At 38.5% G+C, this 72,089-nt stretch overlaps 1 long non-coding RNA gene across 1 annotated transcript; it reads right to left on the bottom strand.

Moving 5' to 3' along the window:
• Positions 1–32,923: 32,923 nt before the first annotated feature.
• Positions 32,924–59,972, bottom strand: LOC112658547 (uncharacterized). The gene is made up of 4 exons (XR_003135776.3): positions 59,745–59,972; positions 56,553–56,643; positions 55,419–55,693; positions 32,924–33,297 (listed from the first exon to the last, which is right to left on the bottom strand). It is a non-coding gene; the product is annotated as an uncharacterized LOC112658547 (long non-coding RNA).
• Between the last annotated feature and the right edge of the window lie 12,117 nt (positions 59,973–72,089).

Below are 72,089 nucleotides of genomic sequence, written 5' to 3'. Positions count from 1 at the left end.
CGTCAACTGACATTAAAAATACTCGACAGGTATACTTTTGTAGGAGCAAAATTTAATATATTTAACAAGTCATATAATTTTATTTGTTAAAGAGTCAAAGTATAACAAGACCTTTGAATCGTCTGATTTGGAATTTTAGGAATGTACTTTCCATTTCAGTGATAACCAGAATACATTATTTAAAGCTAGAAACACGATATGAGTTTTCCTTTAAGCAGTGATAAGATGCTTGCTCTCTATATAAAACAATCCATCTCTATTGATTTTTTTGCCTTAATATTCTCCAAATCCAATTTCCAAACCCACTAAAGCACAACTTTCATATTATAAGGTATGCAGAACTTCACTAGGTCTAAGGTATTTTTTTCTCCTTCTATTTCAACACACACACACACACACACACACACGTACACGCACACACGCACGACATAGACACAGATTACCATTCTTATCATTTATCGTCCCCAGAATTTTCAATATATAAAAACTCCACTGACCGCCACCCTAAGTGATTTAAGCACCTTTATTAGAAATCGTGAGTATTTAAGAAAATTATCGTAGCAATCCATAAGGGAAACAAAGCCGTCAGTGGATAGACATCATTCCAGCATGGCACCACGGAAAAAGAAGATGGGTTAGCTTGTTTTGTCTTGAGAAGTTAAAAGGGTAAGTTAATTTATGCTGACAAAGAAAAATCAATAGTACATTGTGCACAAAAGAAGAATCAATCATCATTTCTATAGCCTCTATATTCATTATGACGTGAATTTATTGAGGAAAACGTTGCATTCAAATATGAATTGAGTTTGCCTCAAAAGTCACTAAGCTCATCAAAGGCATAATCAAGGCCCCCGCTCTCAGAATCTTCCATTGACCCCAACATTATCATAGCAACCTGCACACAATGAAGAGTGTGTAAGAATATCCGGCTGGCTTCAACAGCGTTTTGAGAATCATAAATCTTATTCTTCACATGCCACAGTAATAGACATTTCCTTCTGGTGTACCAGTCGCACATTAATTTTAATTTTACCAAGGGTTCTCTCAAAATCGCTGAAGCATACCAGGCCCTTAAACTTATGTTAGCTCCTTGCAAAGAAATGGGGGCAGGGTTGGGGTGGGGTAAGGGACGTCTGTGCCCACTCTCCCTTTCTGTTTTGTTTCTGTTTTTGTTTTGCAGCCATCCTTTCCCTGAAATCATCTCCGGCCTCTGTGGTAGCACTTACTAGTCAGCAGCGTTTCGCTTTCTTAAATGTGGATTTTTAAGGATTTTCCTTCATAATCCAACTGACATGTTAATAAGTAAATAAATGGAAGTGGCATAGTGTGAGGATACAACTCCTGAAGGGATCAAAGTCTTTCAAAGATTAAATACACTCAGAATAAAGCGTGTTGAAGAAAAAGGATGTATACTGTACATGCTTTTTATATCTTTTGTGTAACGTTTATTTCCTGGGTCATACAGGAAAGTGGAGCCATCAGAGAGTCCAGGGAAGGTCCACCGTCTCTTGGCTTCAACTGAAGGCGTAGTTCCTTGGTCCCAGAAAGTTCTCCTTTGGCTTTATGGAGGTGATATCCATTTGAACATTGACTGGGTGCATAGGAAGCTTCTATGGGCTTTGCCTTCCTTAGTAGAACTGTGGTAACAAACCGGGCTAACCGGCCACCCCCCCGCAGTGACAATGTCTTTTGGAGGCCGTCTTCCAGGTTAAGGTGACTTAGGACTTCTCTGCCAACTCACCGTCACCTCGAAGGGCCTTCTGGCTCCTGACACCAAGGGCTCACGTCTACACCAGCCTGCTTACCCCAAGATAACCTGAGGGACTGTCACCTTTGGAGAACTGTGGCTGTGTTGCCACGTGAGAAACCGTCTTCACCGCAGGATGAGACTCCTCACCCAAAGTGGTTTCCTAAGAAAGGCCAAGTGGCTTCCAAGGGATTGTAGAGGGAGGCCTCAGGTAAAGGGAGGACGGGCTGAGTTCCTGGGTGGGCGTACCTGCGCACCCACACGCAGCCACCCACCGCTACAGAACAGAGAAAATGCTTTTAATTAAAAGGGAGGACTAGGAAGCGGGAATCCCAACATAGGTGATGAGGACCACATGAACCCCACGTAGGAATGAAGAGCCAGGCTGGACCCAGGCATCCCCTCAGCTGGAATGCTGGACATCGGCCCGCAGGAAGAGCCGGGGACCCCACACAGGTGACCAGCTAACAATTGCAGTCTGCATTCTGGTGCCCAGAAGATAATAAGAATTCTTCTCTGCATGTGCCTCTTCCTATGTGACTCCTACCGCAAGGACAAGCTTGCCATTCTGGGACGGGAAGTCCTGTCCAACTCTACCCACACTGTGCTGGGCCTCCTATGGCCCCCTGGCCCCCCTGCTCGTTGGGGTTCCAGTGTCCCTTCTGGCCCAGTGTCCTAAGAGCTCTTGCTCCAAGCCCTTTCCCAACGTAGCTTAGAACTTGGATTCCTAGGGGCGCCTGGGCGGCTCGCTGATTGAGCGTCTGCCTTGGCTCAGGGTGTGATTCCGGGGTTTTGCAATCAAGCCCCCATCGGGCTCCCCACAGGGAGCCTGCTTCTCCCTCTGCCTGTGTCTCTGCCTCTCTCTGTATCTCTCATGAATAAATAAAATCTTAAAAGAAAAAAAACAACAAAACTTGGAATCCTTCCATCACCCCAGATCATTTGTGATAGCTTTCCCAGTGAAATGAGAGAAGAATCTTTGAAATCAAGGAAGTGACTTGCTAAACATACTACTTAAGGAACATTATTTCACATTATCGGGGGTCAGTAATCATCATAAAAGAGGATTGTTATAAGAATTAATGTAATACTATATGTAAACCACTCACCTTACTGAAATTATTCAATATTTGGTAGTTCTTATAATTAATCTTACTGTATACGGCCAAGTTAATTAATATATCCAAGAGCTATGACTGTATCAAAATCTCCTCAGGGAGAGTTCTACAGTTTTTCATTTCAGAAGCCTTCAGAGGTTATTTTGAAGGGCAGCAAGGGTTAGAAACTTCTGTTTTTAGATACGACGCTATACTTGTTTACCTGTGACTTGACTGAGCTGAAAAATTAAACACAGAACAGTACGTAGTTTTGCAGATGTGACACTTCTGAGGTCAAAATATTCTACGGATGTTAATGTAGTCTATTTTGTGGATAAATAAGAGGATGTTACTGTTTTTCCTTATGAAGTGTGTTTTTTTTTAATTAAGTCTCTATAATTCTAGGTTGTCCTATTGACTATTTTTTTTTTTTTTTGCCAGAATTCAGACTTGACTTGTTTTCCCCTATTGTATCAGCTGTTGTGAATTCCTAGAAGTGGTCGGGAGCTAAATCATGACTCTTGAATGTATTGCTTGGCTCTTTCATTCAGCGAGTAAATGGACAAATTTGATAAGCACACACCATTTATTTCTTCCTCAAAATTGCTAATGATCATGTTTTGATCAGAATAGGGAGTAGAGCACATAGAAGGAGACCCGGTATCTTCTTACTTCCCCCAACACCCCACAGGCCGGAACACACCCAAAACATTCTTTTTCAGAATTTAAATATAATTCATTTGCAGAAGCGAATGGAAAAGTCCAAATACACGTTTGCTCAATTATGGTCGTAAACTCTTGAAAAGGTTGGCAAAGGTTGTTATTCTGCAAGCGGCGTTAATCAGACGTTGATAGTCCAGAGAACTATATCCTGGCTCAAAAACATTTAAAAATGCAAGTGATAATATATTCTGGTATGAGCAATTCAAATTAGGAGACTAGAACATGTTCCTTGCTCTTCGGGGTCACTGGGAATGCTACTACCGGGAAGGGAAACAGACAGAAAAAACTTAAATTCATGGAATTTGAGACTTGTAAATCACCTTGGGCTAGAGACCAATTGCATCATTTTGCAGATGAGAGGACTGAAGCGGTGACTTACTACAGACTGCATATCTAAATAGTGGCAGAGATAATACTAGAATCCAGTCTTTTGACTCTTAGTCAATATTTTTTTCACTCTACTAGGTGATCAAACAAATCTTAATGGCTCTATGACACTAAGCAAATCAGTGATAAATTTAACTCTATAACCAAGTATTCATTTGCTAACATTTGACAGTGTCCTAAAGTATACCTATGTTCACTTGTAATCCAACTTTATTTAAATTCCTATCTGAGACACACCCAAGATCACAGTAGAAAATCCCGTATGTTATTACATTTTCAAATTGTGCCACAAGAAGCTATGATGAGGATAAGAATAATCCTTTTAGGCCTTCACACGAATAAAATGTAAATACCTGCCTTCCTGACTTGCTCTATAAGCAGATGCAATTTAGAGAGTGTTTTTTGAAAAGCCTCTTTTCCCGAAGATTAACAAATACCTCGGCGTGAGAACACATGTACGGTATAGCGTTGAAGTATAAATCAATTATTTTCGACCTAACAGTAGCCAGAAGCTGTACTGCTAATTAACAAGCTGAACTCCAGAATCCCTTTGCTATTGCTCATTAAAGAGTTCATCACAAATGTTACAAAATCTCAGGATAAGCAAACTCTAGAGCATTGCTATTTAGAGAAGGAGGAAGATGTCCATCTGGTTGGGGTTATTAGAAATTCAAGAATGGAAGAAACGAAGAAAATGTTCCTGGGGAGGCGCATTGTCACATGCACTCACAGAAGGGCTGCACTGACATTTAGCAGAGGGAGATCTCGGTGCCATAAAATAAACCAGGGCCCTGGGCTCGTGGTCACTTGGGCACGGCAGCTGACCCCCCCCCCCCACGTAACCCGGTGCTCTCCCTGGGCCGCAGCTTCATGGCTCAGCCCAGGCGAGGGTTTTACCCACAGGCAGGGCCACCTGAAGTCCACGGCCTTCTCCTGGCGTCTCGAGCACGTTCCCAGGATGTTCAACCTCGGCTATGAGCCTCCAGCATGGCAGAGGGGAGCGTGCAGCCGTTTTGCTCTAAACAGAGAGCTGCATGGACGGCAAGCAAATAAGCCAAATAAACTCACAATCCGTAAAGGTTAAGGCATTAGACTTGCCTCGGTATTAGCCCGAGGGTCTCCATGGGGTTGAGTCTGTTCGTAGCCGAGAGGAAGGTTAGAGCTCCTCTCCCAGCCGAGCAGGTGGGCACAGGTGCGGGCAGGTCTTCCGAGGAAAGAGCTCGCGTCGACACTTGATGCAGGTGGAGGGCCTGCCTGACACAGGGGAGCGCACGCCCCAGGTGGGCCTGGAGAGGAGAGGGCCCCACAGGGCCACAGGGCGGTGGGCAGGGAGGGCCCAGGGCTGGGGGACGGCTCACTGGCCTGTTCCCGCTGTGCAGGTGCCCTTCCTCGGAGCTTCGCTCACGGCTCTAACTCACCAGCGACCAAAGCCAGGCCTCTCTCTGCTACTCTTTCACTCACACTTGTTTCTTTTGACCCACCTGCATCGCTCACCATTCCTCCCACTGACCTGAATTCCACCCCTCATTCAAGGTTTCCCTTCTCCCAAAACTTGCTCTCAACACTCTTGCCCGTACTGCTCTCCCCACTCAAGCCGTAAGACCTAATCCCAATACATCACCCACTGGGCACTTGCATTGTTATCGATATATTTAAGGAGGGGGGTCGTTCCTTTTCAAACAGGCATACACCCCGGGACATCAGAAGCCGTGTTCCACAGTGTCTTCTTCACTCCAGAGTGGTTATATTTTACAAGGGAAGAAAACCTCCCTTATTGTATGAATTCAGTAAACTTCGTGAGTTGACCTAGGAACCACTTTTGCAATGGTTCCTTTTCACCTCTGTTGGAACCATTCTTTCAGATAAACCTATCCTCAGCTCCAAATAATCCCATGTAAAGGAATTTAGGGAACACTTAGGAGTAGTATGTATTTCCTCAATACATGAAAACAGGCTTAAAAACCTAAAAATCACATACTGTCTTATTTTAGAAGTTGAAATTAAACAGCAAGCTAAGCTTTCATTATTTATTCCAGCTCTACTTTGCAAATTTAGAGTTAGCATTCTGACCAGGAATTCTAAAAAATGCATTCCTATTAATTCCTTGAGCAAAGCAATTCCAGATTATTCCAAGACACATGGTAAGTGTGCCCTTGACTCATATAGAAAAACCTCTGGGACATATCGATATGTCCTAGCTTTTCATTCAAATGGAAAATGAACACTATGGAGATATCATAATAATTTTAAAATATCCAGCTAAGTGCAGGAACTTTAATTATGACTTTTGGCAACATTTATTGTCTCCCTATCTATTTTCCACCAGAACAAAAAAAATATTTTTCTCTGTCTAGCATATTAATGACATCCCAATTTTGTTATTTTAAGCCATATGCAATGCTGAGCGAGCTACCCGTTGTCACCCTCATTTAAATATTGTTTTAGCCACTTCAAATACACATGTCACTCAACAAAAACAAAAATTATCAAAATTAAGTACTGCAGTGGCTTGCACAGTGCTGCTGTGGTGAGGCGCGTTTGCTGCAATTATCCACACAAAGCAGCAGGGAGGATTATGGATTGGTTAAGTGCATTCCCACGTCTACTCGGCAATCTAATACTACATCTTACCATTGAGCAAAGGAAGTTTTTAATACATTACCTACATTCAATCTAAAGTGCCTCACAGAGAAACTGTATAAAACTTCGCAATTACCCTAAACACGGATGCAGCACTATTAGATGTTGAGTATATTTAAATGTGAATCTGTTATGTCTGTCTTAATCAGGGATTGTTACAATAAACATGTCTAAATCACTACAGTTTAGAGAGATATAATTGATCCTAATTTTTGTAATGCCATGAACACTATCTAATAGAAAGTGAGCAAATCCTATCCTTTATCTGGAAGGCCTCCAATGTTCTGTAAATATTATGGAAAATGTTAAATGGCTCTTCATTAAAAGGAGGGTCTCTATGCTTCTCATTTGTCCTTTCGCAGAAAAAGAGTAAGTTTGAAACTTTCCTAAATGATATTTTAGGCAGAATGATCATTTTAATTTCCTCCAAAATTGAAGACGCTGTTTCCAACAATCCTGTAGGTTAAAAAACAGCAACAACAACAAAACAAACAAACAAAAAGTCAACGTCTACCCTCAATATCTCTGCTCCTCTGCACTCATTCACTCCATGCCCTGCTCCAACCTGGCTGCCCTATTATTACCACCAGATTTTTCTCAAGGAACCAACTCCATAAGCTCCATATTGACACGCGGTGGGCTCTCTCTTATGTTGAGACTAGAAAATTCAGCGATACTCAACGCAGTTAACAACTCTCTTTTTGTTAAAAGCCTCCTCTTTTGGAATGTTCCTGGGTTTTTTTATTATCCACTAGCCAATTCCTTTTAGTGTCCCATGCTGAACATTCTTCCTCTACCACACTTTTACATCTATGTGTTCCTCAGAATTCAATTTCTGGCTTTGCTCTCCTATCCTCCACCTGTCACTATAATAAAATTTCCATGACTCTATCTTAGTTACTATTATGTACCCCATCCTTACAATAATATCTACTCCATAAAAGATGCCCAGTAGATATGTGACATGATTAGATTAATCCATCCACATGGGTTTAAAAATCATTATTCTAATGGCCTCCTAATATGCATTTCAAGGTCTCATTTCTCTATGAGCTGCAAGTTTGCAAATGCCTATTTTGACTTGACCTATCCCTTAAGTGTCATGGACTTTTAAACTTAACAAATATAAAACATGAATTATCCCCAATCTTCTCCTTTTTGAGAAATGATCATCTATCCTGTTGCTAGGTCTAGAAATTATGTATCATCTTAGGAATCTTTCATTAGATCAGTCACATGTCTAATATATTACAAGATCCGATCAATTAGACCTATAAAATATAATATGCATTTATCTACTGGCTGCCATTGTTATTCTTATTACCCTAACCCTGACTATCAGCATCTTTCATATAGACCATTGCATAGTCTTCTAACCTGTCAATGCAAAGAACAGGTGAGAAGGAGCCAATTTAAGCTGATAGGACTGAAAGTCTAAAAGCGATTCTGGGATGAAACACAATTCCTAAAAGCAAAAAATAGAAACTCAACTTTGATTACTAACCCTAATCCCCCTACTTCCTGGACCCAAATCATTGCCATTGGGTTGTCATCTGCAACACAGGAACCTACAGGATGGTAGATTACTATCAGTAGACCACTGAGGAAAAAGTAAAAAGAATTTAAAGCAACAACTTATACCCATGCAGGGTAGCATTTATCTGTCAGGTAATTGCATATACACAAAGATGTAAAGAATATATCACTCACAGGCCCCTTTTGAGAAAAATATTCAAAAAATGCTACTTCTTGGACAATAATCATTCAGAATGGAATTCTCAAAATAGGGGGAAAAATAGAAGGAAAAGAAATACTAGTGATCAATAAACATGGATGAGATAAATAAATATGGACATGATTCACAATCTGTGTATGATTAAAAAATACTAAATAAAGATTCTGAAAATAGGGAAGATAAATTACAGGAAAAATCTAATAATAATCTAGAACAAAGACTATAAAGTATTTCAGCAAAATCTATTGAAAAAGGCAAGCAGAACAAGGAGAAGTGAATGCATTCTGGGAATTGATAGAAAGAAGTAGTTAAAAAAGAGATCTATTGGTAGGGGAAAAGGGCATTATTTAATATACTGGGAAATTGTGTGTTTCATTATGAGCCCTAAGAAAAAGAATATAATCAGAAATAAGATGCAAAAGTACAATAAAACTTACAAAATGACAAGAGGGATGAAAAAAATTAATAATAATTTGATCAATCCACCAAAAGTTGGTTAAAGGAAAAATAAATGAGAAGAAAATAAATAATAAATGTCTTTAAAATTATTGGAAAAGAAAAAAAAAATAAAATAAAATAAAATTATTGGAAAAGAAACAATTTTATTAACTACATAAAATATGAACAAAAATTTCTGATTAAAAGCCAAGTACATTCATATTAGCATAAAAAACATATCATAGCTCTGTGCTATTTATAAGTAACATACTTTAAACAAAGTAAGAAAAGGGCATTACAAAAAGTGGCTGAAGGAATAAAAATTTAATCAAACAAAAAAGGACCAACAACACTAATAATAGAAAAGGAGGATGTAAAATGTAGAGTTTTGCAGGATCCAGAATAAAGAGGGAAATTATATTCATAATACATATATCTATACACACACATAGAGGCATGAAGTATGATAGAGCACAAACAGTTCTATAAAATATAAGTAGTTCAGGGTCACTGGTGGCATGTGGGGTGATCAAAAGTCATGACATAAATGTTGACGACAAATGTATATACCTCTTTTAACCTTCCTTAGGTTGATAGGATTCAGCCCTATAAATTACTACGTAGGAGATCAGAGCCCTACTAGCAAAAATATTAGCTTATGTTTTAAATGGCCACATATTGTCAGAGGTGAAAACCTAACAAAAAGACCATTCTGAGATTCTTTACTATGTCGCAGTGTAGCTTTCTTAAGATTATAGGCTCAAACCCTGTTCTTTTTTGACATAGCACGTTAACGTGAGATAAAATATTAACTAATTTACACTCTAATGTACCTCTGGGGTGGAAGAAACTTAGTATATTTCAAATAGCTAAAAAATTGCTAAATATAGAATACTGGAGATTATCATAATGCAAAGATTTCCAGGAATGTTAGCTCAGTCATGTTAAACATATTGTAGATTTTATATCTCTTGTTTAAGTACCACTTAATGTCCATATTGACAAGTTATGATAGAAATGGTTGTAGAAATTTGAGAAATGAAGATGCTTGAATTTTAAAACATAGATTGCATAGATATATTAATAAACTTCCTGTTTTTAAGGAAAACTGGTAATATTTTGAAGAATTAAAGAGAGCTAAGAATAGTAACATTAAAAGGGATTCTCATTCTTATTAAGTCACCAAGATTTATAATTTTTCTAACCATAGTTTAAGCCAAAAATTCATAAACAGATGCGAGGAAGATTTACTTTCCTCTGTAGGCATTGATCTCCAAATCAAAATGTGTTGTTATATGACATGCTTACTTTCCTCAATACCACCTGTTTCTTAGAGAATAGACTTTTAAATTCCAATTACAATTAATTTGGCCTACATCTATTAATTCAAGCTAAAACGTATTAGTTTTTCTATTGTTAAGTATCGGAACTTTTCCCGCCCTGGCATCTCTGTTGGTGTTGTTTCCTTCAAGATCTTGTAGTTGCATGCTATGGCTTTTTCCATTAACTTTAAAAACAAAAACAAAACAAAAAACTTTAATAAAGAGCATACCGCAAAACAGTGTGGGTACATATATAAATAAATCAAGAGACATTTTTTCTCCTCTTCTTTTTCATCATTGACTCCCTCTGATACATATCATGGGAGAATTCTTTCTCCACATAAAAATAAAATGAAATAGTGAAAAAAATTTACAAGCTAATTGTTATAAAATGATGACATGTAGATTCTGAGAGGAAAAAACTTTTCTTAGAGTTACTAAGGTCTTTTCAAATATGTCTGTATTGTTACAAATCATAAATGATAAGTATAGAGCATATGAAAATTTAAAAAGACAGAAATAAAATTGTTAATTAATCCAACTACACAGAGATAACCACTATGAATATTTTGTCATATATAACTAATTGTTTATTCACTTGTGAAAATAGAAGAAGAAGGGAAATAATGGAGAAGAAGAAACTCAAACTTTTTTAAATATAGTATATTATGAGCTACTCATAACAAACATGTTGATTGCGCAACATCAGACCTTAAGACCAATTTCATAACATGTTTAACAATCTTTTACTACATTGTTTTTTTTTAAATCTTATTGTAAATAATGCTGTAGTGAATATATAAGCCATTAGAAATATTTCAATTATTTCATCAGTATATAAGTTAGAAGTAAAATTGCTGGTCAGTTTTTTGAAAGATTGATTAGTTTTCATTCTTCATAGCCTAATTTCTATATTTTCAATACTCTTTACCAATGTCTGTGTGTTAAAAATCTTTGCAATTTGACAGATGAAAAGTGTCTCATAATACTGAACTAAGCCTTAAATTTGTCACAAATATCTCTTTTTTTAAGATTTTTATTTATTTATTTAAGAGAGACAAAGAGAGAGAGCAAGCAAGAGTGGAAGGAGAGGTAGAGGGAGAGGGAGAAGCCGACTTCCTGCGGAGCAGGGAGCCTGACACGGGGCTCATCCGATCCCAGGACCTTGAGATCGTGACCTAAACCAAAGGTAGATACTTAATCGACTGAGCCACTTAGGCACCCCTTGTCACAAATACCTTAAGAGAGGAAGTAAATCATCTTCCACTCACTAAAAAGGAGAATGCTAATAAAAGGCACTCTAAACAGAAAAAAAGTAAAACTCTATACACAGAAGACTTGATCCTATATATAAACTTTCCAAAATCCACAAAAAAATACTCTAGGTAATAATCAAATTCAGCAATGTTGCAGGGTAAAAGGTAAACACAAAAGCATCAGTTGTGTTTCTCTACACCAGCAATGAACAATCCACAAAAGAACTTTTTTTTAGAATCCCATTTACAGTGACATCCAGAAGAATACAATACCCAGGGATAAATTTAACCAAGGAAGTGAAAGTCTTCTACACTTAAAACTATAAACCATTTCTGGAAGGAAGTAAAGAATGCTTAAGTAAGTGGAAAAGACACCCCACTTGCATGGACTAGAAGATGTAATAGTGTTAAAATAACAAACATTCTACAGATTCAATACAATCCTTATCAAAACTCCAACAACTGTTTTATAGAAATGGAAACACTGATCCTCAAATTGTATCCAAACAATCTTTAAAAAGAAGAAAAAAATATTGGATTTTTCTGTCAGCTCAGGCTGTCATAGCAAAATGCCATAGACTTAGTGGCTTAAACAAGAGAAGTCTATTTTCTTGTAATTCTGGAGACTAGGGTCTGACAACAGGGTGCCAATATGGTCGGGTTCGGGGGAGAGTTCTCGTCCTGGCTTGAAGACGGCTTTCTTTTCTCTGTGTCCTCACGTGGCATACAGATAGAGGAACAAGGAAAGGGAAAGAGAGGGAGGGGAGGAAGAGACGAGAGACAGAAAGAGTAAGCTTTCTGGTGTCTGTTTTCACAAAGGTACTAATCCCATCATGAGCTCCCCATCCTCATGACCTCATCTAAACCTGCTATCTCTCAAAGGCTCCAACTCCAAAAGCCATCACATTGGAGGTTAGAAATTCAAGGTACAAACTTTGGAAGGACATGATTTGGTCTACAGCATCAGAGAATACACACTTTTCAATTTCAAAACTTACTATGAAGCTACAGTAATCAAAACGATGTGGTGCCAGCATAAAGAGAGACACATAGACCAACGGAATAGAACTGAATTCAGAAATAAGCCCATACATCTGCAGCAGTTGATTTTTTGATAATAGAGCCAAGATTGTTCAATGGAGAAAGGACAACCTTTTCAACAAATAGAGGGGCACAAGATGAAAAAAGAGTGAAGTTGGGCTCATATCATGTGCAAAAAGTTAACTTAAAATGGATAAATGACTTAAATACAAGAGATAAAAACATAAAACTCGGAAAAAACATGAGAGCACATCTTCTGGATCTTTGGTTGGCCAGTAAATTCTTAGGAATGACACCAAAAATATGAGTAACAAAATCATAAATAGGTACATTGGACTTACCAAAATGAAAAACTTTTTTTCATCAAAGGACATTATCAAAAAGGTGAAAGACAACCCACAAAATGAGCAGATATTTGCACGTCATACATTTGATAAGTGTCTAGTATTCAGAATACATAAAGAACGACTTCAACGCAACAATAAAAGCACAAATAATTGAAAAATGGATATAGAACTTGAATGGATATTTCTCCAGAGAAAATATACAAATGGCCCATAAGCACATTAAAAGATGCTTAACATCATTATTTGTCAGGAAAATACAAATCAGAACCACAATGAGATACCATTTTATGCCCACTGCGATAACTATAATAAACTTCTTTTTAAAACAGCAAATAATAGTGTTGGTGAGGAAATGGAGAAATTGGAGCCTTCAAAATTGCCAAGTGGGAATCTAAAATGGTCTGTCCACTTTGGAAAACAGTTTGAGGGTTCCTCAAATACTTAAAAATAGAATTACCATATAATCCATTAATTATATTGCTAGATATTGTTGATGTAAATAAAGAGGAAAATTGAGGCAAGCTCAAAGAAACGAATTTATTCAGAATAGCAGAGAGATTGCGATTCAGGATATACAAACTGTAGCAAGCCATAGGCAAGTCCACCGAGGATGGGGTAGGTTGTATTTATGGGCAGAAAATGTAAAGAAAGCGGAGTCAGTTAGAATCAAAAATGAATGAAGGCCAGCCGTGAAAACTGCCCACGCAGACAAAATCAGTCCAGTTGCACAAAAAAGCTCAATTCAGCTCATTTTGTGAGACCAACAGCCTGGGTCACCTCCTGTTTACATCTCTGGCAAAACTTCCCAAGGTTGATATGAGACAACCTTGGATCAACCCCCCCCATCCAAGAGAATTCCAATACTACCCCGTATTCTCTAAATCGGGCATTTACAGGAAATCAGTCTCTTGGCCTTAAGTTTTATATTCCTGAGGATACATAAATGAGATCTTCCATTTTATATCCTCCGGTCCTATTTTATATTAAAATTCTTTCACATTTCCCCCTCCTGATCAAGATCTTTCACAGAAAGCATCACTGATCAATTAGGTCATTCACGTGCTGCTTGTTAATTTTTTGCATGAGTCCCATGGAACCAAGAAGGACCATCCTCAGGCATCTTCTCCTGCCTGAGGAGGAGGGAAACAATTTCATTTGACCTCATTTGACCAGAGAATTGAAAAATGAAGCATCTCCGTATGTCCCGCTAAGGTGGATGATTCCGTTTACGTACATTTGGGTAGAAGGCATTTTAATGGAAACAAAAGAAAACGGTTAATAGTTGGAGCAAAACATAAATTCAGTTTCTGAGTTTTGGAGAGCAGCCAATTGAGAAAATTTCGAGATGCCAGGCTGAAAGCATCTTCAGGTGGGGTGAGGGCAGACCGCAGCCATCTGACAGACTTGTCTGGTTTGAGATTTCAGTGTTTCTGGGGATCCTTTGAATGGCCACACAGCAACAGGCGTGAAGATTGTCCGCACGGGAGCTGCTGTCGGGAGTTCTCTGGAGTCAGTATCAAATGGTCCAGCTTTAGCTAGAATGACTTTGCACAAAGGCCAGTTTTAGTTTCACCCTGATTCCAAGCCAAAGGAGCAGGAGACAGTGGAAATGTTAATTTGGGGAGTTCTAGCTACATATTGGAGGGAATTAGAAAAATCCAGAAGCCAGTCCAGTTTATAGGAAGAAAGCGAACCAATATTAACAGCACTGACATCTGATATCCGTAAGGGTGCATTATCGAAATATAATTTTTTCTTCTAATCATTCCCATTTCTATCAAAGATAACCATAGTAAGATTGATTTGTTTGCAAATTATGTCTAGTTTCGATAAACTTAGCCTGATTATTACAAGGACAGCAAGTGATTGTCCATGTAGGTTTTTTAAAATTTATATTGCTGGAACTTTTTCATAAGGAATCTCACATTGGATTTGCAATGTCTCTTTAGGCTGGAAAGTCAAGCCAAGGACTTGTCCAGTTGGATCCTCTTACAAGGAGACCAGATTTCTATTGAATTTATGTAACTATATATTTTGTCATGAAAAGTAAGTGTACTTAATAAGAGCTTCCCAATTCTGCAGAGGTTAGGTGGGGAGTAAAAGACGAATGTTTTAACTTTTGTACAAAATATAGATTTTCTTACAAGGGAAAAGAGGGCAGCCCCAGGGGCTCAATGGTTTAGCGCCGCCTTCAGCCCAGGGCGTGACCCTGGAGACCCAGGATCGAGTCCCACATCAGGGGTCCCTGCATGGAGCCTGCTTCTCCCTCTGCCTGTGTCTCTGCCTCTCCTTCTCTCTGTGTACACGCTCTCATGAATAAATAAATAAAATCTTTAAAAAAGAGAGAGAGAGAAAAGGGGGTATTTAAAATGTAGAAAACAATACATTAAAGAACAAGCAATATTTTAAATGAAGCCATAAAAATTATAACTAGCATTAGCAGTTTATCCCGGCTTAGGTAATTAATTCTTGTTCTCTTTCATCTTTTGTTAGCAATTTTAAGAATTCATCAGTTTTCACATCAGAGTTTGAGAGATTCTTACCTGGCTCGGTGTTATGATCTTTAAATTATCAGAGATCTGTATTCCAGGGCTCTTGTCAGGGTCTTTTCCATGGTTTCTTTGAAGATGAAACCTATCTGTAAAGGCATCAGAATAAAACAATAATTGCCTGCAAATGTCAAAAGACCTAAAAATGGCAATGGTCAAAGGTTAGATGAGAGTTCTTTATAATAAAATGGACAAGAAATGTGGTTATTTCTGTGGGATACATTTTTAAATCATCACTGATAAGATTGTATCAGAACATATAAGAATGTTAGGAATTTTATATGATTTCTGGAATACTTACAAAATGCACTTCTATAAATACAACATAAAGAAGGTCTAGTTTTATTTTTATTTGATACTGTTCTCCATGAATGGGTATTTAATATACCAAATAAGCCTAATTACTATAATATTCTCCTGATATACCAAGAAAAAATGATCTATTCAACCAACGTGGTAATAAAAGATTTGAAAGGCAAGTATAGAGGTAAGAGCAAAATCCAGCTCTTAATATTGAGAAAACTGGGTTTATTTAAACAATTAAAGCACAAGGAGATTATTCAGATAAAATATAAAATCTTTGTTTTCTAGGCAGATTAATTAAAAGGTAAAAGAGAACCTTCGCTTATGATTTTTTATTTACTGCCAACCAATAATCTAAGAATAATCTTCATCTTTTAAACAGAGAGAAACCTAAATTCTAATTTTGTTGCAATGTGCTTTTGATAGTAAGAATTCTTTATTTTTAAACTTAAATCCATTCCAATCTTAGTTGGATTACACACCAAGTTCCCTTCCCAAGATTTCCCTTCCACAGACCTTCTGCACCGTAACTACATCTATCTAGGTTTTGTCCTATCTTTTTTGTTTGTTTTTTTCCCTTTCTTACTCTGAAAAGGTCATTTGACTTTGGGATGAAACGATTTTTGTTTTTTCTCAACCAAAGTGCGCCTCCATTCTTCATGCCTTCTTTTATCAAAAGCACACACTCTACTCTCCTTAATTCTTAGAAATGGTGATGTCCTTTCATCAATCATCAGTGCTCTACTCTTCATTCTCGTCACGTTCCCAGAGAGTCCACCTCTTGGAGTCCCAGTCAGGCCTTGTCCCGGGTGCCTGGGTCTCAAGTGGCATCCTGTACCCTCCGACCTTTGCAAAATGACATGTTGAGGGGCCTCCAGCTTAACATCCTGCCCCTAAGCCGGCACAGCAGTGGGCCCCTGCACGTCCTTCCCTAATCCCAGCTCTTCCAACTCCTACTTGTAATCTTTGCCTTCCAGGCAAACTGTGGATTGCGTGTCATATATATTGGGATCCTGTGGCAAATTAGCAAAGTCACAAACACATTTTTATAATTTCTAGAAGTATATTTTGTTCCTAGTAAATTTTTCAGTGTGACACAAAACATGCTTATTAATAGACCCAAACACCTTTAGCACCTCTATACAGGAAGTCAAGAGTAGATAAGTCCATTTTTAGGAACGGTTCCGTATTTTGACTTATTTTACTTGACTTTATTTGGAGATGACCTAGAAACCCGATAAATTTGACTTAACTCAGTATTTAACTTAACTTAGCAAAACTTTAAAGTTTTCAGTAACCAAAAGATTTTGGAAACCATTTGCTGAAAGGTCACCTAGAAACTCTTATTCCATTCATGTCTATTTAAATCACTTGTTTTTAACAATCATATTTAGGTTACTCTTAAAGATTTCATGATACATTAAAGGAGTTAGCCAACCTTTTAAGTTATTTTTCTTGCTGACAATTTTTGTAACAGAGATAATATGAGCTTATTTGATTTTCAGTAAATCAAGAAAGAATAAAAGTATTATACCTCATGTTGATCACTCTAAGGACATATCTGTTTTATTTTTTTAAGATTGTATTTATTTATTCAGGAGAGACACAGAAAGAGGCAGAGACACAGGCAGAAGGAGAAGCAGGCTCCCTGCAGGGAGCCCGACGTGGGACTTGATCCCGGGACCCTGGGGTCACGGCCTGAGCCAAAGACCCACCCTTAACCACTTCGTTTATCAAAGATTATCCTGATCATGTAAACTTGAAAAACATTTGGGTTTATTTCTATGTTTCTGAGAATATACTTAGTTTATATAAATATTTGATTTTCTTTAAGCCAATTAATTAGAGCTCTTTGCCAATTAATTTTGTCAAGGGAACTTCAATAACAATCTGTACTTAAAAAGGCTCTTTCTCCCTTTGATGTTTTAAAGTCTAGAGCAATTACCATTTAAATTTTTTCCTTCTTTTTTTAAAGTGCACAACAATTGTATTTCCAGTGTTCTGATGGTCTTTTGTTATAGTAACTGCAAATGTCTGAAGGAAAATAGAAAAGTCGATTTTGGGTTCAAATCACAAATTTTTTATCTTAATTCTCTCTCTCTCTCTCTCTCTCTTTATTTTTTTTTTTAAGCAGCCAAAATTGAAAACAGTTTAGCACTAGAGAAGAAGGGGAGGTCAAATAAAGAAAGAGAGTTGGGGGGACCTGGCTGGTGCTGTGAGGAAGAAGCCCCAGATACATTTTTAAAATCTGCTTGTAGTTGTTCATTTGCTTCAGTTAACTTATAAATAGCATTTTGTAAAGAGGCAACTTTAGAATTCTGAATATATTTAAAAGTCTCTAGAACCAATTAAAATAGCTAAAGGAAAACAAGTTTGGAGAGTTTGCAGGTTCCCCATAAAGGGCATTGAAGTTCTGAATGACGTCCCTATGTGGAGGCACCAAAATTTTTGAACCTAAAACTGATGGGGCCCCGAAGGAAGGCTACCTATAGAGCATTTAGATGACTGGAATTCCATTTCTCAGAGTCTTTACTGAGAGCAAAAGAAAAAAAAAATCTCTAAATAGCCTGATGCCTGTGCTCTCAGGGTAGAGAGTTGTGTTTTGTTTCACAGTGTGCTTTTCATGGGGTACTATTTCTCCTGGCAGACGAACGTTGCCCCAGTTGTCCACCCTACCAACTGGTGTCCTTTGTTGCATGAAAACTGCCTTCAGTTGGCAGATGACCTATCATAAATGTGGTCTGTCCGTGACCAACTCACCCTTGCAGAGGAATTTATTTTGGTTTGGTCTGGTTTGGTGTTGGAGACTGAAGTCTCTCATAAGGAGGTGGCAAATGTTCTAGTAGTGTTTATTTGCTCAGCTACTCATGACCACTGATTTTATTATTACTTTTGTTTTGTTTTTCTCCTCAAGAATTCCAAAGGAATTGTATTGAAATTCTAGTGTGTTGTCAACAAGAAAATAACCAAGTAATCACCAGAACGGATAAAGCCTTGAAACAGAGTCCAAATAAAGTCAGAGCTCAGCCAAAAGTGAGGGGATGTAAAGAGGAGGGAATTTAGGGAGAGTCAGTTAAAATCAAAGACAAATGGAGACCAGCCTTGAAAACTGCCCAAGCACATTAAATCAGTCCAGTTACGCAAAGAAAGCTCAATTCAGTCCACTTCGTGAGACCAACACAACCTGGGTCGTCTCTTGTTTGTGCCTCTGGCAAAACTTCTCAAGGTTGATACAAGACAACCTTGTCTTGGGCCTCTGATCGACCTCCACCATCCAAGGAAATTCTAACACTATCAGTTTTCTGTAAATCAGGCATTTATGGGAAATCAATCTCTTGTCTTCTTGAGGATACATGTATGAGATTCTCCATTTTATATCCTCTGACTCTATTTTAGATTGCAAATTCTTTCACAGTATATACCCAAAGAATGGGGAAAAAGGTACTCAACAAACACATGTACATGCATAGTCATAGCAGTACTGTTCACACTAGACCAAAGGTGAAAAGAACCCAAATGCCCATCAGTGGATAAATGGAAAAACAAATTGTGGTGTATACAACCAATGAAATATTATTCGGTCAGTATCAATGACGGTATATACTTAAAATGAAATATTTAGTCATATAAAGTAATGAATGGCACATGCTACAACATAGATGGATCTGGAAAGCATTATGCCAAATAAAAGAAGGTAGACACGAAAGGTCATACGCCACATGATTCTGTTTATACGAAATAGCCAGAATAGGTGAAGGGGGAAGCAGGTTGGTGGCTTCCTGAGGTTAGATGTAAAGAGCAATGGAGATTAACTGCTAACGGGTGCAGAGCTTTCTTCTGGGATGATAAGGATGTTTTGGAACTAGATAGAGCGGATGGTTGCACAACATCGTGAATGTACTAAATGCCACTTAATTGTTCATCTTAAGATGTTTAATTTTATGCTACCTGACATTCACTTTACTTGAAAAAAAATAGATGAGCATTAGGCTTTAAGAAGTCATGTCTTTTACCAAAAGTATGAAAAAGATAAGTAATTTGAGCTGCATACTCAGGTGATCTGACAGGAGGCTGTGTACTACCTTTCCTTTTGCCGTTCTGACTCTTTCTGTGCCTCTGGGGGGGGGGTTTGTTTGTTTGTTGTTTTTTGTTTTTGTATTTAAAGCAATATTTTTATATATCTATAGAATATTGGCTCTGGGGACGCCCGGGGGACTCAGCGGTTGAGCATCTCCCTTTGGCTCAGGAAGTGATCCTGGAGTCCCAGGATCGAGTCCTGCATTGGGTTCCCGGCATGGAGCCTGCTTCTCCCTCAGGCCTGTGTCTCTGCCTCTCTCTGTGTCTCTCATGAATAAATAAATAAATAAAATCTTTTTAAAAAAGAATATCTGCTCTGAAATCTGTCGTTGCCTTCAGGGGTTTGCCTTTACAAGGTAAGAAAGGAGGCATTTGTGATTGTCAAGAGATCCAAGATTTCCTGATGCAAGACAGAATTATTTTAGCCACCAAATAAATATGTCACCTATGTCTAACTCAAGATTGAATTTTGATTCAAGAGACCTTTTTAAAAAATGTTGAAATTCAAGTGGTTAAATAGCAAATTTTAAAACATGCATTTACAGTGGCTAGCCGATTGCCAAGGTTTGCAACCAACTCACAGTTTCTGCAGGAAGTAACCAGCAGCAAGTTAACCTGAATCCACTTGCTTCCTTCCCTACACTCCAGTCCTGCGTATTTCAAGTTTTTACATCAAAGGTGGCTCTATGGTAACAGGAAGTTTCTACCCAACATCATCCCCTTAGGAATCATAGATATTTGGTTCAATCAAGGTTTAGAGAAAAAGAAAGTGCATATTATTAAGCTGTGGGGGGTGGGGGGGCAAGAAAGAGAGAGCAATCAATGACAATAAAGAATATAGATTAAGGTCAGGATGTTAGGGCTGGAAAGGAAAGGTTTGGAATTTATCAGCAATAAGTAACCTTAATGGTGACTTTAGGATTGTGGAGACAATCCAGAGAGACTGCACAGAGCAAGAGAAGAAAAGAGGGAAGGATCAAACAATGTGGAGTATCAGTATTTAAGGGCAGGGGAGTAAAGGGACGTCGTCAATTATATACTGATCTTTGAAATATACAGGGGAAGAAACAGTAGAAGAATCAAGGAAATAAAGCAAAAATGCAAGAGATAAATGGTTCATGCTGTCCTCGAGAGACCAGCAGGATATGAAATAAAAGTGAGACACTTAATTTGGCCTTTATGGGTGAAGTAAGAGCCTAGGGGACATAATTTTAAGCAGAAGCCTGATTAGTAAAAAGTAGAGAAGAGTAAGAATCTGAATGGAAGGAGGTCGGCAGGTACCACCTGGAAAAGAAGGTTTCGTAAAGATTATAAAGATGGGAGAGACCCGACCCTGTGCCCATGTTGAGGTAAAACAGACAGCAAGGAAGGTGCTCCTGAAAGGGGCCAGCGGATAAGGGAGAGATCAGGGCGGCACGAAAGAGGGGAGGATACGGATCAAGGACAGGAAGGGTCTAGCCCCTGCAAGAAGAGGAAACTGCCACCGTTGATGCTGAGCGAACAGAGTGCATGAAAATAAGTCGGAGGGCCCGGCCGTCCAGAACGTGTGCGAGCCCATCCACTCCACCCAGCGCTGTCCTGAGGCTGCCACCGTCTCCGTCTCCGTCTCCGTCTCCATCTCCGTCTCCGTCTCCATCTATCTCCATCTCCATCTATCTCCATCTCCGTCTCCGTCTCCGTCTCCATCTCCATCTCCGTCTCCGTCTCCGTCTCCGTCTCCATCTATCTCCATCTCCATCTATCTCCATCTCCGTCTCCATCTCCATCTCCGTCTCCATCTCTGTCTCCGTCTCCGTCTCCATCTATCTCCATCTCCATCTATCTCCATCTCCATCTCCATCTCCGTCTCCGTCTCCGTCTCCGTCTCCGTCTCCGTCTCCGTCTCCATCTATCTCCATCTCCATCTATCTCCATCTCCATCTCCATCTCCGTCTCCGTCTCAGTCTCCATCTATCTCCATCTCCATCTATCTCCATCTCCGTCTCCATCTCCATCTCCATCTCCGTCTCCGTCTCCGTCTCCATCTATCTCCATCTCCATCTATCTCCGTCTCCGTCTCCGTCTCCATCTATCTCCATCTCCATCTCCATCTCCGTCTCCGTCTCCGTCTCCGTCTCCGTCTTCGTCTCCATCTCCATCTCCGTCTCCGTCTCCATCTCCATCTCCATCTCCATCTCAGCGAGGCGAGGCGCAGCAGCAGGCCGGGGGGGGCTCCTCTCACCCCACTCTCCTCCCTTGCCCACGGGGAGGCCAGAACGATCAGTCAATACACAAAGTAGACCTTTGCTGCGTCCGATGTCAGCCCAGGGCAGCCCAGTTAGATCAGAGGCCTGTCAGGGCCCTCGAAGTTTCTCAAGAGAACCTGAGTCTCCATGACGCTCCCCGTCCTTGCTCCCTCTACTCTCTCTCATCCAGTCAACTTGGCTTCCCTTCAGCTCCATGAACACACGATTTCTTTTCATAGACGAGGCCTTTGTGGGTAGTCTTCCCTGCATCTGCCGTCCTCTTCTCCTTCTTGGCGCTCCGCAGAGGACCGGCTTCTTCTGGTTTTTCAGATTTCAGCGCAAAAATCACTCCAACAGAGAGGACGTCAGTCACAAACCAACATACAAAAGACCTCCCTATACTCTGGTTTCTCTTCAGATCGCATAAATCTTTCGCCTTTTACAAAAGACCTCCCTGCTCTCCTTCCTAATATTTATGACAAATTCATCCTGTTATTTGTTTAATCAACCAAATTATAAACTCAGTGATGATACGGACACTGATGCTCAATAAATAGTTATTGCATGAACGGCAAAGAGTATCTATACCTTGTGATACCGAGTGAAGTCGAATTGAGGTGGGAAGAGCTGATCCCACATTTCTCTGTGAATTGAAAATCACATTCAATTACTTTTGCTAGAGACCCTTCATGAGATGTTTTGGAATTTTGTTAGGGGCCAAATTAACGGGATCCTGAAGACTTTTCAGGGGAAGCTAAAATCTGAAGGATGAAGAAGGTTTAGCTACAGGAAGTTGGGGGGGACAATGTTTATCCCCTTATCGAGAGAGGGTGACCGAGGGGACTGAAAAAGGGTCAGAAACTCTTAGTCCAGCAACAGATAGTGTTGACCTCCTAGTGGGAGAGCCACCTTGTGATTTCATGGTTATTGTCATCATATTTGTTTGTTTAATTTTCATTTAAGATTCTGAGTCAGTTGCAAGAAGAAACAATATAAAAAGGGCAGCGTATCTTTGTACTTCATTTTTTTGAAATATTTAAACAGTATACACAAAAGCCCAGCTTAAATCACAAATTCACTCCCCTGCCCCTCTAACAGCCCCCCAGAAACAGCCGTTTGAAAAAAAAATGAATAAAAATCTTTTTTTAAGCCTTCTGGTGGTCATCCATTACTCTGAAAGATTTGAGCTCTATTTCTTGATCTACTAACTTTATAAGTCGTCTCTTGACTTCTATCTACTCATCCATCCCTTCTTTAAATAATATTATATTTTTCTTCTAATTTCCCTACTGATCTGTGCAGCTACAAATGGTGAACCTAAATCTTTATTACTTGTCTCATCAAACACAGACAAAATCTTTTGACCCCAACTTGTGAAAGGAGGCATTAACCTGCACCATCTCTGCACTCTTTTGCAGATCAATCTCTAGCCACTATAATTTTTTCTTGACACAGCCAAAGATAATAACCTTCTATCCAGTAATCATAATAAAGATTTCCTGGCCTGTCAATAGCTTGACCTTAAACACTGAAAATCAATGCAATGGAATATATTTTTTTAAATAACTCCCCATCTACTTGGTCCTGCCAGTGATCTGATGCTTACCGCTTACCCCTTGAAGCCCCTTCACTGTGGGACAGGGTGGAGAGAAAATTTCACATAAAGAGGAAGGAAATGACAGTTTGGAAATCCCCATTAAGAGGGAAGATACAATATAAATTTCTTCCAGGTTGAGAGGAAAATAGGGAATGAGAAATATTCATGTAGCAACCCACCAAGGTATGAATTATCAGCCCTTACACGACCCCCTCCCCCAATATTTCTCCAGGTGTCAAAATCCAGGTGAACAAGTGTATAAAAACACACAAATTTAATCGAAACCTCCCTCCCAACCCCAAAATGTACATTGACGACCCTGCTCTGCTTCCTTCATGTGCTCACTACTTGGCAAACACGGCCAACCAAGCTCTCAGGCAGAAAGTCCAGAGGGAGAACCGCAGAGCTCTGCCTTCACTGCTCAGTTTCAGGTCGGAAAGATTTTATTTTTGTTCACTGAAATGTTTACTGGGAGTACAGTGTTAAGTGATAAAGATGGAGAGATGAGCAGCACCACACGGCATCGTCAGAGAGACAGATGAAAAAAGTGAAGGCATAGAAGCCTTTTCTGATATGCTTAACGAGTAAAATGATAAGTTCTATTTTGTATGTTTTATTTCCTATTTAAAAAAAATATACTCTCTAAGTGCCCACTACTGCTAGTTGTTTTTTTGTTTTTTTTAAATCAGTTTTTAGACAATATACAAAACATCAGTAAGCAACCATTTGAACGAAATTCAACTTTGTAGGCCACACTATTTACAACAAATACAGCAGGTTTATACTAATATCTGGAATCTTACAAATAATTAATTCTAGGTAAGCTATTGTTGAGGTCTTATTTAAAAGGTCATTTATTATGAGGTCTTATTAAAAGGTCAGCGGTTTAGCACCGCCTTCAGCCCCGGGCCTGATCCTGGAGACCCGGAATCGAGTCCCACATCAGGCTCCCTACATGGAGCCTGCTTCTGTCTCTGCCTGTCTCTCTCTCTCTCTCGCTCATGAATAAATAAATAAAATAAAAATAAATAAAAGGTCATTTATTTAAGGTCTTAAATAGGCCAATAAATATAGTTCAGACATTATAGGTGGAAGGAATAGTTTGAAAACTGAAGATTATAGCTGGGGCATTTGGAAGAATTTGGCAGCAGCTAAAATGCCACCTTTAAAATGGGATAAGTTTAGAACTAAATATGAATATATCGATCAGCTGATTAAGGAATCATTGGCATGTTGGACCTGTGCAGGCTTTCAAACCTTACCTTGATCTCCAAAATGTCTATTTTCCCCCAGACTTAAGGTTGGAACACTGCCGTGTCAAGTTGTCAGATTCCAAAAAACCATGCTTACCCAGGTTCTTACAGACCTCCGCCTACTCTCCTGCACTAAACATCTAAACTCGAATGAAAAATGCATGTTAGGAGGTGCTCCCTGCAATCTTCTCTCCTGTATGAACAGAAGAGGAAGGCATTTTCCAAATACTTACCTTGACGAGATAAATAATAATGATATAGGTATCCCTTCACTATGTTAAGAAAGAAATAATGTCCCTTTTGGCTCAGAATCCACTGTCCCAACTATAAACATACAAGATAGTTTTTACCCAAGTGAAAGAAGAAAGGGAAGGGAAACAGAGCTTGACAAGTCACACTGCGTAGATGCTGATTTCTGGAAGTGCCTGGGGTCAACAGAACCTACCGGCCTGCAACAGCTGAAGACAGAATGGTTTAATTTGTAGAAAACCATTATATTGTCCATACTGCAAAGGCAAAGCCACTGCCAACAATGGAAAATCCTGCAGGCCATGGCCCCAGCCACTGTACGGAATATAGGCCGTCACCTAATCAATGTGTATGACTCCAGGTCACCCATCCGTCTTTCTAACCAGGCAAGCAACAGCACTGTGAAAAGTAACATCTCAAAAATAAACAGAGATGATGTATTTTACCTGTAGGCAGAAGCCGGCACTAAATATCTAACTCTATGTCTCTAATATCTACATCCAACATCTACGAAGGGCGTTCTCCCCATTTCGGATTCCCCTGTTACAATAGTAAAACATTACCTCAAAACTGCAAAATCTTGTAAAGCGTATCTTATTCTGGGAAGCAATCACTCCTATTTTCTCACAATGAATTTAACGTTCATAATAAAGAATGTTTAATTATAGCAGCCGTAGCCCATTTGGAATCGAAGTTTGATATCTGCTGTGTGTTTTTTTTTCTTTTTATGACAAGCTAGAGCTTTTTAAAGATATATTTTATTTTCCAGAAGACTCAAGCAATTCTTCAAATGAGTTTGAATCTTCAATTAGGAAAAAGGCACTTATACAGGCTTGGAGGAAAAGGCACTTATATAGTGGCTTCAATTTTACTTTGCCAGATAATGATATAAACCGCAACACATCAGAGAAGATAATGAGCTTCTAGAGCTTTCACCAAAACCTCATGAGCTTAAATCAGATCTTACTGTCTCTAACCCATATCTGAACACTCCACTGGACGTGCAGAAAATTGCTTAAAGACAAAGATATATGGTTTTGAGGCTTTAAAGTCCTTATAATACAGACACATATCACACAGATTTTGACAAGCCTCCCTAGATACCAAAGATGAGCTGTCATGGAATACACATGCCCCATAGAAACAAGCTCCAATTATCAATTTCACCACTAATACATCTACCTTTAGAAAACATTAACTCAATTCTGTGTATAGCAGTTTAATTTCCCCCCCGAGGGTCTAAAAACTCCCAGAAATGAAAGTTTCTCATGAAAAGCAAAGTAAAAATTTTCTATAGCACACTGCGAAAAAAAAAATAAATGATTTTTAGTGATCTCAAATGATTAGTTTTTTTCCACTCATTTTTCTACACAGATCAAAAATATTTTCATGATATCACCTTCCAAAGTAAGCTTCGTAGCAAAATAAGCAAAAGAAAGCAAAACCTATCCAACACGGACATTAAGAAGTGGCAAGAGAGATGACCAACATTCAATCATTCAAAGCTGTACATTCTCAATATCAAATTGTCGGTCTTAACTATCATTCTGATCAATCCGCTGAACAAACACAAATATTGAGATGCTTCTAGTTGCTGTGAAATATGGGTTTTTATTTCCTGTGCTTTTAAACTTCCATACGAAAAATTTAAAAAAACACAATATGCTTTAAAAATGTACCCTGCTTTAAGCAAAACATAGTAATGCACAAATTAGCTACTGGCTTGTGTTTCAGGAGAACGTATTATCCACACCAAACTTCTAGGCATTAAAATTATATTGTATAGTAGAGCGAGACCTCCCTAAAAGTCAATAGACAAATATTAGATTCCCAAAGAATATAGCTCGGACTCTCTGGGATCTCCAAGAAAAATATCAGATCCAAAAGAACACTTTCATTGAGGAGAACTTGCTTAGCAATCAAGAATCTAAAAATAGTGTGTTCCCAGCCATGGGCAGCTACGGAATTCTTTAGGCTTAGTGCAAATAAAAATCTGAGGGTCCTTGTTTAAACAACACAGGTGGTGGGGGAAGCTTGTTCCTTTCTTCTACAGCCACTCCCTCTCTCTCACCTCGTCTTCTTTTTTTTTTTTTTTTTTTAAGATTTTATTTATTTATTTAGAGAGAGAGCATGAATGGGGCGGTGGGGGTGGAAGAAGGGCAGAGGAAGAGACAGAGAAAGACCCTCAAAGTGACTCCCCGCTGAGCGCAGAGCCCGACATGCAGATCTCACCACCCTGAGCTCATGGCCAGAGCCAAAATCAAGAGTTGAACACCTAACTTACTGAGCCACCCAGCTACCCCATCTACTAGTGTTGGTTTTTCACTTGCTACCTAAAGTTCCTTCTCTTGACTATGAGAAGAGTCCTGGGCGAGGGCAGACCTCCACAGGCCCACAGGACCTGCTGGGGTGACTTAGCACACAGGTGCATATACCCATCCACTGCTCTCTCAGTGCCTGCCCCCAGACTTCTCTGCGGGTGGGAGCAGTGAGAGGTGGCTGAGAGCTGTCTCAGGGGAAGGAGGAAGTCAAGGAAAGCAGATCTATACATGAGGGATCTGGGAGTCCAAGTCTCAGCGCCCGGCTCCATTGTCCCATGGGACTCCATGTATAAAACACAAGACCAAAAATTAAATCATTAAGATTTTTGATAGTGACCGCAGACATGAAACCTAAGCCCCTTCAGAATGTGTGGTGCTTTGAGACTGCATTGTTCCCAGTCCTAAGAAGCCAGCTGGGTCCCCAGCTCTAGACCAGAGTTTTTGGTGCTATTGACATGAAAGGCTAGATAATTCCTTCTTGTGTGGCAGTCATGGGCATTATAAGATGTTTCCTAGCATCTCCTGTGTCTACTCACTGGACACTCGCCAGTGTGATGACCAGTCATGTCTCTGGACATTGCCAAATATCCCTTGGGAAATAAAATTGTCCCTGGTTGAGAACCAAAGCCCCAAATTAATACTTACCTTGGGCAAGCCCAGGATGACGTACGTACTCCTGACATTCCCCTACTGACAAGCAGAGGAGAGATTCTAAGATGCACATAACCTATGATAATCATTAGCAGTTACCAATTAAAGAGGCAGGAGGCATCAAAAGGTGAGGTTGGTGTTGACCTGTGGTGCACGGTGCTGACCGCCCCCCGGACAACGGCGGCTTGGGGCAAGGAGCAGGTGATTCAGCCTGGGAAGGGAGCTGACGAAAAAAGCTCAAAGGACACATTTCCTCCTCTTCCAACAGAAGGCAGAGTCCAGTTACTACTCTACTCATCTCCTATTTGCTCTGAGGCAAATAAATCAAGCAAATCTCCCCCACGGTGTAAGTCTCGTGAGGATTATTGCTTGGACTTCGTAGAGCTGGAGGTGGGAAGGGTAGGTCAGACAGCGTCAAGAGCACCATCTAAGAGGGCATTGCCTGGGACTCGCAGGCTCAGGTAGAAAGTGTTTTCCACCATCCACTTCTGAGGATCCCGTACTGATTTTTAATTTATGAAAATTGTATTTATATTCATAGCGTCTTCCTAAGGACCAAACTCCCAGGACATTAGTTGGCTTAATATGACTGATCAGCAGCTTGTTTTGCCATCGTTTACCATCTCCCCCCAATACCACCCCCCCAGGTCCCCTTCCCCTCCTCCCCACCTTTTATCTCTGAATTCAGCTTTTCCAAGAGACTTTCTTTACTTATGAGCTGGAGTAAGTCCTCCCCCCTTCAGGGCCAGATCAGTTATGGGATAAAGGGGGAATGGGTACTGGGAGGGCAAGTACAATGCAGTGCATTCAGCTGCTGCTCCAGTCTTGTGTCCTCCATCTCCTTGCACAGCCCGCAGCCTGACAAAGATGCGCTCAGTCCCACACATTTCCCCCTGCCTTGTCTTCCCTCGTGGTGCGCCCATGCCAACTGCTTGCCTCTACACCCCTTGAGCTCCTTTCATCCATCCAGACCCAGATCAGTGCAGCTTCTGCTGTGAGCCTCCTTGACCATTCCATTCCACGACAATCTCGGGCTTTCTGAATGTCATGGGCACGCATGGTCTGAGCCGCACCGGGGGCACCCCCTAGCACATAGCGGTGGGTCAGTTACCATCTATGGAAGAAGAAAATCTCACAATTGTAAGTCAGTGCTACATGTTGCCATGCTATGTTTCGTCATTCTTCCCAACTACATCAAAACCCTTGAGAGCAGAAGATACCCTTCCATGGGATGGATAAATTAGCGCATAATTAGTCACTACTTCAATTCTATGCTCTTAGTTTGTCCCCTTCTCAAATCGAAACAGTCCTGAAGAAGGACTCTTTATTCTCTACCCTTGAAAAACCATCAGTCCCCCAATTCAGCTCTTCCCAAGCTCTTGAGTTTTCCAGTCAAGGAAAACATCGACATTTTCTCGCTGCTTCCTGCCAAATGACTGATTATCAACTCTGGGATTGCGTTCTTTTGGCTAAATAGTCATCCTACCAGGAGCTGTTTTTCCATGTGTTATAGTTTCCCTACATGACAGACATAAACATTGTGATTATTATTTTAATAAGAAGAGCACAGTCCCTTATATTTCTAGAACCAAATTAAGAAGCATAAGGGAATTGTTTACTCAGTTGGAGTAAACTGAGAGTAATTTCTTATTAGAGATATTCAGGTAAATCTGAAAAGCATAAATGATCTTACAAAAGCATGAATGAATCGGAGACCATTTGTGGCCTGATAGAAGTAACTGTCTCTTTACATACACTGAGGATGGAACAACATTATGAGATTAATCAGCTGAACCGATAAATGAAAGTAAGTTAACAGAGTGAACACAGATGAGCAGTTGTGGTTCGAGCCTGGCAAAACAGGGAGGGAACCTGTGTGGTATTAATCAAAACTCATATTTGGTTGGTGTATTTGTAATCTCTGCAAATAAACAATAATGTAGATCTCTGGAGAAATGTTCAACGGTTATAGTCACTATAGGTCAGTTAATATAGGTCAGTCTTGATTGTGAATATATTTTGATTCCCGGAACACTTGCTGACCTACCATTGATCAGTGCAGAAGAATTAAAAGATACCTAAGATATGCAAGTCTATTGGGGCCCCTGGGTGGCTCAGTCAGTTGAGCATCTGCCTTTGGCTCAGGTCATGATCCCAGGGTCCTGGGATTGAGCCCCACATCAGGCTCCACGCTCAGTGGCGAGTCTGCTTCTCCTTCTTCTCCCTCTCATTCTCATTCTCTCTCAAATAAATAAAAATCTTATTAAAAAAAAAGAAGATATGCAAGTATAAGATATGTAGAGTATATGGAGGGATTCCACTTTTAAAGGTTTGTCTAACTGTTGCTGAGATGAATATTAGAATATTACCCAGTCACTTAAAATTAAGACTACATGTTCAAAAAACCTTCCAAATGAAAGTTTTATGATTTTACATAATCGAGATCTACTACACAGGACTCTAAAAATGTTTTGTTATGCTAGTTTATTTTTTTAATAGGAAGTATTCATTTAGAATGGATTCTGAGATTTTTTTTTTTTTTTTAGAAATTTAAACATAGAATGAAATACTTTGAAATAAGGTGTATATATCCATGGAGGAAAATTAAAGAAGAAAGAATGCAAGTCACAAAAGTGGCCAAATAGCAGAAATCTGCATGTGTTGGTGAAAAATGGGGAGAGGGGCTGGAAGAGCAGTCACGATATATTCTATCCAGGACAGACAGGCCGGGAAAGTGCACCTGCCCCAGCAGCTTAGAGGAGACTGACACCGACTGGATTTGGGGGCTGGTGTGTTTTATGTTCCCAGCCTCAGAGGCACCCAGCACGAGAGAACGGCCATCAACGCATCCCCCTTGGTGTCACATTCTGGAGCAGCTGAGATCTGCCCACACGGGGGTCCAAAATGTGTAAATAAGCTGCTTCTAGGGCACGTGGGGGTAATATGTAGTGTGAGGACCAGGGAGCCATTGGAAACTCCTAGAACGAGTAGTTTAGGTTTGAAAAAGGCTACATCGCATTTGGAAGTGCCAAAAAGAGAACATATTTTCAATCCCCAAATGGATTTTCTCTTTCTGGCCCTGTGTCCCATGTCCAAGAAAGGATGCGGCGCTTAGAGGTGCTTAGAGGTGAACGTTGATACTTTCCTGAGGGCAGAGCAGCCAGGCTTGGATGTGGTCCTGGCATCGCAGTGTGCTGTTCTGACGGGATGAGCTTCTCCTCTGGCAAGAACCCACCACCTGCGTGACCATTTTGTTGACCTGCCTTTGTTTTTACCTGTAAAAATACCATAGTAGACACTAATGGCACAAAAACTACCACGATGCAGAATGAGTGCAGGAAGGAAACATCCCAATGACTCGAAAAGCGAGTTGTCGGACTGCAGATTTTCCTATCATGTCTTGGGGACAAATTACAAATGCAAAGTTGCCACCTCTTGTGAGACGCTCGGCCTGCTAGACACGTTGTGTACAGTCTTTGCTCCTCCTCCTGCCACAGAAGCCACCCTGCGCTCCAAACGGCTCAGCCAAGTGTATTCATTCGTTCACCCGAGCGTGGCTCTTTGACAAGTGACAGACTCAATTTTATTCCAACATTGGAAAAAATGGGGAATGGTGTTTAATATGATTGATAGAAAATACATCCTCTCTCTCTCTCTTCTTGTTTTTGAGTCATCACCAATTTCCATATTATATAAACATCGGAATCAGCCATTCTTAAAGTGAATAACATTCTTCCCACTACTGAAAATTGTATGTCCGGGAAAAAAAAAATATGTTGTTTATGTAATTTTCTTCTCTGTAGTTGATTAAAATAGTACTATGTTCTTAAACATTGGTATATGGTCATTAGCATAATAATGAACATAACACTCAAATTGCCATTATTATTAAGGTTTCCTTAAACAGTTTGCTTTGGGTTAATATAGAAAAACAACTTATTATTTTTTTAAGTAAATTAAGGCATAATATTCTCTAGAGCCAATAAATAGCAGAGAGAGAGACAGACAGACAGATGAGAGAGAGAGAGAGATACAAACAGCATTCCTATGTCATCATGTAGAAGATAAAGCTGCCATTCCAGAATTTCCAGAAAGGGAGTCCTACTAACATCAACCCAGAGGTCCTAAGAAGGGGATTTCTGATTGCCTGGCCCCTTTGAGATGTGGATGACCCCCAGTTGTGCCAGGTTTCCAGCATTCTACCAGCGATCTCTTGACTCTTCTTTTTTGGTATGACAACTCTGAAAGAAAGTTGTGGGTTTTTTTAAGCACCATTGAGGCCACGTTTTATAGACTAGACTTAGGCAAATGAAACCTGTTGCCAAGTATCTTTGCCACTTTACCACCTAAAACAACAACACAGAAGACTCGGGAATTGCCAGGATCCTGGTTCCTGAAGGGTAAGAAAGACATGCAGCCATCATATTTACAAAAAACAATGCTTGTGAGTGATTAGAATTCACATGGAAAACTTTTTAAGGAATTTAAGGTATTAATAAGTACTCTAATATCATGTCCGGATGTTTGACAAAGAAATATTATTTTGAGATTACAAATAAATACAGATTTCCCCTTGCCATCTGAAAGTAGATCATTCCTATGAAAACTTTTTTTAAGCCCAAGTGGTATAAAGCAAAGAAGCAATTACCATTTGTTTATAAGGAAATTTTTTTGAGCTTTCCCAGACCCCTAAAATAACCTCTTTTAGGATTTTCTGATGCTTTCAAAGACATCTTGCTAACAGATACATGAAATAAATTGAGATAAAGCTCAGATCCCCCAACACAGTTCAAAGCTATGGTCCTAGCTGCTGAGATGCGCAGGATAGAGCAGGGCAGGGAGCCTGGTCCTGCCGCCCTCCCTGCTTGGGATGCGCGCTACCTCCGTAAGGGCTCACGGCGATCAAATGCTCACCACGACTTTTGCTTTTCAACTTTTATTGTAAAAGTGAAAAACGTCCTCAGCTTTCTTTTGGTTACTGAAAACAGGTAGTAGTGTAGGACTTTTGTAAAACCAAAGGAGCATGATTCAAACTTTCAAAAAGCAGGGGACATCTAGTAAGTACAAAATAAACTCATGCTCATTTTCCACAGTTGTTGCCCTGGCCATCTGTAGATAGGAATCCTCCTTTCTTTACGAGAATGCTTCCAGGTTCCATGGATTCGGGTCATTGATCTTTTCAGAATATTTCACAGTCAACGCATTCTTCTGAAAATAAAACTCATCAAAAAGATTGGATGAATAGACAAATTCTACAGTCACTGAGCTTTGACTCTCAAATCCTGGTATTGCTTTCATTCCGGTTGTGTGCATCAGGGTCTTCACGCGAAACAGATACACTTATATAGGGGAATTGAGAAAAGGTTTAATAAGGAGATGTTCACACATGTGGGTAGGTTTCAGGCAAGTGGACACGCAGGGCTGGCTTCTTGGGCCTGCCATCCCTACTGTCACACAGGTCCCCGCGCTTCAAACCCTGTGCTTGGGGTAGTGCTCTACTATTGCCACCTTGAAAGTCTCAATAATTTTTTTAACTGGGTCCCCCACATTTTGTCTCCCCTGCACCCCACAAGTTATGTAGTCAGTCCTGTCAACAGGAGATGTTGAAGTACCTGAAGAAATTCTGCTCCAGAATCCCTTCAGACTCAAGACTGCAAAGCCAACTCTTCTCAAGGCCTCCAGCCTGCTGCTGACCTGCCTCACTGATTTCAGGCTTGCCAGGCCCCACAGTCATGTGAGCCAATTCCTTAAATAAAATCTAGACAGGAAGATCTAGAGATAGATAGGTGGACAAGTAACTCTCTCAATTTTCTGTTCCTTCTGTTCCTTTAGATGTATAAATAATAGTCATCTCTCTTTCTCTCTCTTTTTATTCAGAGAGATAAAGATGTATATAGAATATTATATTATATTTTATATTTTATAGATGACAGGTAGGTAGATAGATCCAGTGAAATACTCCAGACCTAACTCTTCTCCATACTAAAATTTCTCTCTCAAATCCTCTCTTTGCCTTAAGCTAATTGGAAACTAAAGAATAGGAGAATTCGTTTATGCAACCTACAAATATTACCTTTTGAGGCACAGAGCAAGATGGAGAAAATTGAGAATGGATCCAGAGGGCAAAATAATAATCCCCAGCATTCTAATATAGTTTTCTAATTGTAACATTCGAAATGTAGTTTCTAGTCGGTGTAGCACATAGCTATCATGTAATGGGTGCCTTAGCATACTGAACTTTTTTTTTCAAATTCATGAGATATGTTTGCTATTCCCTCTTCAAAGAGGAGGAAACAAAGACTTAGAAAATTTAGGAAATGTGTCCAATATCAGACAGCTACCAAATGACAGAGCTGGGATTCCAATGCTAGTCTGTCCAATGCCAGAGACAGTGGTTTTGGCTAATTCCTAAGCTGACGCAGATGTTTTTCTTCAATGCACTCCTAGCCTCAATAAACTCCCATACAAAATATTCAAATTATTTCCAGCATCTCCCTTGTATCCCATGATCAATTTATATCCTTCCCCTACAATCTTGCTCTCCTCCTAGCTTATTCTCCTGGTGGGAAATTATTTTTGCTGAGATGTTCCTACCAGTGTACCCCAGAAGGTAAGAAGTTTTCTCAAATACGGCATTCACAGCATCTGCAGCTGACTGCATGGAAAGTGTTTTTCATAGTTGTGTTTTCGTGACTATTCATTTGTCTAACAGCTTTTTTGAATATCTTTGGAAAGGAAAGAATTAGAAGGTCGTTCTGTTTTGTTTTGTTTCCACACGTTCTACAACTCTTTACGCTGACCGTGTGAATAGCTGGCAATCAACATCTAGTGAGTAAATATTTTGATAGTTTAAGAATCTGGGTGGTGGTGTGTTTGATCACTTCCAACAGGAAGTCTGGGCTGAGAGAGTCTTGACCTTGTCTCAGCCCTACCCACCAGAGCAGGAAAAAGTACCAGGCATCAACTCAGCCATGAGTTTTGACAGGAGATTAAGTAGGACAAGGAAACAGAGTTCAGGCTCAGCAAATCTCCTGCAAATGGGGCTCCAAGATGAAGTGTAGTATCTGGAGGCTGCCGCTTCACAGGAGTTCCAGAACATGCAGGCACCACCAAAGGCATCTATCAGAAGTAGTGGAATTCCATTCAAAGGTCAGGATTTAAGACCAGAGCTCTTGATTCAGGAGTGAGGATGGCAAAAGTAAGTTAGGGTCCATAAAGAGAAATTGCCCTGAATTCTAAGCAGGCTTCTAAAACGAAGTACAATTTTAACAACTGTCACAGGAACAAAGAGCAGGGCAGAGACCTGTTTATCCAACTTAAACCCCATACCAAATCTTCAAAGCTAGGGTTAACAGTAGTCCCAAGGCCTGCCTGCCATTCTTGGACCATGCCTGGCACAAGATAAGTCAGCCCCGAGCTGATGGGGGCAGAGACTGGATCAGAACGAACTCCATAATACCAGCAGAATTTGTTTCAAACATCAGATGATATTTTTTAACCGAGATACAAAACAGAGTCCAACTTAGAGTAATCAGATATCCTAGACTAAAGATTCATGACTTACTAAGAGCATATATTGTGTTCTGGTTTTGAGCTCTAAAGTCCCAAATGTGTTGGGATCCTCTTGGTCAAACTAAAGGAGTTTGACAGAGGCTAGATGGAATGTTAATTTTGAACCTTTCTTTAATTTCTCTGATTATGTATGAGTTTTATGTAATGATTAATATGGGGGTGGAGGGCTATGTATACACAGTCATCCTCTCAGAAGTGAGTATCTGATTGGCTTTCTCAGACAAGGAGGATTTTTCTACACTTATGTAGGATCACCTATGTATCCAGAATTCCCAGATTTTAAATGGCAATCTAAATGGTTGTTCATTTATTTATACATCAATTTTTTTAATCTATATGAGTGATAATTATGTAGGAGATTTTTAGTTGATAGGCCTCAACAATGGGTTGCACACGATTGTGATATTCATTTGATGAAAACCTTTGGACTGTCTCTTACGTCAAAAGTTAAGTGGTTCTAAAAATTAATTAATTAATTAATTAATTAAGTGGTTCTGTCCATTTAGGGCCTGAATAAAGACATTAATCGACACTTTGATTATATGATTGATAATCTCGTATAACCTCAGGATGCAGAGAGAACCTGCCACTGTTATGAGATACGACCCTCTTGTAAGATCAGTTTTGTGATGTGTGCAGAAAGTGGAGGCTCTAATTTGAACACACTTCACAATTTTTATATTATTGGCCTTGTTCATTCAATAGCATGTAGATCTAAATCTACCGAAGGCATTCATTTCCACTTTATATGTTAGAGTAGCTATTTAAATGGTATAATTCCTTTTTTCTAGGACTGTGGACACACTTGACCTTATGGTTCTAGAAATCTTAGGAAGGTTGACTTTGAAATACTTTTTTGACTATAATAGAATATTTGCCAAACTTCCTTGAAGAAAGTCAGGCATATATAGTAAACACCAACTCTAAAAATATCAATGAGCACCAATTGTAGATTATAAACCATCGCTGGGAGGCAAAATCCTCTCAGGATTAAACATTTATTTATTTATGTTATTGATTCAAGGTCACCACATGAATACAAAGACACCGCAAGAAAACAGAAGAAAGTCTTAGGACAACATATTTTTTTTTTACTGCTTTTGTGGATAAGTTTACTGAGTGTTACCCTAAATTTATAAATACAAATCATTTTAGAATGTACATTAAGTATTTTTTAAGTGTAACTGACAAATCATTTAGATCTATGTTAATCAGCTATACTTTAAATGCTTTGGGACAATGATAATGGTAGCTGCTATAATTTCTTATTAATAAGTGGCATATATGTGTAGTTCATTAAAGGTGCATTCAGGGGCTCTTTGGATTTCCAAGAGATAGGATAAATTTCTTAGGTAAATATGACCAAGAATTTTTCAGCAATTAACTGTGAGCACCATATAGTTATTTGCACCAGAAAAAGATAAAACAGTGAAGTTTGCAAAAAGCAGCCATAACCTAAGTAGACAGATTAAAAAAAAAAAAAAAAAAAAGATAAGTAGAAGAAGGATCAGGACTTCTGGACTCCTAGGATAAACTAAGATTTTGCTGCTAGAAATTAATGAATATACCAACAGAAAAGAGCAGACTAATAAATAAACCAAAGGACTATATTCTTTGCAGAAAAAATTACATCCTAGTTAAATCATTAGCTATCTACTCAAAAAAATAAGATGAAAGCTCAAACAATATATAAAAATGGGAATGTGGTAACAATCAAAGGCGTAGGGGATTTAAAAAAATTATGGGGGTACTTTGTTTCTAAGTACAAAACTGTTTTGACAATCTGACTAAAATAGTTTTTTTCTACAAAAATACAACTATGTCCACTGCCTTAATAAAATTCTCAGTGAACTACTATCTCCAAACATACTCCAAGCAATTGCACAGATTAAGTCTTTCAAATGTACATGGAAAGAAAGAAGAAAACCTCTTTCTCTTGTTTCACTTGGGTTCAAAACCTGTCCTTAACCCACTTTACTGAAATTCCTTACCCTCCTTGTGCCTCCATTTTGTAATTTGCAAAATGAGGATGCAGATAGCATTTCCTTCATAGGTCGGTCATGAGCACTAGATGAACATTTGTGAGGCATTTAGGATGGCTGTTGGTGCTTAGTTCTATATAAGTTTTTGTTAAATAAAATCAAATATCTAACAAACAGAATTTTTTAAAACCACTGCAATGTTATCTACAAATCTTACTGTAAATGTCACAAACATTAGCAAAATTATTTCACCAATGCAGTAAATGGATAACATACAATGAAAAACACAATTTTATATCAGAAATGCAGTGGTGATAGTCTAGGATTACAATTTACTAAATTCAAACATTAATTCATATAAGTAGTTTAATATTTCATGATACAAAGTTTTTAAAAAAACAAAATTATATCAAAAAAGGTTTCTTTCTATAATTACTACTTACCTAGAAAAAGGAGTAACAATTTGAAAGGAAACAAGCGAAAACATAAAATACAGTATTGAATTGAATATTTTTTTCTAAAAAATAACACTACAGGCAACTAATACTTTTAAAGATATTCTTTAAAAGGCTCTGGAGAAATAGACATTCTCCACAGAAGAATTCCCTTTGAACTGAGGGGAAAAAAAAAAAAAACTAATGTAGAATTAATGCTTTTTAAAAATCAAATTGTTCTACATGTAAAGTGCCCAGAGCAACTAGAAGTAATAATATATTCCTTATGTTCTCTTTATGTTAATAACTATATTTTTAAGAAAAGTGAGACCAAAAAAGTTATTTGGGTTCAATCATCATCAATATGAATACTAACATTGTGAATTTCATGCTTGCAAATAGAACCTTTGCTACTATGAATTATTTCCCAATTTTAAACTCAGCCTGGAATCATGAGATAACTTTTGGCTGGACATCTTAAATTTCTATATTAAACAAAGAAAAGAAGAAGGAATATATACCCCGAGAACAAGTAGGATTCCTTTTTTCTTGTTTCTATATTTCTGTTTATTTCTACATAAAGTATATAGAAAACACTCCTCAATCGCCTGTTCAAGAGAAATTTAAAAAGCAAGCGTTTGTTGATAACCTCATATATTTCCTAAATTGTGTAAGGAGCTATGAAAACCTAAAAGTGCACAAAATAGGTTCTCTCTTTGTGAAGCTCGTGATCTCGTTGGAGGGAACAACACAACCATCACCGAAGCCCTTTGAGGACATGAGCGACTTCAGGCGTAATGGCACTTTGGTCTCAGAAGAAAGAGGTATGGGAGGTCTTCGAGAAGATGGGGACTTCAGCTGAGTCTGGAAGAGTTAGAGGATCTGAGTGGGTGTTGGGATGGAAGGGGGGGCTGAGAAGGAAGGTAAAAGCCGAGCCTGGTCTTTGCAGTGTCCTGAGGCGATCTCCCATCTGGTGGCTAGAATGCTTCCATCAGAAGTGAGATTTTTATGACAAGATTCAGTCCATATTGAAAGTCAGCCTTCATCATACAGGAGAAGGTCATGGGCAGCATCAGAAGTAGACAGAGGAGTCAACCTGAAGTCAATCTGAAGTCAACCTGAAGCTACAGGAAACTTCTTTAAGTCCTTGAGCAGTGAAGTAACATGAGGAAAGGTAACCCCTAGAAGATAATTCAGTTACTCTCTGCCATCTGGATTTAAAGAAAGAAAATCGTAGGGTCAGGACCATCTGCAGGGATCTGTTGTAGCCCTGCGGGTGTCAGAAGGTGTCATCTGACCTGTTGTAACACCGCAGATATTAGAAGGTAAAGTGGTTTTAAAACGTGCACACGAATTCTTCAGTATCCTCCTTTTAATAGGTGGAGCCTAATTCCCCTCTCACTTTGTCAGCTGGGTGCAATGACTCTTTGGGTGTATTCCAACCAGTAGAATAAAGTGGAAGGGATGGTGGGGCACTTCTGAGACGACACCATAAGAATGTATTGTGGATTCCTCCTCGCTTGGTTTCTTGGGGAAGTTAGCTGGCACGTCAGGAGTCCTTCTCTGGAGGGCCCACGTGGGGAGGAGTTGAGGTTTCCAACCAACGTCCAGCTAGAAAGTGAAGCCTCTATAGCACAGCCATGTGACTGAACCTTCTTGAAACAAGTTCTTCAACCCCAGCCAGCTCTTGCCGATACTCCAACTACAACCTCGTAAGTGGCTCTGAACCAAAACCGACTGGCTAAGCTACTCCCAGATTCCCGACGCTTGAAAATTACGTGAGCTAGCAACTGTTTGTTCTTTTAAGCAACTGGGTTTTGGGGTAACTTGTTATACCACAACAGAAACCAATAACAGAATGAAAGTCTAAGGAGCTAACAATAACTGGCTGGTTTTCTGTTGTTGGTTGGTTAGTCTCTAATGCTTTTTAGGGAGGGCAAAGGGAAATATGTGTAGAATGCAACAGTTTGACCATTTCAAGTATCAAAAGAAAACCTCAAATAGTTGATGTGACGTAGTAGCCTTGGTAAAGTTGGAAGGTAGCCTCAATCTGAGCCTAAGCCATGCTGGTAAGATCAGCACCTTATGGAATCTACTCATAGTTTTGAAATATCAAGACGTAAAGAGATCAGGCCCTGAAAAATAAAATCGGGAGATCAATGTAAGATTCAGAAAAAGAAAAACAAAATAGCTACAATGGAAGAAAAACTATGAAGAGGGTATGTAAACTTGTCCTTGCTCTGGGCTCCAGCCCAAAACCCAAATCCATGGGAAATCAATTTATACTCAGATGTGAATTTGGCAAGCATAGAATTAAGGAAGACATATCTGATCTAAGTGGTGGTATAAACTAAAACTTCAAAATAGAGAAACTGTTCTGTGTGATCCTCATTCTTTGTATTTATTAGCTAAGGTTTCTGTGCCTTAAGCAGTGTTGAATAAATTCTTATAATTATGCATACCAATTTCTTAGTTGACATACCCCACAGCATACAGCTTGTTGATATTGATTATCTTTTATGTTGTTCGCTTCTTGGAGATGCACTATACACATTAATCCTCTTAGTAGGTTGTCTCAAAAACTAATGATAGGTAATTTTGCCCCTAGAATTAGCACTGTGTACTGAATATATCTTTTCCTTTTTTTTTAAAGATATTTATTATTTATTTATTTATTTATTTATTTGAGAGAATGAGAAAGAGAGGTGAGAGCATGCGTGGATGAGGGAGGAGCAGAGGAAGAGGGACAAGCAGACTCCACACTGAACATGGGACCCATTGCAGGGCTCAGTTTCACAACCGTGAGATCATGAGCTGAGCTAAAATCAAGAGTCAGAGCTTAACCCACTGAACAACCCAGGCATCCCGGGTGTGATACCTCTTACCCTGCCCCTAACAAAAGAAAAATGGGGGCGCCTGGGTGGCTCAGTTGCTTAAGTGTCTGCCTTTGGCTTAAGACATGATCCCAGGGTTCTGGGATTGAGCCCCATATTGGTCTCCCTGCTTGTTGGGAATCTGCTTCTCCCTTTCCCTCTACCCCTGCCCACAGCCCCACTCCAAATCCCTCTCCCTCAAATAAGTAAATAAATTATTTTTAAAAAATAAAAGAAAAATGATGTTAGGGCACCTGGGCAGTGCAGTCAGTTAAGCATCTGACTCTTGGTCTCAGCTCAGGTTATGATCTCATGGTCACAAAACCAAGGCCTACATGGGGTTCTGAGCTGCATGTGGAGCCTGCTTCAGAGTCTCTCTTCCTCTTCCCTCCCTCAACATCCTTTGTGTTCTCTCTCTTTAAAAAAAAAAAAAAAATTTTCTGGGCAGCCTGGGTGGTTCAGCGGTTTAGTGCCACCTTCAGCCCAGGGTGTAATCCTGGAGACCCAGGATCGAGCCCCATGTCGGGCTCCCTGCTTCTGTCTCTGCCTGTGTCTCTGCCTCTCTCTCTCTCTCTCTCTCTCTCTCTCTGTCTCTCTCTCTCTCTGTGTCTCTCATGAATAAATAAATAAAATCTTTAAAATTTTTTTTGCTGGGATGCCTGGGTGGCTCAGCGGTTTAGCGTCTGCCTTTGGCCCAGGGCAAAGAGCCCTGCAGGGAGCCTGCTTCTCCCTCTGCCTGTGTCTCTGCCTCTCTGTGTGTGTCTCTCATGAATAAATAAATAAAATCTTTTTTAAAATTTCTTTTATGATTTTTGTATATATGTTCGAATTCTACAAAAATGACTTGATGGAATTAGGAAACATAGTCTATGGAGTTTTGATGATAATATCTAGTCTCTCTGCTTTAGTTCCACAACAATAACATAAAGATTCAACCTTGCATAAGTGGAATGCTGATATTACTGACAGAAATGAAATTGTTGGTATTAAGGCCAGTTTTGAATAAAAGAGAAAGTTATGCTAAATTTGTGTTCCCCCAAGGGGTGTTTCTCAGGGTAGTAGTTCAGCAAGTTAATTGAATCTGTTCATAAATAGATTCTGTAGTCAAAATATTTGAGTAGAAAAACCTGGCATACATATTTTGGTATGTGATTTACTGGATGATCTACATATCAATTTTCAATGTTTGAAAGCTATGATAAATTCAGTTGAAGTCATGTAGATGAAAACAACAAAAGAAGAACACACACTGAATCGTGAATCTCTGGTAACTAAACAGTACCACAATGCTCTGAAAAGTTGTAATTATCTTTACCACACCGATTTAAAATGAATATAAAACTACTTTGTGAGATGGATCCATATGTCTCTCCCTATTTCCCTCTATTAAAATTGAATTTCAAAATTAAAATAGCTGAAAGGCATTATTTTACTATTAATCCAATAATGTGCAAACAGCTTCCTTGTGCCTAGACAAACAGGAGTTGTCTGAATTGCCATGTTTTAATGATTTAATAAGTAGGAAAAATTAGAGGGTTAATAGAGTCAGTAGGCAAATATGAGTCTTACTATGATAGTCATTTCCCAATATTCCTAAGATCCAAGAGAGGTAATTTTCATATTTTCCATGGTAAATAATCCTACTAATTAGCAAAGCAATACCCATCATTGCATGCAATGAACTAAAAGGAAGATGAGACATTTGCAATTACAGCAAATGATTAGAAAAAGGCCTCGGGATAAAACGTATGATCCAACGTGCCCTGGTGATGTATATAATGGAACAATGCGTCTATAAAATTTTCCATCAAGTAAATGTCCAATCGTCTGTATTCTATTCAAAGTAAGTTCAGAATAGGATTCAAAAAACACTCTGGGAGATTTGAAGGTCAGGTTGAAAGTACAGTTTCTGTCATCGGTATAGACCGTGTAGAGGTGAAGAATGGGTTTCATTTAAAACTTTACTCTGTTTCTATGATGTTCTTATAAATTTCAGTCATGGTAGAAATAGGCATTTGACAATTTCCAGTAGGCTGTTTCCCCCTTCCTTTGTGAAGTCGAAAGTTCGCATATAAACATCTAAGCTTTCTACCTTTTTCGAACACGTATGGGAACAGAAACCTCTTAAAACTATGTGTAGAGCGGCAATTTGGCATGCCTCGTGCCAACACATAACTTTTTACAACCCGTTGTCGAGTTTACTTGCTGTATTAATTCCAACAATAGGTAGGGTCTTCAGATAAAAAATATGACACCTAGATAAACGTCTATTACAGATCAACAATACATATATTTTTGGTATGAATATGTCCCAAATATTGCATAGAACATATTACACACAAAAAAGGTTTGTTGTTCATCTTAAATTGGAATTCAACGGTGGTGTTGTGTATTTTCATTTGGTAACTATGGTACCACTAACAACCAGGAATCACCTTTATAAATTAACAAAGAATTGGGTATGTAAATAGGAATAATAATATTAAAGTGAAGAGATGTGTAATAGATTGTCAGAAAAATATTTTCCTGAAAATCTAATAGACAATAACATTGCTTTCTTCAAAAAAAAGGGAATTTATGTATTGTGAGGTAAGCCTGAAAGTTCCTTGCAAAGTTTCCATGGATGTAAATACGACACAATTTTCTATGCCGTAACTTTGAAATAAGAAGCCCAATTATTTTTTATAATGCTTTTATTGAGTGTAACTCACATACCATAAAATGCACCATCTTAAGGTGTACAGTTTAGCCCTCTGTAGTATATCCACAGAGTTGCACAATAAATAAAATAAATAATATTTATTATTTAAATAAATTTTATTTATTTATATATATTTAAATAATTTATATTATTTAAATAAATTTTAGGGCATCTTTATCACCCAAAAAGAAAAGTGCACCTATTAGCAATTCCTCCGCATTCCTTCACATCTAAGCCCAAATCCTAGGCAAACCCACAATCTTCTTCCTCTCGCTCTAGATTTGCCTGCCCTAGACATTTCATATAAATGGAATCATATATCAAGTGGATATTTGTGACTGGATGCTGTCATCAACACACTCTGCTCAGGGCTTGTTCATGTTGCAGAATGTACAATACTCTACTTCTATTCTTGAATAAGGTTCCCTTGTGTGAATACGCCTCTTTTACTGATCCATTCATCAGTTAATGGATATTTGGTCATTTCCACTTTTAAGCTATTGTTAATAATGCTGCTATCAGAGTGGCACACGTATGTTTGTGTGGTCCAGTGTTTTCATTTCTCCCTTCAGTAGATTCCTAGAACTGGGATTATTGGGTCGTATGGTAACTTCATGACAGTTCCTGAAAGGTTTTCTAAGCGAATGCCTCATTTTACATTCCCAATACCAATTTACACGGGTTCCAGTTACTCTACATACTCCAAATTTTTTATTGTCTTTTTATTTCTAGCCATTCTAATACATATGAAGTGATATTTCATTGAGGTTTTCTTTGTTCTTTTGCTCTAATGATTAATGGTGTTGATCATCTTTTCATGTGTTTATTCATCATTTGTATGTCTCTGTTGGAGAAATCTTTTTTTTTTTAAGATTTGATTTATTTATTCATGAGAGACTCACAGAGAGAGAGCGAGACAGAGACACAGGCAGAGGGAGAAGCAGGCTCCATGCAGAAGCCTGATGTGGGACTCGATCCCGGGACTCCAGGATCATGCCCTGGATGAAAGGCAGACGCTAAACCGCTGAGCCACCCAGGGATCCCCTGTTGGAGAAATCTTTATTCAAATCTTTTTCCCATTTCTTAGCTTTGCTGTTCATCCTCTTATTATTGAGCTATGTAAGGAACTGGATTCTCCCTTAGGGCCTCTCAAAAGAATACAAATCTTCCAACTCGCTTTAGATTTTTATAAGAAGATGAGGTCCCCTACGACTCCTCCTTGGTGATGTCACTGTCTCCTGCAACCTTAATGAATTATTTATTAGTTCTTTTTTTTTTTATTTATTAGTTCTAAAATTCTTGTTGTTGTTGAGTCTTTAGAGTTTTCCACATATATGATCACATCATCTGGAAATAGATAATTTTATGTCTTTTCTTAATTTGAATGTCTTTTATTGCTTTATCTTGTCTACTTGCTCTGGCTAAGATTTCAAGCACTATGTTGAATAGAAAAAGAAAGGATGGACATCCTTGCCTTGTACCGGATATTAGAAGAAAAGCTTTTCTTCTATTTTTTCTATGAATCATGATGTTAACTGTAGGTTTTTCATATATAGCCATACCAGCTGTCAAAATATAGTAAAAGAAACAATTAAGAAATTAGAGTGGTATACAAAAAAAAATCTATTTAGAAACAAAAGGAATGAAGGAATAGAGGGGAAGAAAGACTTAAAACATATAGAAAACAGAAAGTAAAATGGTAAACAAAATCATACTTTATCAGTAATTGCATTACATTGAAATAAATTAAACATTCCAATCAAAAGATAGAAATTGTCACATCGCATTTGAAAAATCCAACTACCTGCTGCCTATAAGAGATACAATGGGTTGAAAGGAAAAGGAAGAAAAAAGAAAAATACATACAATGAAAACAATACCAGGAAGACAGTTGTGTAAGGTCTTGGTCTTAGATTCATTTTTGGTTTTTTGCTTGTAGTGCACCAGTTGTTCCTGCACTATTTTTGAAAAGACTATCTTTGCTTCACTGCATTTAGCGCTCCTTTATCAAAGATCGGATGGCTATATTTATGCAGGTCTGGACTCTATTCTGTTCCAATTGTTTATTTCCCTATTCCTCTCCCAAAACCAGACTGTCTTCCTCTCTGTAACTTTAGTCACGAAGTCAGGTAGTGTCCGTATCTCAACTTTGTTCTTCTCTGATACTGCGTCAGCTATTCTGGGTCTTTTGTGTCTCCACATAAACCTTACAATCAACTTGATCATATCCACCAAATAACTTGCTGGAATTTTGATTGGGATTGCAGTGAATTTATGGATCAATGGAAACAATTGATGTCTTAACAATATTGAGTTTACCTATCTGTGACCATTTGTTTCTTTGATTTCATTCATCAGAGGTTTGTAGTTTTCCTCTTAAGGCTCTTGTACATATTTTGTAAGATGTATGCCTAAGTGTTGTATTTTTTGTGTGGCTGCTAATAAAAATGGTACTGTGTTTTTAACTTTAAATTCCTCTTGTTAAAAAAATAATAATAATAAATAAAATAAAATAAACTCCTCTTGTTGATTCCTAGTACATGGGAATGTGATTGACTTTTGTAAATTAACCTTGTATCCTGAAACCATTCTATACTCATTTATTATTTCCAAAAGTTATTTTGTCAATTCTTTCAGATTTTTCTGGATAGGCGAGTATGTCATCTGCAGATAAAGACAATTTTGTTTCTTCCTTCCCAACCTATACATTGTTATTATTACTACTACTATTATTATCATCATCATCATTATTCTTGTTTTTGGTTATTGCATTAGCTAGAATGCTCAGTTTGATATTAAGAAAAACAGAGATAAGACATCTTTGTCTTGTAAATGAGCTCAGTGGGAAAGCTTTGAGGTTCTCACTATCAACTATGATGCTAACTGGTTTTGTGGATATTTTTCACCTAGTTGAGAAAATTTCCCTCTTTACCTAGTTTACTGAGATGTTGTTGCTGTCGTTATTGTTGTTTTATGATGAATGAATGTTGGATCTTATGAAATGCCTTTTCAGCTCAATAATATAACTATGTGGAGTTTTCTGTGCTTTTTTTTTTTTTTTAAAGTCTGTCGATGTGGTAAATTATAGTAATTGAATTTTTAGTTTTAAACCACCTTGCATACCTGGGATAAATCCCACTTAATGGTGGTGTATAATTCTCTTCGTACATTGTCAGATTTAATTACTAATAATTTGTTGAGATTTTTGCATCTATGTGAAAGACAGATATTGATCTATAGTTTTCTTTTTGTAATGTCTTTGTCTAGTTTTGATATTAAGATAATGCAGATCCTCAAAAAAAAAAAAAAAACATAATGCAGATCTCACTGAATGAGTTAGGAAGTATTCTTCTATTCTCCTAAAGTGACTATGGAGAATTGGTATAATTTCTTTTTTAAATGTTTGACAGAGTTCATCAAGCATTTAAATTAATTAATAACTCATTGAGCTTATTGTTTTCTATTTTGAGAGATTATTAATTTTTGATTTGATTTATTTGATAGATATGAGCCTATACAGATTGTCTATCTCTTATGTTAGCTTTAGCATATTGTATCTTTTAATGAATTGGTCCATCTCATCTAGGTTATCAAATTTGTGGGTGTAGACTTGGTCATAGCATTTCTTTTTCATGCTTCTATTGTCTATAAGATACCTAACCATGTCCTTTCACTTCTGGTATTAATAATTAGTGTTATCCCTCTCTTTCTCTTAATCTGACTAGCAGCTTATCAGTGTTATTGATCTTTTTGAACAGCCAGCTTTTGATTTCCTTTGATATTTTCTATTGATTTCTTCTTTGCAATTTTATTGATTTCTGCTCTAATTCCTTTTTTCATAAGATGAGATGTAATCGACATATAAAATCATTAGTTGCAGGTATACAACATAATTATTTAATAAATATATATTGCAAAATGATCAATAAGACACAATAAGCGTCTTTAATATCCATCACTACATATCATTACAATTTTTTTCTTATCATGAGAACTTCTAAGATTTATATCCTCAACAACTTTCCAAAATACAATAAAATATTATTAACTTTAGTCACTGTTGTACATTGCATCTCAGGGCTTATTTTATAACTGGAAGTTTGCTCTAATTCTTAATATTTCTTTTCTTACACTTACTTTGGATTGTATTTGCTATTCTTTTCCTGGTTTCCTAAGGTGGAAACTTAGATAATTGGTTTTAGATCCTCAATGAATTTTTAAATATTAAGTAAGATACCTAAAAATAATCCTCGCATGGTAGTTGGAACCGACAAGTATTATGGATCTCATTTAAGTTGTAAATAAACAAGGACAAAAACTTAAAGATTTATGTGACCTACCCCAGAATCTTGAGTAGTATGTTGATAAATTAGCCATAAATATTTAACAGTTCAGATATTTGTTTTTATTTTGGAGTCTTTTCCAGGTTTTACAGGTTTTCTCAGGATTTAGTCCTTATACAACCTCATTGGAAATGGGGAATCTGTCTCAATAAGATTAAGCAAACTAGAAAAATATTTTTGGAGGGACCCTAGTTTACTATTTCCGATTCTTATTGCCCGTTTATGATGGCAATGGGCTGCACAGATGTGACTGCACATTATAATGACAATAATTTTAGAAAACACAAAAACTAAAAAATAAATAAATAAATAAAAAGGTTCCTGTTAGGAGAAGCAGTCATTTTTCCAGGTTTCCCATAAACAGTTAAACAGTCTCTGACATATTTTTGCTCTGAAAATTAGAAACAAACGGTAGCACCCAGTAATTTTAGAGTTTATTTTACTTTTGGTGACACATTTAGTTCTGCTGCAACATGAGGTAGTACATTTTTAAACAGGTCAAATTCTGAAGAAATACACAAATACTGCAATAAATATGGTCCTGTACCTGGAAAACTACCTGTTTACTGTCAGCAGTGAGCATAAACAGCTCTCACCTAGTGAGTTGCTGTAAAATGGAGGAATGGGTTTATCTGGATGAACAGGGAAAGCTGTAATTAGAGACGCGAAGGGCCGCCTCCCAGGCCGCAGGGAGACTGGTGGAGACCAGAGCTGGGCACACCTGTTTGGCGAATCCCTTCACTTTGTTGTATTCAGCTGAACGTGCTTCTTCCATTCGTCATCTACTGTTTTTGTGTTTTTGTTTTTGTTTTTGTGGGGGAGACTGCACATAGGCAAATGCAGTATTTGTGTTGTGCTCCAATTGTTTCTTAATCTATCTGTTGCTTTGGAACAAATTTGACTTTTCAAGACCACCATAGCCGAGCTAACTATATCTGGAAACTTCTGCATTAAAAAAAAAAAAAAAAAAAAGTCTGATTGGATGCTCCCCACAGATGTATGCTTGAGTAAGAAAACTGAGCAAAGGAACCCACCTCCTCCAAAGGGGCGGTTTGGAAAGTCATTTGAGCGGCCACTGTGGAGGTGGCAGAGATAGGGGGTGGAGCCGCTGGGGAAACTGAGGATGTGCTGCATGAGAGGCCAGCCACGGCATTTGTGAGCCCCAGAGAAAAACACACTTGCCCCGTCAGCTGACACTACGGCCCTCCTTGCCCTCCACTAACCCTGGGTCACAAATATAATGCAATTCTCCTAAATGCTGATAAACAGTCTTTTTTTCTGGTGCTAGGGTAAACATTTACACCTCTTTTGTAAGCTTTCTTGGAGAATAATTTAAGGAAAGCTGATTTCATTTCATGCCACCAGCCTGTTACACTGGTGAATACGTTCCTCTGTGTATAAATTATATAAAAATAGAATCAAGACTTAACAGTATCTAACTTCAGAATGGCCATGATGTCTTCATTTGCATAATTTCATATTCTTGAAGGCTTTACTTACAGAAGTAAGTATGCAAGAGGTAATACAAGATTGATACGAGGAGGTTACAAGTCTTTTAATTTTTTCCTTTTTCATATTTTTTAAGGCTTTAGCATAGCATCGTTCATATGCTTCTTTGCTTCTTCTCTACCTTACAGAGAGTATTACATTTCATTAAGTCAGTCACACCTTATTTTAGTATTTTTTGTCTTCTGTTTTGTTACTGGTGTTACAATAAAAGTATAATATATTGGGGCCCCTGGGTGGCTCAGTGATTGAGCACCTGCCTTTGGCCCAGGGTGTGACCCGGGTCCTGGGATTGAGTCCCACATGGGGTTCCCCGCCACACGGAGCCTGCTTCTCCCTCTGCCTGTGTCTCTGCCTCTCTCTCTCTGTGTCTCTCATAAATAAATAAATCTAAAAAAAAAAATGTATAACATATTTCTTACTTTTAACTATTCTTAGAGTTCTCTGTAAATATTTTCAAGCTGCAATCAAATCTAAATGTTTGAATATTTGATGTTTCAATGATATTTAAAGCAGGTGTTATATTTTCTATACTTGATTTATATATTTATATGTATTATATATAAATATATGTATATATTATTTATATATTACAAATACATAATATATGTCTAAATGTACAATTTATTTATATAACATATATAAACATAATATATAGATACATATTTATATAGAAATATGTGCAACTTATATATATATGCATATGTAGACATCATATATATATTTATAATTTGGAAGAGGTGAGCCACTGATATTTTCCAATATTTTTTACAATGACTTGTTTACAGTTAAATACATAAGATGCAAAGCTTCAGAGATAGCATGTTCATATTATCCAAGCAGACAAGAAAAATGTTTTTAAAACTTCATTTCTATAACTTAATGGTTTCTAAACCAAGAATTATATTATCCTCCCCCTTGGTTCCTTAAATCTTCAGTAAAGAAAGTAATTGCATGGTACTAGGCTTAGGGGCTGCCAGATGTGACCATCATTCAGCCTTTCTTTTCTTGACTAAACTTCAAGCAAAGAGAATTATCCAAATCCTATTCTCTAATTATTACTGGGAAATTCTCAGCCCAAGTATTAGGCTTGCAGGCAAAATTACAGGTGCCGGCATTGTTTGGGTGTTTTGTTCCCTTCTGCAGCCCATGATTATAGCTGGTCTTGGACTTTACTCCCTCACATTAGAAGAGGTTAAATCATACTATCAAATAGCCCAGCAATGAACTCATAGCCCCAACATAATAGCACTTGACTTCTTCATATGTCCCGAATGTAAATTGGATTTCCAGTGGAAATTTCCTTCTTAAAAACAAGATTTTACCTTGTTAGCCCTTTTAGTTTTCCGTTGTTCATATCACATCTACTAAATTTAGGATTTCACTTCAGATTTTTAATTCTTTACTCTCCCTATATCCTACTTTGGTAATATTCAAATATTTTCATTTTCAAAACCTTAAAGATTTTTTTCTGTCCATAATTTTATAATCTTTAGATTAAATTTGGAACTTCAGAATTTTGCAATATCGATCCTTGCTTATAGTAGAGCATTTCATTGTACTTACACAACTATTGTTTACAGATGATCAACTCAAGGATTAAAACAAAGCTATGCCCTTCACATTAGGTTGAATGCAGAGATCTCAGTTCATAAGCATTCAGATTCTCTAATTCTATATTAAGACTTTTTTTTTCATAATAAACTTAGGGAATATATGAAATCACATGCATTCAAGTAAATTACCAAACAAAGGAACTCCATCATAATACATTATTTTATGATTTATTTGGTCAAATAATTCCATTAAAAAAATAGTTAAGCAGTAAAGCCTGAGGTGTCACTAGTAGTCTCAAAAAGGAATCAACCTAAACTTCTAACACTGACAACATCAAAGTGTTCTATGACATTTTCAATATAGCAAATTTTGGCAGAGCCTCACGCTAATAGAAATTTTTATCTTGAACTAATTACTAATTTTGTAACAAAACATTCAATAAAACTGTTTATTAAAAACTACATGCCCACAGGTGTTAGAAATTTTTCTGAAATAAGGGAAGCCCAGATGGCTCAGTGGTTTAGCGCCGCCTTCACCCCAGGGTGTGATCCTGGAGACCCTGGATCAAGTCCCACATCGGGCTCCCTGCAGGAAGCCTGCTTCTCCTTCTGCCTGTGTCTCTGCCTCTCTTTCTCTGTGTGTCTCTCATGAATAAATAAACAAAATCTTTAGAAAAAAACCCGAAATTTTTCTGAAATAAAACTTAATACTCTTAAGTCTGATTTAATTTTGACCAAAAAAAAAAAAGAAGAAGAAGAAGATTCTTTTTCTAAACCTTACATTTCCAAGATCCATTAGTCACATAGTTTACCCACTAAAAATCGGATTTTATTATGGTTTCCCTGAAGCATTATTTGTATTTTTTCATATTTCTTTATATCCAATATGTCTAATGTCCCTCACATGAAAGAGTCAACAAAACTTGTCACCACAGCATTGCCCTCCTTCCTACATCATGTTTGCACCGCTCAAGTTCTGGGCTAATTCTGCGTCATTTATTCTTGTATCATCCATGTACTTAAGCAAACATTTATTTAATATCTACTCTGTACCAGATAAATTTCATAGGTATGAAAAATCATCAAGATTAAGTCACTAGTTTCAAAATGCTCAGAGGAGAATGGGAGAACAAGTAAAAATAAGATACAGGTACACATGATACATCTGAAGATAAGCATAAACATAAGAAACTCTGAATCTCCTGGCGTGAATTACACAAGGCCGGGGCCTGTAGTGTTAATAAGAGTTAGGCACGTGGAAAGCGAAGGGGGAAATGGTAAAAAGTACCAGGAAGTAAAAAGAATATCCTGCATAAGGGTTTTGGAGTACACATGTTACATGCCGGTTGGTGATCATGGGTAGCAAAGGTAGTGTTGAAGATGAGAGAAGGAATGGGATGGCAAGGAGGCTGCAAAGGTGCAGACATAAGAATAGTAGGCATGTGTCCAAAGTCCAGTGAGTCACTGAAGACTTCAAGGGAAGGGTTTCCATTAAAGTCTTATTTTAGAAAGATCATAGAGGAAAAAGAGCAGAGAACAAGCTGAAATGTGACACTAGAAAATTGTGGATGTAATTAGGAGGATGCTGTACTCAGCCAGAACAGAAATGTTATGAGAGAGTGAGCTGGGGATAGGGATCACTAACAGACTTTAGCAAAGTCCCGGGTTGATTTTAATCTGACTTGCATCTCATTTAGAGGTAAGGAGTGAAGGAGAACCGTGGTTGGCCTCCAAGATTCTGCTTTTAGAAGCAAATGAGACATAAATGAAAAGGAGCAAGTTTAGACAGGACTAGAATTAGTGCACTTCATCTGTTCCGTTTTAGATGCCTGTCTCAGAGATGTTGTTTACAGAGTTGGAAATGCTGACTTGGAACTAAGAGAAAACGAAATTAGTGAGAGAGATTTGGGAGTAACTAGCAGATAAATGATAATTCTAGACTTGGGAAGAGATGATCAAGGAAGTAAAGATTCAAAGGTTGTCACGTTGTGCTTTTTTTCTTTTTTTTTCTTTTCTTTTTTTTTTTTTTTTTTTGAGTCAGTGGAATGTCTACTAAATGTTTGCATTTGAGTTTTTGTTTTGTTTTCAAGTGGGGGAAAGACCTCTCTAGTTTGTTCTAGCCCTCACCAGGCTCTATCTCATTAAACAGCCTGCTCCACTCCCTTCTGCTACCAACCTGGACCCCAAAAGCAATTGATTACAAAACCCAGAAGGAGATAAGAAGAGCAAGAATTGATCTCTGAAAAACATCAACATTAAAGTAGTGGACAAAGAAAGATAATCAGGTGAATGATATTGAAAAAGGGATCTACATAGTGAAAAAAGTAGATTTGGAATAAACCTGTTAGTATTGAGACTCTTCAACTGACTTGCTCCCCAGTTGCTATTTCTTACTCTCATATATATTTAATTGACTAAACAAGGGAAATACCTTCTATTCTTCTTATTTGTGTAGATATCCTACCACATTCTTTCACTAAAGGTTAAAAATCATTTACAGAAATCATAATATAGAAATATTGGAGATGCCAACAGTTTAGGGTGGTTCTCCTTCATTTTTGTCCATTCCCCTCTGCCCTTTATTATTTGGAGAATAACTATTGCTAAGATGCCTGACATATAGAAACTTCTAAACACATGTTTATTTTTTTCTTTACAAAGCATTTTTTTTTTCACAAAGTAGGGAATGTGGATGTATGTCATGGCACCCTTTACCTCATTAAAAGCAGCTTTTTGTAAAAAGGAAGGAAAATGAAAAGGAACAGGAAGATGTTCATTTATTTATTTTTGAAAGACAGTTCAAGTTGTTTATTTTTTCTTTACTGAACAGAAAAAAAAATGTGTGGAAGAATAGTGGTGAGGGAAAACCAGTCCCATCTGATAGTAAAATACATTATTAAATAGCAGTAATAGAAATTGTACTAGACAAGGATTAGATGTAAATTAACAGGACAAAATAAAGACCCCAGAAGTGGGTCCAGATATCTATAGGGATTTAGTTTTCAACAAATTCATCTTTTTCTTTTTTGGTAAGAAGAAGGATACTTAATTAATAAATGACATTGGGACTAATACACATCCATTTGGAAAAGTTACATCCCTAACTATCATTCAATTGAAGACTGAAAATTTAATTATATAAACGTTTTAAAGCTAGAAATAATGAAAAACACCATTTACTTGGTAAAATTGTAAATAAAATACTGGGAGGATAACTTTCAGTATTAGCTTTTAGAAGAAACATGGAATTAGTTTGCCACAATAAATAGTTTATATGAGTAAAGAAAAGGACATGTAATCCCAAAGAAAACAGTCAAGGAAAATAAATAATCAACTCATGGAATGAGAAAAAAAAATACTAAAAGTATGCTCTGTCTTATTAGCATTTGAAAAAAATGCAAATTCAAATAATGAACTATGTCTTTCTCCCCAACACCTGGGCAAAATGGAAAAGATTGATTGTATTTATTCATCATTCATTGTGAAGAAATGGCCATTCTAATACTATTGGTGGAGGGCAAATTAGTTCAGCTTTTTGGACATCATTTCAACAATACTTATTACAATTTTAAATTTTCACACAGTTAGATTCAATTTCTACTTCTATGTACCTATCCTAAAGAAATACTTGCACATGCATAAAAAGGCACGTATTTTAAACGATGCAACTGCAACATTATTTGTAATACTGAAGAAATCTCATCACTACAGATATAGTTAAAGGGCACAAGCACACTGGAGAATATATTATCCAGCAGTTTAAAAAATGTAGAGCTACTTGCACTGACCCTAGACTTCTCCAGGCCACGTGAAGGAGAAGGAGAAGTAGTAGTGAGGTTGAAATGAAGATGGGGGTGGATGTGCGGGTTGGGTTGTTGCTCGTTTAGTCAGTGTTTCTCAGCTGGTGGCCCATACTAGACCGCATCACATGGGATCCAGCATCAGACCAGGAACCCCCATGTTGACCACTTTTTTTTTTCTCTTTACTGAGGTGTGTTTTACATATTATATAATCCACCGATTTTACATGTACAATTTAATAACATAGAAATTCTACCAATCTTTGGGGTGCCAGAGGCTCAGTCATTTAAGCTTCTGATTCTTGGTTCCAGCTCAGTTCATGATCTCAGGGTTATGAGATGGAACCTTGCGTCGGGCTCATGCTCAACACGGTGTCTGCTTGAGAGTCTCTCCCTCTGCCTCTCCTCAGGCTTGTGCTCCCTCTCCCTCCCTCTCTCTAAAATAAATAGATAAAATCTTAAAAAAAAATTATCAGTGTGTGCCACCATCACTAGAAATCAATTTTAGAGCATTTTCAACACCTTAATAAGATCCCTCATATCTTCATATATTTTTACTGTTCATCCTCATTCCTGCCCCTGTCCAGACTATCATTAGTTTACTATCTGTCTATATCAGTTTGTATTTTTTGGATGTTCCATATAAATGGAACCACACAACAAGTCTCAAAGTTTCACATGCATAGGACTCACCTGGGAATCTTGTTCAAATGCAGACTGAGCAGGTCTGGAGCAAGCCTTGGAATCTGCGGGTCTAACAATCTCTGGGTCAGATGATGCTGATGTCCTGGTCCAGGGGTCATAATTCCAGAACAGGGCCCTGAGGGTGCTTCTCGTTCTTGCACGCACCAAATGTTGAGGGTCATCAATACGTATCTGTCTGTACTTTGAGTTTTTAACAAGGCCCATTCCATTTTCCATCCATTTTAACAAGGAACATTCCTTCCTATTTTACATCTATCATTTTTCTGAGGAGAAAGTTAGATAATAGGTAAATTTATAATGCTATCTCGTAACAGCAAGAATTTTAGTCCAATAACAATAACTGAAAACTGTATTAGGTTCCTGAAACCTTTGCAACTTCCCTAATTTTGTCATATGTGTATTGCCTAAAGGGAGGTAAGTCATGAAATACAGGGATTATTTGGGGCAACAGAAACATGGAAGATCTTATGGAGATAAGAGTCTCAAGAAATAAAAAAGAAAAATATTGAAAACGAAACACACACCAAATAAATCTCTGGGCCTGTGGTCAGGTGGCTGACCAAGGAAAGACTGAGGTAAGACCCAGGCTGTTCCCCACTCAATACTACAAAGAAGTGACAAAAGAGATTTGACTTATTTGCACCTTCTCTTGACACGTTTACTTTTAGCGTCTGCCCTTAAGTTGTTTCTCAAACCCTGTTAGTGATTTAGGGATTTAGTTTTCAATTTATGTATGTTTTCAGATTCATATTTTCTATGGGTTGTATAACATAAACTCCTAAGGCAGCACTTTTCTATTATTATGCACCTGTACTGGGGGCCTGAAGAATGCATCGCCAGCTATATTAGCATTCGGTTTCTCCCTGAGCAATATCCTGTTATGAACACAAAGAAAGAACAATAGTAGATGTTTAGAACATTGTTATCGTTATTGTGGACTCTTGCTCTTTAGATAAAAATCTAAATTTTTATTATTTTAGTCCAAGCCAATTAATTTTACTCAGTGTGTATTTACCATACACCATTGTTCATCTCCCTCTTCTTTTCAATACTACTATTGAATTTTCATATGAAGAAAAGCTGTGGTTTGGGTAATCCAAAGCAATAGTTAAATCAAAATACCTAGTTTTGAAATGTTTTGTCAAATTCTGTTGTTGTCAGCTTGAGTCTCCAAAGCCCAGAAGTTAGGAATGCTGGGGGCTTTAAAAGTTATCTGAGGAATATCAGAAAGAAAGAAATATATATATTTTTAAATTTTTCCACTGCTTTTTGCATCTCTGCAAGTACGTCTCTTTTCATAACAATCATTAGTTTGTGCAACAATAAAATATCTTTTGACCTGTGATTTTGTAGTACAAAGAATTTGTCACCTCACTAATGACCTTAGCAGATAAATTGAAGATTTTTTCCTTAGGAAATATTTACATACTTAAGTACATAGTATCACTTCTAGAAATATACGTAATGGAAAAAAAAAACCTTGAAAGCAGAAAAAAATTTATATTTGAAGATGCTTATCACATTGTTATACATAAGAGAAAATACTCAAAATAACCTAAATGCAGGATAATATGAAAAATGGTTAGATAATTATGGTATATCAGCCTGATTAAGTGAGCCAAAATTTAAAAATAATTTCTATGGTAAATTTTAACATGAATTGTTTATAGCTGTATTCATTAACTTATTCATTTATTCATATATTTAACAAATGTTTTTAGAATTTGCCAGACACTGTATAATAAAAAAAAATATTTATGTGATAAGTTCTGAGAAGCAGCGTGCAAAATTATAAATTATATATTATTGAAACAGTTTTAGTATCACAACAGAAATTGTGAGTATAAGACCAGAAGAAAAGGTAGTAACTATGAAAATGAATGCTTATCTTCCAATTTTTAGTATTTTATCATTTATTTACTCTTACAAGGACTATCTAAAAAAATTAAGAAATAAGTAGAGCTTGAAAACCATGGCTTACCAAAATTACTGACAAAGTAATTAAATACATTTTCTAAGGTATATATATTTTTTAATGCACTGTCTTTTTCAGTTCTCTATTCTCTTTATGCATAACAGAGCTTGTCTATTCTAGTTATTTTCTATTTCAATATCAATGATAACCAGGCCAGAAGGCTCCTAGTCTTTGAAAATGTACTCTCTAACAGATTAGTTATAGGGTATCAGTAAATTGGATCTAAACCCAAGGCATTTCTCACATGCTTCTCAATGTTGTTTTCCAGATTCTTACTTGTAACTTCAGTAGCGGCACAAGGAGAAAGCCAGCTTAGCCTACAGAAAAAAAACTTTTCAACTGATATTAATTTTTATGTCCAAAGTAAAAAATTTCAGGGGTCGACTCATGGGCTTCTTGCATTAATACCAAACCCAGTGATACAGACCTAACTTTTTCTCAGCAAGATTTCTAAATCTTTTGCAGAATACATCTGAATTTTGTGGCCACCAGACCATAAGAGAGAAATGGCACTGCATGGACTGATTTAATTAAAAAAAAAAAAAGAAGAAGAAGAAGAAGAAAGTGTGTTTTCCTCTGAAGACTTTACTCCTATCTCAGAAACTAGGAAGACGCTCTGTGATGGCTAATTTCATGTGTCAACAACTTGGCTAGACTCTGGTAGCCAAAATTTAGTCAGACACTATTCTACATATTTCTGGAAAAGTATTTTGAGGATGGAAATAATCGAATCAGTAAATTTTGAGTCACCATGTTGCCCTCCAGCGTGTAAATGGGCCTCATGCAGTCAGTTGAAGGACCGAGAAATGGGACTCTCTGTCTCTGTTTCTCTCTGCTTCTGGACTCAAACCACAGCTCCCCTATTTCTCTAGCCCGCTGGCCTACCCTGCACATTGTGAACCTGCTAGTCCCCACCGCCAGGTGAGGCAATTCCTTAAAATAAGTTTCTTCTTTCTCTGAAGTAATCCCCCACTCCACACACACACACACACACACACACACACACACACACTACCGGTTCTATTTCTTTGGAGAACCCTGGCTAATGTGTCATCTTATGTCACTTTTTTATCACATTGGCTGCTATGAATGCCAAGTGTACTGGTCTCCTTCTCTAAATATCATAATTCATAGAGTTGCTTGTGGATTATGAAATAATTAATTATTTCATAATAATTATTGTGAATTATAATATTAATTCAGCTGGTGAGCCAGGTCCTGGTCCAGGTGTCAGGTGTCCTCCCCATCTTCCCCTTTCAGATACATTGACCAATAAGAGGACACCTTGTATGCTACAGCTAGGAATAATTGTCATATTAATAAAACCAGAAATGACTGAGGTTTTGCCAGGAAATTTTTAAGCAAACAAGTCATCTCATTTAGAAGTTTAATGATAGCCTAGGTATATCCTAGAAATGGATATTTACCTTATTTTATTGACAATATTTTCAAGGTGAAGGAAGTGTCTTTCAGTGTACTTGGTTATGGTAGATACCTAAGTTCACATGGATTTTATAGAACTTTACCTCGGATTTGATGCTACCCAGATCTTCTGCAAGCTTTTCATCAGCTGTGAACTCATATTTTAGGACTTTCTGTCTATCAGGAAAAAGACTTCGGGGCTATCTGAAAAGCTTTATGGTTAAGACTGGCACAACACTGTTTTTCACAGTTTAGTCTAAGAGCAAAGATGACATCTTAAGTAATTTTACATTTTTTTAATAAATTTATTTTTATGGTGTTCAATTTGCCCACATATAGCATAACACCCAGTGCTCATCCCGTCAAGTGCCCCCCTCAGTGCCCGTCACCCAGTCACCCCCACTCCCTGCCCTCCTCCCCTTCCACCACCCCTAGTTCGTTTCCCAGAGTTAGGAGTCTCTCATGTTCTGTCTCCCTTTCTGATATTTCCCACTCATTTTCTCTCTTTTCCCCTTTATTCCCTTTCACTATATTTTATATTCCCCAAATGAACGAGACCATATAATGTTTGTCCTTCTCCGATTGACTTATTTACTCAGCATAATACCCTCCAGTTCCATCCACGTCGAAACAAAAGTAATTATACATTTAAAGAAAAGAAAAAAAAAAAGCAAGACCAAATTTGCTCCAATCTAAGAAAAAAAAAATTCTACCCAATGTCTTCATCTATAGGTCTTACCTGCCAATTTTTCAAATTGGAAAACCCCAATCAAAATTAATACGCCCATCTGGTACACTAAAATGAGATCAAAACTAAACTCTATGTTTAAAGGTTTCAAAAAAATAAAAATAATAAATAAATAAATAAATAAATAAATGTTTCACTGATTATTGGATCAAAAAAATATGGGACATACCTATTACTGATTTGAAAGGAAATATTAGATCCATAATGTTTCCTAGTTCTTTTTGCTTTCACTTACAGCCGCAGTTCACCGGGATAAAGATTTGAGAAGGCACAGACGAGGAATACATCACAATACAAGGGATTTGTGACATACTGACTATATCATGGAGCTTATTCAGAGAGATGTGATGATGGAATAGTCTGGACAGCTTTCTTATGGACTTCCTGTCTTGCCGCTGTTCGCCAGGACTCCCCAGACTACTGAAAATGAGAATAATACATAGAAAACTTGGGGATAGATGTCTGTGCCCTGAGCCCCAGGGGTTAAAACCATCAAATAAAGGGGAGGATACCTTGGGCGAGAGCTAGATGGACAGAGATAGCGAGCCTCGTATGAAAGAGTGTGGCACACCTGGGCAGGGGCACAGCAGCCGAAGTGAACAGCGTGCTGGTGTACAATAGGGACACCTAACTGCAGGATGCTTCACGGAAGTAACCTATGGAAAGTTGGAGAACTTACCAAACTATCCTTATAGCTTTTACTGTAACGGTAGCATGAACGGAAGTCAAGAATCTGTCAATAACTCAGGCACCAAATAAAGTGAGAACAGAGACATGGTTTAAACAGCAGGAAGAACTCTGTGACCAGCCAGGTGAGAGCATGAACCTCCCAGCAGCAGCAGTGGGGAGCTGGTGGGGTGGGGGACCAACAACAACAACTGGGGCAGCCTGCACTTCCAATAGTTCAGAGAAGCCGCACAGGAGTCAGAGCCATTACAGCCACTCCACTCTGGGTTGTTCCTCAAAGGAGTCTAGAAGCAAGGGACATTGACCTAAGCTACTGTATTTAATTCACCTTATTTTCTAAAGAGCAAAATGATGCATAGTATTAGAACATGGTCTCAATTTATTTCTATACTATACATTTTCATAATTTCATAACCAATAAAAAAGACTGGTGAAATTCTTAGTTCCCTGAGAAAGCACAGTCCAACAAAAGCTTTGATTTGAAAGAGTACCTTGAAATATAGCGGCCAACATAACTGCCCTTCAAGCTCCCCTTGAATGTAATTATCCCATTAAAACAAAAACGTTCCAAAACAACGAAGTTTAGCACCTAAATTATATTTTCTCTTGGCTTTCTAGATTTCCCCTTGTCTTGATTTTCTCCTTTATTCAGATTATTTAAATAACCATGCATCTCAGCATTGAGTATTAGGCTCTCTTCTCCCCACCCCACCCCCACCCCCGCCCCCTGCACTCAAACCTTTGATTTTTTTGTCAGCTCTTATATCTTCAATTCAGTTGCTACCTGATGGCCAGTGACGCCCGTATCGCCAGTCCAATCACATTGCTTATGTCATATGTACATGTCATACACACACACACACATATAAAAATCATATGAGTAGAGGCAAGAGTATATGAGTAACTTAGCATATTGGACGTCATTTGGGAAGGCTTCCAACAATTTCAAACTTTTGAATATTCAAACATTTGAAAACATGAATGATTAATCTCCGTCTGCAAAACTTGCTTCCTCCCAACCTTTATTTGATCGGTAAAGGGCATTTCCCGCCTTGTCATCTCCTTCTCATCATTTTCTGTGGTCAGTTCATCACCAAGTCCTGTTGCCTCTACTTCCGAAATCTACATTGAATGTATGTGGTTCTCTTCATTTTTACTCTCCTCACTCTAATTCCATCCATCAACGTCCCTTACCTAGATCTTCACTGGAGACTCCATACCGGTCTCCCTGCTTCCTCTTTATCTTTACTCTCATTCTTCCCACACGTATGCTAATGTGATCTTACAGAAGTATAACCTGGAGCCTATCACTCCCCAGCACAGAATCCTTCCAGGTCCCATCGTATTCACTTAGTATCTAAAAATCTTCCACACGGCCTGGAAGCTCTTTCCAGAGTCATCTAATGTTCATCTCCAGCTCCGCTGGAGACCTGCATCCTTTGATCACTCAAGTCCAGACCCATCGGGCACCTTTCAGTTCCTCAAGCACATCAAGATTCTCCCCGCATGGCTCCTGAAAGTACAGTCCCTCTAACTGGGTAAGTCTCCCTTCCTCCCAGTCTCCTTCCTACGACTGGTGGGGATCAATTTTTAGCATTTACCACATCCCAGCTCCCTCCAGGAAGACATCCCTAAGCACTCAACCAAAGTTAGAATCCTTACTATACTCACACTGCACATGGTGCTTTCTTAGAACACTTACGTTATATGATCACAAATTGGAGTAATTATGTGTTTAATGTTTTCTTTTCACCTTAGACCCAGGAGAGTGGAGTTATATTAGTGTTTGACATTACATATTCTGTAATCAGTGAGCAAATGGCTCATGTTAAATAAAATAAGGGTTTTATTTCATTCAATATCACTATGAAATATTTGCAATGACACCAATACAAGTTGTTTCCCTCAAAATGCTTTCTGTTTAATTTTATAGTTTAACGTGACTTATGAATTCACAAACAGCTGTTCAAATTCTTTATGAATAATCTGTCTTGTTCCATGAAGGGCTTCTTGAAGAATCCCAGTCATAGGATTTAAAAGTACTTGTTCATGGGTTATTGAAAAGTCACTTCGTTTCCTTTGGAAAACTTATTTTCCCTTAACTGGGTGTAAAACCATTGAGAACTCCCCCCATGTTTAAATTATATTGCATATTTCTATGCAGGCAGGCCCTGTCTACTGCCAGATTTTTTCCTACCCATAATTATGTGGACCTGACATGTGTTATGCTATTAAATTTGTAGTCATTTGTATTTTCCCAAGTGCTGTCAGTATGCAGATCATCGGGGCTGCGTGAGGCAGGGCACCTCACTAGAAAAACATTTACAAAGAGAAGAATAGTTATGTGGTATTGGCGTTGCTACTTCAGACACCGGAGAGAAGCAGTTCAGGTTTTAATAAGATATTATTTTAGAGAGTTAAAGATTGTTTAACTTTTGAGTTGTGTTTTTATTCTTACCAATCCTGGTGTGATTTGCTCTCTCAAACCATGTTTTCTCTGAAAACACTGGAACTGTACATCCCTTCCGTTGACCAGAACCTTGCTCCCCCTGGTGGTCTTGCTGAGTTCAAACTGTTGACCATGCATATTTAATTTATAATTTGGCTTTTTTTTTTTTTTTCTTCATGTTTTCGAAGACTGACATCTCAAGAGCGTATTTTTAGGATAGTATGAGTTGTCACCGAACTTACTGTTAAGAAATACTGTCCACTGATTTGGGGGGATCATTCTGTGATATCTACATTTCAAAAACCTTTCATTATTATAATCCCTAGAGCAGACCATCTATATGTGCTGTTGTGTGAGTTCACATCAAGATGCATGGCGACAGGATAATAACTGAATCCTTATCACAAGAATCTCTCAAGACCGACCACTCTCCAGAAATGGGGGAGGGGAAGGCAAAGAGCTCCTGTTTGGGAGAAATCCTCCATCCTGACCCTGTACCACTGCCTCCCATTCCATCGAATATCATTACGACATAAGGAATTCCTTTTAAAATCACTGAATGCTTCTGACATAAAAGAGATACAAGCTGAAAAGGATTTGGACTAAGGAACACTTACTTGAATCCAGTCTTTCGGAATAAGGTAGAGCATTAAAAATAAATGGCCACATTTCTGAAGATCATTAAAAATAAATGGTCTTTTCTAATGTGACATCACATAAATACTTCAAATGTTTAATGGCGCCGGAGCACAAGCTAACTTCTGAGTCAAATGCTAAAACAGTATATTTGTGTCAAAATGCCATATTGGCTTCCAACTGAAGCAGCCTTCAGCGAACTGCTCCCAGAGCCAAGGGGAGGGGAGCTGTCTCCAGCTGCTCATACGTAGGCTCCCAGGTCCAACTCACAATGTTTTACTCTGGGCTCTTCGGGGGGGAGGGGGCATTCAGAAGGAAATCTCCAGTATATTTTCTTCAGATGTCTGATCCTGAAGACTTTGCATTTTTTAAGCCTCCCTATCTGTCAGAGCCCAGTGAAAACAGGGATTCACTTCAGTAAGTTTTGAAAAAGAAACAAAACAAAACAAAACTATTGGCCATTAAGAATAACGAATAAAAAAGGAAAACAGAAAGAAGACGGAGAGCAAAAGAGAGAAGTGAGTGGAGCATTGACATCTGAAATATAAAGGGCTCCAGAATGTTTTGGGCTTAACCGTATTGTTTACATAGCAAATATCCCAGCAGATGTGGAACCCCTTGGAATCAGAAGGATCTAGGTGATTTTAGAGACATTTCATTCAACCACTCCTCAGCACAGACTTATAATAATGCTACTAGACTTATCCCATCAGCTTCAGCTGCTGATAGGCCGGTAGGGACTGTAACTGTGAGGATAATATTATCATATTATTGTAGCATATTAAGAATCCTCTGGAGAAATCATCTGTGACGTTCATTTGTAAGATGAGGGCATCTGCGAAGCTCTTCTATATTGATCTGGAGATACTGGAGAGTCTAGAAGGGGGTTAAACCTTCCCCATTTATGGTGGCCCTGATCTTAACAGAGAGCCAGCTGGTCCCTGCAAAGCCCTCGGTTCCATTTACCACGAGGCCTTATTGTACATAGTTCTCTTGAGTCAATTAAAACTTGACATTTTGTACCCTCTGTAATTAAAATGCAAATGAAGGGGAAAATTTTGTTTTCACAAACAGATTACACAGGTTAATTAGGATGAACATTTACCCAGGCCAAAGTTTACAGATAAGTAGTGCCTTCCAAGAGCCTACTAACATGGTAGACTGAATTCTGAGCCTGTGTTCTACGTCATGGAAAGATCCATTAACTACATGTCAGAGCAAGGGAAGGAAGGCCCAGAGACTCTAAAATATAATTATTAAGTATATTCTTTCAAGTAATGAGGAGGAGAGAGCCGTTCACCCACTTCCTGTTTGAGATTAACTTTTCCATGGTTCCATTTTGCTTAAGACTTAGAAAATGCCAGCTCTAAAAAGCACAGAGCCTTTAGATGGCACGGATAATGAAAATGGCCACAATGGATGCATTTATGAAAACCATAAACTGTTGTGCACTCTATTTTTAATCTGTCCACCTGAGTAATTAAAGGGAAGCTTCTGGACACACTAGAGACATTTGGGTCACGATTCAAATACTATAACCTCCCTCCCTAAGAGGAAAGGTGAACAAAGCTAAGAAAAGCAAACACTTTAGAAATGACCTTGCATTATTCTTGGTGCTACTGCAAGAAAATGCAATTCTAAGGGTGATGATGGAAAGGAATAAGATGCAACATTCATTCTCCACACTGAAAAGCCAAATAACGCTTTGTTAGTGGTTTTTCTAAGGGAGCATTTTCTAGTCTTTGCCGCTTAATCATAGCTGAACTCCTTGCACATAAAAAACACAATGTCGTATTTAATTTTTAGCCATTAGAAAGATGGATAATGTGTAGATGTTTAAAGCAGCAAAGATAAAGAAACAATTACATGATATTTACAGCACAAGAAAGAAAATATTGCCAGATATCACAGATCAAATACAATAATTATTTTTAAAACTGAAAGACCTAACACCAAATTGAGAATTTGGGGCATAGGATAATTAACGTAGGGTCAGAAAAGGTCACCATAGCTACCTTGAAACCAAAACTATTGCTACAATATAAATTAGGCCATTAGAAATTGAGTGTGGGAGTTGAACCAGCGTCCCCAGCATGAGACAGCACCCCGGACCATCCCATTAAATACTCCAAATTGATGAAGCACTTTAACATCCATATGTTTTTATTTACTGATTTAAATTCAGTCCTACAAAGCAGAAAACCAGATCGAGTACATCCGGAAGCCAAAAGGAGGGCTAAGCGGGAGGTGTTTTTCCTGGGTTCTTCAGAATATATTAGTTTCTCATGGAAGTCTCTTCATGGGCTTCCAGGGCGTGGCTCTTCTCGAGGGAAAACGAAGACCGCGGATTTTTCTCTCGTGTAGACATCTACCCCTTCAATCTTTCATTTTTTTTATTTTTTTTAAGAACCGAATCCCTTATTTCTTTTACCTTTCCTCAACAATTTAGACAAAACCAGATACTTGAAATCCCAACCTAATAAAACCTGTATGCGTTTGGGTTTTAATAACAGATGAGTTTCCCAAAAATATTGCTTAGCATTTTCATTATACATTCAGTATGCCAGTCATTCTTTAGGGCTTTTGTTATGTTTTACACACACACACACACACACACACACACACATTTTTACATTTTTTAATGTTTTCCCTTCTGGGAAAGTTTTCTTCTGAGCCTTATAAACATTTACAAGCACCATAAGAGACTTTACTCTCAAGCATGTTTTATTGGTTCTCAGTCTTTGTCAGAGTTCTTAGATCCTTGCTTTGAATCTTTCGTTCACTCTTTTTTCCCCTTATCATTTCAGTCATGTGATCCCAGAAGGCTTTTGTTACAGGGTACCCAGATGTGGCCAAACGTGGGTCCTCTGTGTGGCAAGGCTAGGAGACCCGGGTTCTTTAGGGGATGCAGCCGTCTCGTCTACTCTGAGGGCCTGACAGAAGCTCACAAGCCCAGTCCAATCTGGTTTAAACTGATTGTGCCCCTGGGACTAACCCACGTCCTCTCCCTCCCCAGCAGCTGGTCAAGTCCTTTTAGGAAGAGGATGGGATCCCTGGATGGCGCAGCGGTTTGGCGCCTGCCTTTGGCCCAGGGCGCGATCCTGGAGACCCGGGATCGAGTCCCACATCGGGCTCCCGGTGCATGGAGCCTGCTTCTCCCTCTGCCTGTGTCTCTGCCTCTCTCTCTCTCTGTGACTAATATAAATAAATAAAAACCTTAAAAAAAAAAAAAATTAAAGGAAGAGGATGGGCAGCAAGACAGGAGTGTTGCCAGGGGAAACTCCACCAGCCCCGAAAACAAGCAAACCACCCCCCTGGGACAAACAAGGCTGTTGCCACGGAGTCAGCCCGGCTTCTCCCTCATTTACCTGCTGTCCTCGGTGACTGCACATCCCGCCCTCAGGAACACCTTGTTTCTCTTTCTGCGAGTTCCCTTCAGTCCACCCCAGGGGAGATGCCCTGTTGACGTTTTGCTCCAGTCCCAGGGAAGGCTCCCTTCCCCAGCTACCAGCTACCAGCCCAACGGGGAACCAGGAGTCGGTGCCATGGGTCGCTACTTCCCAAACCAGCGTGGACTTCTCTGGCTCCTTCTGCAGGAAGGAGAGTCTGCCCTCCGCGGGAAGCCACGACAATTGACCAAGCGGCCTTCTGGCCTAGGAACTGACTGACCTTTCCTCTCTAACCTTAATCGAGAGGTTTCCAGGGACAGTATAACGCGTTCTCCTGAACGGTGTGTTGGAACCCTGAGGAGAGGCCCCCCGCCTGCCCCACAGATGGTCTGACGACATCTGGAAGCTGGCCCTGGAGACATGCCGAGGCGGCTGAATGACAGAGACGCCTGGGACTCCAAGACACGGCAATCCCTCACCCCTGACATCCTCGTCAGCCCTAATCAGAACCCAGGGTGAAGCCCTTCTCTCATGTTCACACGGCTTTGTGCTCGCCTTCCCTACTTAGCCTTCACGGACGTTCTCTCTCCAAACTTTATCCGTTCCTTCCAAATCTGTGTTCCGTGCAAGCAAAGCAAAACCAAGCAAAACAGAACAAAACCCGCTTTCTCATCTCTTCACCAAACACTCCCTGCTTGAGGACTCTTACTCCTCCATCCCCTTGGGCAGCCTGCCTTGCTCCTGTCATGGCATTGGACTCCACAACCCCGAGCCATGGGGAGCCTCTAAGTCATTCCCCCATAATTACTGGATGTGGAGATCTGGCCTTTAAAGAAATAATTAATTTCACTGAGTTATAAGGATGAGGCCCTAATCCAGTGTGACCCTAATCTAATATGACTAAAAGTGGAACTGATACCAGGGATGTTCAAGAACACAGAAAGGGCTACGTGAAGACACAGGAAGACCATGGCCATCTACAAGCCAAGGAGAGAGGCCTCTGGAGAAATCAATCCTGACAGTACCTCGATCTGGGACTTGCAGTCTGTAGAAGTGTGAAATAAAATAAAGTTCTATTGTTTCAGAAAAAAAAAAAAAGCACCGTGCTGTGGCCTCCCCATGCACTTAAACTCTTGTCAATATTCTGAGTTCAATGTCCATGCAAGAGACCAGTCCTGTTGCTTGCTTCACAGTTTGGGTTTTTGGGGTTTTTGTGTGTGTATTTCTTTGTTTGTTTTTCAACTCTGGTGACTTTTGTATCCAGTTTACCATAAGCCCTCAAACTCAGAACCCCACCTCGAATCATGTAAGCACCTTGACCTACTCCATCTCTAAAGCATCAGCTGTAAATTTCCACTTGTATTAGTGCCTACTTTCCACTGTTTCATTTATTTACTCCTATTATGGCTGCAATTGAAGCCTGTAAAACCTCTCATTTCTTCTGTTCCTGCCACTCCTCAATCTATGAAAAAAATTCTATTTCCCTTCTTACTCAGGCTTCACCCACCCACATGAATGTATCACTCATCGACAACATTAGCTTCCTTTCCTCTTCTGCTGGTCTTGCTCAAAAAAAAAAAAAAAAAAAAGCTCCCGCCTGGATCTGGAACATCTCACCTCCTCTATGCTTACACAAGAGCTGCTGAAATGAAATTGGAGACAATCACACAGCTGTGCACATTGGGTCACAGTAAATTGCGAGTGTCCAACCTCAGCTTGGCACCATACCCTGCTTGGCAATTATTCTAGTTGGCTACCTTGCACAGTCACAAATACTGGTTACTTCAACTATTCTCAATTCTTGTAGCATGCTACATCCATATAAATCTTACAATTAACGTGACCAAAAAAAAAAAAATGCACCTAAGTTTACAACTTGATGGGTTTTCAAAAACTTAACATGCCTGTGTAATCCAGCATCTTAACCAGGAAACCAAGCGTTGTCAGCTACCCAGAAACTCCGCGGTGCTCCCCAGACCCCCATTCAACTGACTTTGAACAGTACAGGTTACACTGTATTTTTAAATTCTTTTTTCTTTTCTTTTTTTTCCTTCTTTTCTTTTTTTTTTACTTTTTGTTTATTTATTTATTTTTATCATACACCCTGTATTCTTTCATCTATGGCTTCTTTAGGTCAAGATTATGCTCTTGAGATTCATCAGGGTTATAGTGTGTAGCTTGGTCGTTCTCAATGCTGCATCCCATTTTATGAAGATGCCATAATGCATATATCTGTTGTACTATAGACAGACCTTTGATATGCTTCTAGTTTGGGAGTATTAAAAATAATGCTGTTATAAAAATTCTAGTACATATCTGGATGAATAGAATTGTGCACGTCTAATGGATGGATACTTAGGATGGATACTTAGGAATTATTAGATTTTATGGGCTCTTATGTTCAACTCTATTAGTGCCGAACCACTTTCTAGACTGGGCGCACCATCTTATACTCTTATATAGACTTTGACCTCATGGAACAACTTTTCAGTGAGAGAAAAAAAATAGGAAGTAAAGAAATAAACTAAATAATTACAGGCTGTACCAAATGTTATGAAGGATACACACAAGTAATGGGACAGACAGGACTTGGAAGAGTGAAAGTGTGTCACCAGCGTAGCAAAGAAGGAACACTCTGAGGAGATGACATTTGAGACTGGACTGGACTGGACTTGTTAGCGAGAGCTACTCATAGGAAGTGCCAGGAAAAACACATGTTAGGAGGAAAGAAGAGCAAATGCAAAAGATGTGAGGCAGGAAAGAATTTGGCGTGCTCAGGGCACACAAAGGAGGTAAGAGAAACAGCTGATGACTTCTTGAAAAGAGAGACGGGGGCATGAGTTTTGAGCTGAGTTGGAAAAAACGTGAGAAGGAAGCAGTTCACACAAGGCCTTATAAGCTATTGGCCGACATTTGCTTTGAATCATATGTCTGGTAGAAGTCTACAGGAAGTTTGTATCCAGGGGCAAGTGAGAAGGAGTGCTGACACCATCCGTTTACTACACTCCCGCAGCCATATAAAGAACAGGCTGTATAAGGGCAAGAGTGGAAACAGGAGCATCCATTAGTAGAGTGGCCATTCACCTTGGAGCCCTTGAATTTTGTCTAATGTTCCATCTAAATATAATTAACATCTTTTATCAGTCTCAAAATGTCTTGTTTTTAGGTTAGAAAGTTAAGTATATGGTCACCCTATCTATTACAGGACTTTAGCAGGAGTATAGAAGATAGATACCATTGGCCTGAACTGGGGTAGTAGCAATAAAAGGAGAAAAATAATATTATATTCAAGACCTATTTTGAAGGGAGCACTGAAGGACATATTGATGGATTGCATGTGAGAGGTCAGGAAAAGGCCCAGACTGGGGATGATTTCTAGATTTTTCATCCTAAACTGATGGTGGTACCAATTACAAAGGTAGGGATGCCTGAGGTAAAGACAGGCTTAGACAGAGAAAGACAGGTCTACCCAACTGACTGCGAATCAAAACAGGAGAGATGAAAGAGCACACAAAAGATAAAATTTGCATTGCCAAAATAAGCATTTGCCTCTTTTCTTCATCTTTTCATTAGGTCTCCCTCAATCTGAAATATAACCTTGCACTTGTTTCCTGAATCTTCTCCCTTTTCTCCTCCATCTGCCTCATACTCTTATCATCCCTGATGCAAAGCTACCCATGCCAGCTTCTTCATTGCTCTCTCTGAAAGTCTATAAACAATGATAAACCATCTTTAAAAAAAAAATGAATAAAAAAGAACAAGCAAGCCCTTAACTCTCCATGGACCCTGTATCTTTTTCTCACTTCCAGAATTCCCTGGACCTTTAGAGCCAAGTTTCTGAAAAGCATAATCTACATTCAAGGTCACCAATTCTGTGACTCTTATTTCCACAAACTCGCTCGCACTATGATTTCCATCCTCATCGCGTTGATTAAAATCTTTCCCAACAATAATCTTCCCCGCCAGACAAGCGAGTGCTTGTGAGTCCTCGTGTATCAGACTTTCCACAACCTTTGTGCTCCCTCCCTTTTCGAACTGTCTTCATCATTTGTTTTCTTTTTTCTGTTTCCCGTTAGTGCCTCTTTTTATTTTTTCTCAGTCTCTAACATTTTTTCTACCCTTCCTTAAAATTAATATTACTCAGGAATACACTTAGCCCAATTTTCTTCTCATTTTAAAATGAACCACCCCGGTGGCTCAGTCGTTTGAGCGTCTGACTCTTGATTTGGTTCAGGTCATGGTTTCAGGATTGTGAGCTTGAGCCCTGCATTGGGCTCTGCATTCAGTGCAGTCTGCTAGAGAGTCTCTCTTTCCTCTCTCTCTCCCTATGCTCCTCCCTCACCCCCTCTCTCAAATAAATAAATAAAATCTTTAAAATAAAATAAAATAATAAAAATGTATTCCTCCAAAAGCTTCCTCTTGACTCATACTCACTTCAAAAGGTTAATAAACATACTTCCTATTCTGATTGTGGTGATGTTTTCATAAATGTACACACAAAGCAAAGCGTATGAAACTATAGACGTCAAATATGTGCAATTTATTATAAATAAAGTTTAAAAAATTGCCTCTTGGTTTAAATGAATTTTGGCAGAAAGTCCATCAAAAGAGAAAACTTGTTCCCACAACACATCATGCTTGTTATGGTAGAAATTTTCTGATCTCCAGTGGGACATACTTGGCCATGTGAGTTAAATCATCTATCACTAGCTATTTATCACCCATGTGTGGACAATCTGTTCCTAGAAGCAAAATTCAATAAACTGCCTTTAGTGATGTGTCTAGGATGACTCTATTTATGACTCTTCAGATAAGTCTGATATGAAGCTTCTTTAATGGATTTTTTTTTCTCACGAACTGTCCTCCCTCCCATCTTATGTCAAAAGACCAAAGTGAGTTAGTTCGCCGTTTTCTCTCTGAGCCTCCACATTACCACAACTTCTTTGCGGAGTTCTGTAGTATGTAGCATGTTAGTACTTCATCATAAAGTGATGTCATGCCTAGAGTAGACTTCCTGCCTCTCCTACCAGAAGGCCTCCATTTTTCCCTCCAACTGTCACTCTGAAACTCCAGATCACTTTGTTAAGCAGCAACTCTCAAGCCCAGGTTTTCATCCTTGCTGTGGTGTGGATTCCAAAGACAGTCCCAGATATTAACTTTGCCAAAATTTTTAGGATGGAATCAAATCAAATGTTTGCTGCCTCAGAGGTTCTACACACGTACCCTTGCTAGGTGAGGCCTTAGTGCTCTGAGATCACAACCTGTAGGACAGAGCAAATACATCTCTTTTGCTCAATCCTGACCTAAAAATAAAGTCTGGCGTATAGTCTCATAGAGCTGCCATTTTGAAATT

The sequence above is a fragment of the Canis lupus genome, chromosome 12 (genome assembly GCF_003254725.2).
Source record: "Canis lupus dingo isolate Sandy chromosome 12, ASM325472v2, whole genome shotgun sequence".
Taxonomy (NCBI): domain Eukaryota; kingdom Metazoa; phylum Chordata; class Mammalia; order Carnivora; family Canidae; genus Canis; species Canis lupus.
This window is presented reverse-complemented; position numbering and strand designations above follow the sequence as displayed.